The sequence below is a fragment of the Engraulis encrasicolus genome, chromosome 3 (genome assembly GCF_034702125.1).
Source record: "Engraulis encrasicolus isolate BLACKSEA-1 chromosome 3, IST_EnEncr_1.0, whole genome shotgun sequence".
NCBI lineage: Eukaryota > Metazoa > Chordata > Actinopteri > Clupeiformes > Engraulidae > Engraulis > Engraulis encrasicolus.
Window position 1 is genome coordinate 44,995,120 of NC_085859.1, and position 72,089 is coordinate 45,067,208.

The window sequence follows — 72,089 nt, forward strand, 5'->3', positions numbered from 1 at the left end:
CACACACACACACACACACACACACACACACACACACACACACACACACACACACACACACACACACACACACACACACTAGGATATAAGCCTGGCCTGGGCTTAGGGTGTATTTGTTGGAAATTTCGGGCCTTTTTGCCCTTCCCTGCGTGTTCTTTATTCGAGGTAAAAAAAGGCAAACAACTCAGTATTCAGGTATAATAAAAATCAAATGATTTAATTCAGAAAAAGTACAAGTACAAAAGGTAGTAATTTGTCAAAGTTTAGACAACGAGTAGTAGAAGCATAACAGAGCTCTGGAGTTTCCTAGTCTTGACTGATCCCTGACCAATAACAATATTCTCTCAGTCCAAGATTTGGGAACTGACCTGATTTTCCCTACGTGTGTCTTATATAGGAGTTCTCTGTTTGTGTGTGCCTATGTATTTACTTGTCATTTCACGTGTGTGTGTGTCTGTGGAAGTGTGTGTGTGTTTATGGACTAGACACTAATGGGTAGACAACAGATGGAGGGACAGAGAGGGGTGAGAAGTCAGGGGGGGGGGTCAATGAGACGGGAGAGGGGAAAGGGGGAGAGATAGGGATTCTATATTAACCATGTATTCTCTTTTTCGACTCATGCTCATTATTTGTCAGGGGAAATCCCCATATGGTAGCATAGTCTGGTGTCCAAGTTTTCCAGACAGGGGACACTAAATATTATTGGAGGCATGTGCATCCACTTTGCGTGGTCACAAGACTGGAACGACAAGATATGACAATACATACATTGGAAAATTATACAATGGACAGTGGGTAAACAGCCAACTGAGAGCCCACGTGCACCAAATAAGCTCACACCATGGACTGTGGGATGGCCAATTAAGGTGGTCTTCCGCTTCCACCCCAAATGAGTAACTTCTCTCTAACCTCATAACTTAGGAACCGAATGGCGTATGACCACCAAACTTGGAGGGGGTGATCTTCAGCCAAAGATCTATGAATGACATCAGATTGGTGTCATTATTGGATATTATGACATCATTATGACGTCATTTCCTGATTTTATTGCCCAAAATGTCACCTTAATGTATTTTCCATCTAACTTGGGTAATGCACATCAATTTTGGTTATTATGTGCTTCAGACCACTTCAAATGTTCACAAGGGTGTCTGATGCTAATGAAAATGTAAAAAAAATATGAAAAGTGATGATGATGAGACTTCGATCAGTGATTTTTGGTCAGGCGTACCTGTCAGAAAACCGTTGCCATGGCAACAACAAAAATGATAAACATAATCTTTTGGTATCACACTGCAGCCAACTTCATGTTAGGAAAAGTCACAAAGTTTCGTAGTCCTAGCTTTAGTCATTCAGGAGTTATACGACATCAAAGTTGGTGCGGGCACTTTTAGCCCCCCCCCCGGTCTGGATAGGGTTAAACAATCTCCACAGGGACAAAGGTTCCACCAGGCCTGTAACAACCACAAATGGTTACTCACAAGTTTATTAGTTGAAACCACATGTAACAGGGTAGACCTGTCTACGGTCAAGGTGAGCGTTGTCCCTTGCCAGCTCCCATACTAGTCTGACGTCACAGACTCAGCTAGCTACTGAGTGGCTCCGCAGTAAGTGGCGGCTAGCCCATTGTTTTATAAAAACAGCTGAAAGTGAGCGGTTAGCTGGAGCTCTCCCTGTGTTTGGGATTTTGTGTTGGCGAACGCTGCGCTCTGGCTGAGCTAGCCAGAGATCCTGGGATGGCCAGCCCCAGGTGTGAATCCATGTCTGTCAATGTGGAGGTACGTGTTCGTGTAACCATTTATGATGCGTGTTTGCTGAACCTTCCGAACACTGTATTCACTACCGTGTTGATCTCTAGGTGAGCCTGAGATTCCCCCTTGGTGTGCGACCTGTCGGTACCAACCTGTAACGCACACTCTGTCCTCCTGTGCTAAGGTATGTGTACCGCTGTGTTATGTTAACACTATGTTCTATATAATTAATGATGGACTTTCATTCACTGATGTTTGTTTGCCTCACCCCTCAGTGTGTGCCGTCAAGGGTCGGCAACATTTGCTTACTGCTGTTTTGTCCCTGCTCAATTAGTTTTGCTTTTCTGTTATGTTTGTTTTTGTTTGTTTTATTTCCGCCCGGCCGCCTTCCCCCCTCTCCTGGTCTGACTAGTATTGCTGCTGTTAGTAGGCCTACCTAGGCAATAGATTTACCCCGTTAAAGCTCTATTCTCCCACCGCTTTCAGTGCAGGCCCCGTGTCTCCTTAGTCACTTACTGTAGCTTTAGGGGTGACGTGCACAGTTTGAGATCACCTTTGCGGTTGTAGCAAAGTGGGCTTTGACGTTCCTTTTTCATTTGCGGTGCGTGCGTCACCACGTCACCCCGACCTATCAGCTAATCTCACAGCTGATTTCACTCCAGCTGAGACGCCGGCTTTTCGCAAGCTATAGTGTGATATGAATTGTCTGAATAACAGCTTCCGTAGGATTTTTGTGCTAAAATTGATTTTTTTGCATAATTTGCTTTGTTTAGGGTCCTACTACTGAAAAATGATGGGTGTCGAATTTTCTGATCCCGTTATACCCCTCCTCTAGGGGGCGCTTTCTCGCCCTGGCCAGTATAGCTACCAAACCCATATATCTACTAATATTGATCACATTTTCACAATCTTGGTGTCAATTTCAGGGTTATTCATGATGCTGAGTCCATTTATGACAGTTTCATTTTGATCAGAAGTTGTTATTAGACATATTTTAGAGACTATTTGTCCACTGACAAGCCTGCTGTGGGAGATATGACTACGATGGCATCTGTCTCATTGGATCTATGCACATCATATACATAATAAAGATTTCAATTTTATTAGGGTCAGTACTGTGAGAAAATGATGGGTTTCAAATTTATTACCCCTTCAGGGGGCGCCTTTTCACCTCGTCCGGGATACGTCTTGCAACCATAAATGCAGCCATAAAGACATGGTGTCAATTTAGGGGTTATTGAGGATCCTGAGTCAATTTATGGCAGTTCTAGTGTGATCAGAAGTTGCTATTACACATAGTTTTGAAGTTGAAGTTGAAGTTATGACTCATTTTTAGGTAGTGGCAAAGAGTTGTCAAACTTGTCAATAACACGATTGAAAATGAATACCAGGATCTTCTTCAAATAAAGACTAAATATTAACCAACCAGAGGGGATTGTGTGCACTCAGGAAGATGATGCTGACCAGCTATGTAATTTGTGTGTGAACAACAACAGTAACTGTGTTTCATATAGTGACTTTTTGGGTTGGAGTTAAAGGCCCCATTGAGGTTTTTTTTTTTTTTACCATTTTAAGCAACCATTTATAACATTCTAACCTTAATATTCCAACCTAACATTTTTTTAGGTAAAAAAAAGATCATGTACTGTAATGGTATCAACTCATTTATACAAAATATCATGAACATGAATAGTAAACAGCCCGCTTGAACTTACACTCCTTCCATGAAAACTCAACCACTTCTTTCTATCTAAGGCAGAACTGGGCAGACACAAAAAAACAACTGTTCACTGAGGAGTGCTGGTCATTAAGCATTGCTGCTTCATTTTTTCCTCCTAAACAGGTGCACTTAAGCTCAAGGTAATACACTATATCACTTCAAGATATGATCAGATGTAACTCCAGTTTCAGCCATAGCATCAACAATTAGAACTATTCCTGGTTCAGTCATTCGAAGGGACACCAGCATTTCACCTGTAGTCTTTCAACAGCATGCATGAGGCTAGCTTTATCAGTTATTATATGGAGGGAGACATTAATGGATTGAAAGTCCTGTAGAGCTCAACTGATTTTTGCATCTTCACAGCTTTTGCCCTTGATGGCAACATCTCCCGTAAGCTGGTAGTGTTCATTTCGCACAGACTTGCTGGGTTGAGGGACGCTGTCCAAATAGTGCATCACAATATGAGCAAGATGTGGTGTTGTGGTGACAAGACATGGGCAGTGGCATCCTGACTCAGTCCTACTTTGCCGCCATGAAGTTCCTTCATTTTCCTTTATGCTCTAGGTTCTGATCTGTGAACAAATGAGTAAAGGGAACCTTTGATTTTGCTGCAACAACATCCCCTTACCCAAGAGCATCCCATGTAATAGGATCATCTTGTTCCAAAGCATTCATTTGAGCAAGATGGACTGCCAAGAGGCGGGCATAACTCAGGAGATCATATGCAAAGAAGTACTTGATAAGGTTCCCCAAGGCAGTCAGATAACATGCCCAGTCCACTGGGCGACAAGCACTTGCTCTTACAGGTGTTGTACAAGAAACTGAGCAAACTCTGAAGTGTCTTCTGCTTGAAGAGGTTTCCAAATAGGACTGGGTGTTACTGCACAATTGCAATGCATCTGGACTGTGCAGATGCATTGCAGAGCCTCATTGAAATCCACACACTTGGACTTGAATAGATTCAAGGGGATGAGCAGAGGAAATGGCATGAAATCTTGTCATCATAATAGCCAGGCTAGTTGTGATGTGATATTCAAGAGCCCACGTGTATGCTTCCCATCACAGACTCCATGGAGATCTGCTGAAGAGTATGAATCTCTTTCAATTGAGCATGTGTCAATGCCACTTGCATCAGTTGTTTTGCCAAGAGCATGCATTGCAGCAAACACTGCATACTGTACCTATGTGCATACACCTGCTCGTAGGTGTTTTGGAAAAGGTCAAGATCAGAAATGATGACAGTTCTCCTCTCAGGACCTTCTAAAACAGCAGTGATTCCCTGTGTCAACATCAGAACAGAAAATGGGTTGCATCATTTAGGGTAGGTCTTGAAAGTGGAGCGATGATCTCTGAGTTTGTCAGGCGATAAGTCTAGGATTGCAGGGATATCAGTAGAGATTTAGTGGCTGTCTAACAATGGATAACTTCATGTTTTACCAACTTCTTGGCATGTTTGGGTGTTTGTTCATCTATGGACAGAATGAGAAGTCAGTTTCCTATTCAGTACATTCTGCTGCTGTACTGTTGGTCGCATCTGTTGCTAAATAATTTGCAAGTGCACATGTAAGAGTGAAGGCGTTGGAAACAGTGTTGTCTACATTTCTTTGTTTGAAAGTTGTACATTGAACTGGCCCAGTCCTTATGATTGGTAGCTGCAAATGTGCTGCATGTGGGGAGATGTAGGGAGCTTCTCAGGGATGAAAGGAGTTGGTTGACGGCAACTAAATCTTCATCTCTTTGTTTCATTACAAGCACTGTGCCATGGAAGGTGTTCTGTCCCGTGGGGTGTTTTCTAGGAGTTTAAGGTTGTACAGTATATGGTTGCACACTGAAGAAGGCACACGCCAAAACACGTTTGTGCAATAAAAAACACTGCTATGCAAGGTGCGGCCTCCTTCTTGAAACATTGAATTTAATATTTGGGCCAGCACTCTCAGAGGTTCAAATAATTAAAAGTGACGCCTGCTCCAAATAGAAAATTGTACAGTAAATGGCAAATCAAACATTTACTCTACATTTACTTTAAACAAAATCAGGTAAACAACAGCCACCCGACTTGTTTATACATTTCAGAACACCTTGTCCTATTCGTTTTTCGAGTCCAATTATTCTTTGGTAGTCACTGCCAATACAAATTACTCACTTTGGTTACTTTATTCCCCGACCCTCCATAGAGAAATAATGACTTTAGTTGCTCTGGTAGCGTTGGAAACCTTTGGTCTTCACACAAAAATAGACAATTCTTATCTTCTGTTAAATAGTTTTGTTTTTCTATCACGATTTCTTTCTCCTGATATTGCCAATCGGCCAAGCCTTATACAAAGTGAATTAGAAACTGAGCTGCTCAGTTTCATTGTTATCTATCTTAATAAAAATATAGAAAACCCTGAAACTGTTCATAAAATTGGGTAACGGAATGGGACGGATGCCATAGTAGTCATAACTCCCACAACAGACCTGTAGGTGGACAAGCCTTTAAATGTCAAAACTATGTGTAATAGCAACTTCTGATCACACTAGAACTGCCATAAATGGACTCAGGATCCTCAATAACCCCTAAATTGACACCATGTTTGTGAAAATAGGATCTTTATTGCTGCATTTATGGTTGCAATACGTATCCTGGCCGAGGTGAAAAGGCGCCCCCTGGAGGAGTAATGAATTTGAAACCCATCATTTTCTCACAGTACTGACCCTAATAAAATTGAAATCTTTATTATGTATATGATGTGCATAAATCCAATGAGACAGATGCCATCATCGTCATATCTCCCACAGCAGGCTTGTCGGTGGACAAAATAGCCTTTAAATCTCAAAAATATGTCCAATAACAACTTCTGATCAGAATGAAACTGTCATAAATGGACTCAGCATCATCAATAACCCTGAAATTGACACCAAGATTGTGAAAATGTGATCATTATTAGCAGAAATATGGGTTCGGTAGCTATACTGGCCAGGGCGAGAAAGCGCCCCCTAGAGGAGGGGTATAACGGTGTCAGAAAATTCGACACCCATCATTTTTCAGTAGTAGGACCCCAAACAAAGCAAATCGTGCAAAAAAAATCAAATTTAGCACAAAAATCCTACGGAATGACACTTCATACCACACTACTAGGAGGAATAGCTGTCGGTCCTTTGTCCATCCAGACGCGCATTCTGGCGTGACACGCTCTCCGCCTCGTACAAGTGTATCTACCGGTGCCATCAGCTGTTTGTTGGCTACCCTGTTCATCTACCAAAGCTCCGAGAGCTCTCTCCTTCTGGTTCAGGTAGGCCATCCAAATGATGCTACACGTTCGCTAAAGTTTTGATTTGTTTGACTCGGGTCTAACCGATGATCTATTTTGTTGTAGCGTGGGTTTGACTTTCCTCTGACTCGTCGGCCTTTATTGTCTTCCTCCTCTCCTCTTCTGCTGTTGTGGAACGTGAGTATACCGCTTCAACTTTTCATCACATTGTAAAATTGGTACAATAGCAAGTGGCAGGCCCTTGATTACCCCTTTATTTACCCTTTCTCTTCTGTTAACAGGTGCAGGTAATCCCGGAGGGAGGTGGTGGGTCCGGTCACGTGGTGTGCAGTGAATTGCAGTGCAGTGTTACCTGTGTGTGAGTGCAATAATTCACCTTCACTTAGTGTGTGCATGGGCACGCGTGTTTGTGTGTACTTATCCAAGGCCTATACAGGGGGCTTAGTATAATTCCCCCCTCTTGGGTGCACCTGCCCTGTATTTGAGAACCCTCCTTTTTGTACCAATTTGTCTGAGTACGTATATGAGTGTGAGTGTGTGTGTGCATTGTGGTGGGAAATATTTTAAATGTCCAGATTTTTATATTTATATGTGAAATTGTTAATTAAGAGATTATTTTGTTACTGAATCCACGTTTCCTCGTTAATGCAGCAGAACTTGTGTGGGGCTCAAATCTAAGGTTTTCATACAGTCCCTGGGCTGTAGTTCCCATTCTTATCCCAGGGTGGCGTAGTCTATTTTGTAAGAAAAACTGAAATTTAGAGTTTAAAACTCTCCTGTCCTTACCACTTGGTTACACGGTGTAAAGACTTACTGATTGAATCACTTGCTTGCAGTGGAAAGACTTACTGATTGAATCACTTGCTTGCCGTGGTAGCCTATGCCTATGCGCATATGTGTAAATAGGAATATTGTAGACACGAGTTGCCTGCACTGATCGTCTGGTTGAGATGTACCATAGGAACCTCAGACCTCCCCCTCTGCACAATCCTATCCCCTTTTTGTTTTAGGCGGTGCAAGAGTTTTTAATGTATGTTTATTTTCTCATTTTAAATGTGTTAATAAAGAAAATAAATATTTTATTTTGAAACTGGAAGTACACGTCTCTGTCTGTCTATCCGAACCTGTTGTGCCTTAGTATCATTGGAGTCAAGGTTTACTCTTGGTGCCGAAATTGATTTATTATTTTAGGAAAATTAACATCTAAAGTTCCACTTGGTTACATTTGGCCTATAGTCGGCAGAGATAGCGTACAGAGACGTGCTTTTTGTTTGTTAGGTTTTTGTTTTTTCATTTTTATTTGAGTAAAGGGCAGTGCAGGGGCAAAACAGCAGTGGGCTCGGCGGGGGACTCGAATCTCCACAACGAACCACCGAGTCTTGGGTTGCCTGAGAGGGGGTGAGGTGGTGTCCGTCCCCGCACAAGATGGAGGAAGACTATGAGGGACTGTTGGAGCTGAAGGACATGGCAAGGTGGCAGGGGGAACAGATCAGTCTCCTGTCGCAGTGGGTGGAGCTGCTGCAGCAGCCTCAAGCAGGGTCGCCTGGGAGCCCCAAGGTGTGTTGGCGGTGCGGTCAGCCCGGCCACCTGGCCCGGAACTGTGATGGGCAACGGGTCCCTGCTCCGCCGCAGCCCTCGCCGGTAGCCCAATCGGGGCGTAATGGGAGGCCCTCCCCTCGTCGGCCAAGAGGAGGTCTGTTGTCCCCTGGACTGAGTAGTGGCCGTGCCAGCAGAGCGCTGCCGGGCTCAAGGGACATGTCCATGCCTCTCCAACCTCCAACCTGGGTCCTCTTGCACTGTGTGTGTGTATGCTTGTGTGTAAGAGTGGTGAACTAATTTATTCTCAACTAGTAAGCCTGCCCGGCTGGCCTAGCTCGGTGAAACCCTTTATCCTGTGGCAGCCAACACCGTTCTAATGTGCATTACCCATTACATTACTGTTTTTATAAATGCAATTTTGTTGTGTGCAGTGCTGTGTCACAATGACAATGGGAGTTGGAGTTTCCCAATGGGCTTTCATAATCTGCATCTCAATACTGGATTTTAATTGAAGATTCATCCAGGTCATTTTAGGCGAAAGATTGTAGTTGTATGTCACTGAACTTCTTTTTGAAGTTTCAATTACCGGTGGAATGTTTTGTGTTGCTCCGAAGTATTTATTTATTTATTTTTTTGTCTTTTTAAAAAGAAAAAACTTTATTTATAACCTGACAGTGAAGGTGGTGACAGGAAGCAAGTGGGGAGAGAGAGAGACGCAGGGAAGGGGCGGCAAAGGACCCTGCCAGGAATTGAACCCGGGTCAGCCGCATGGTAGACGAGTGCTATACCGTTTGGCCATGGCAGGGCCTGCTCCAAAGTATTTATTTCCGTGTCTGAGAAATGAAGGCACACATTTTATCACTTCTGTCTTGAATGTTAGAGAAACATAACAAAGACTTCTCACCAATGGCAAATGGCATACACTGTTATACCAGAGACTATATTTAACCCATTTTAGGCTCATGCTGCCTATACGTTGTTTGAGCTTTGGTGCCTAGAGTGACATATACAAATTATTCAGACTCTTGAAACTCGAGCTCAATTTTAATTAAAAATGTGGATACAGTATATCACGAAAGTGAATACACCCCTCACAGTCAGTGTTGCCAAGTCATAATTCGTTGACCAGCACCTGTAGTTTACCCTCGTTGGAATAACTGGTTGGTTGCCCAACTAGATGACTGCATTATGCAGTCTGCATGCTGGTGAGTTAAATGCTACAGAAATGTTTTACAATATTTTGACCAAATAAACGTTGATGATTGCAAATAGCCAGTTTGCAAGTGATGTTTGTTACCCATTAGATATCGCAAAAACAGATGGAAGTTGATAAATGAATGACGGTAGGCCTATGAAGGCGGAGGAAATTAACACTGAAACCTAATAAATGCCGGTATGCGCTCTCAGTTACAACACTAGGTAAAAGATATGCCAAGTGGTAGGGCTGCATGATTATGGAAATTTTTTTTTTTATTTTGGTCAAAATTGTAATCACGATTATTAATCATGATTGATTTTTTGCAGATTTTTTTGAAAATTATAACAAGATGAAATATAACCAAGAATGAATTATATACGGGATGAGCAAAATAAAATGAATGATGACTAGTGACCATCAACTCACCTTCCCACCAACTCACCTTGAGTGCCTTCCTTGGAATCCATGGTTTCGTCCTCCCCCTGGCTGTCCGAGAGAGAGAGAGAGAGAGAGAGAGAGAGAGAGAGAGAGAGAGAGAGAGAGAGAGAGAGAGAGCGAGCGCGAGAGAGAGAGCGAGAGAGAGCGAGAGAGAGAGCGAGAGAGAGCGAGCGAGCGAGCGAGCGCGAGAGAGAGAGAGCGAGCACGACAGAGAGAGAGAGAGAGAGAGAGAGAGAGAGAGAGAGAGAGAGAGAGAGAGCGAGAGAGCACGAGAGAGAGAGAGAGCGAGAGCACGAGAGAGAGAGCGAGAGCACGAGAGAGAGAGAGAGAGCGAGAGCACGAGAGAGAGAGAGAGCGAGAGCACGAGAGAGAGAGCGAGAGCGAGAGCACGAGAGAGAGAGAAAGCGAGCGAGAGGGCGAGCGAGCGAGACAGAGACAGAGACAGAGACAGAGACACACACACACACACACACGGTCCTGGCGTGCCTTCCTTGGAATCCACGGTTTCGACCTCTCCCCTGGGTCTCCTTGGATGCTCTTTAATAAGCAGATACACACACAAACACACACACTAACTACTTTGTTCATGTCCGCAATTCACACTATGTACATATGGACATAAATGTTTCACATACAATAATCAGGGTTCCCACACCTTTTTCATGAACAAATTCAAGCCCTTTTCAAGCACCAAATTTTCAGTTTTCCAGCACCTTCAATAGGTCGCGGGAAGCGGGTGTAGAAAAATGTGTCTTTTTAACACATTGACTACCAAACCACAGGAAAACCCGTTAAGTTTTTTTTGTGGAATCTACATATTCTAATGCACATTCTGTATGATTTTCATCATTGTAAGTGCCTTAGCCATACTGGATTTGGATGGACATTTCATTGAAGTTGTTTAAACAGAAAGAAATAAACGTTCAACTTTGTATTCCAATTTTCACACACCATTTTCAATAATGTATACCATTATCATTGAGGCGGAGATCAATTTACAGTATGGCTATAGCGCAACTCAGACCTCAATCATGCTGGATGAGCATCGTAAATGGTGGAAAGTAGAGATTTAAAACAATGGCTACTTGATGCCCTGGTGAACCACAGCGAAACCCCAATGTTAGCATCGGCTAACTAGTGCTAGACTTCTCAATGCAAGGTATGAATAGAGTAAAGGTAATCACCCAACCTTAGCCCTCATTATATTATACATTATTGTAGACTATATACCAACACGTATGCATGCTGTAATTTAAACCACTACTTATGATTGTAGTAATCAGACAGATGACTAGTGACCATCAGCTCACCTTCTGTCCACTGGGTCCTTGAGTGTCTTCCTTGGAATCCACAGTCCTTGGAAAAACAAACACACGCACACACACACACAAGCTTTATATACCAACACGTATGCATGCAGTAATTTAAACAACTACTTATGAATGCAGTAATCAGACTGATGACTAGTGCCCATCAGCTCACATTCTGTCCACTGAGTCCTTGAGTGCCTTCCTTGGAATCCACAGTCCTTGGAAAAATCACACACACACACACGGCTGTTTGACGTGTCATTGAAGTCAAAGCAAGACGAGAATGGACCAACTCGAGGCAATAAGATAATTGGTGACGAGGTGATACAGATGAGAGAAGGTGTGTGTGCGTGATCGTCAACCGTCTTATACATGGATGTTTACTTTAACTGCACATTGGAGACTGGTCAAACGCAATTTCAAACTTGTGTGCTAACCCTGTGACAGACCATTAAAAACTGTGTGTGTGTGTGTGTATTGTATATGTGTGAAAAGCCAGGACTGATATATTAAACTGTACAGTGCGTGCGTGCGTGCGTGCGTGCGTACTGACTGCAGGTTCTGATGATGTGCCTGGGCCCTACTTTCATATTAGGTCTGATTAAGGGCCTACATTTACTTCTTTACTTTACTTCTAGTTGAGTGTAGTCAGTCCAGCATTCAGCCTAATTTAAAGTGATATTGTGCCATTTTTGGAAATAATTTCATTTTACAAAACCCCTTGAGTTAAATGATTGAGGTGTACCTTTTTCCTGTAGTTTCAGCCATTCACTGAGCATATGGCAGTGCAAACTCTACATCCAAGCTAGCAATTAAGATGGAATCCTTTCAATGTTAATCTCAAGCTTTGAGTTTCTTCTGTATTTGCAGTCGTTCTCCGAGTCTGGCAGTGCAAACTTCACCTCAATCATTTAACTCAAAGGGAGGTGTAAAATTAAATTATTTCTAAAAATGGCACAATAATCACTAAGTGGATGTGTGTGTTTTCTTTACGCGTTTCAGGCCTTGATTACACATAGGCAGATATTTTTAAAAGCGCTATTTATTTGATCAATTTATATAAAGACAGCATGTCAATCAAATTAAACACATGCTACAGACAGGTGTGCCACTAAAACTCTAAAATCTTAAAATTTTAGGGAATAAAAGCCCTGTTTACATGCAAACAAAAGATGAATGTGTTCCAAAAATATCGCTTACCAATCCTCTGTCCTGTGGGTCCTCTGAGGCCTGGCGTGCCCAATGACGGCACTGCCCCCGCTCCCCTCCCGACAGGAATCACCCAGCCGGTCTCGATGTCCTTGCAACTGCCCTGACCAGACACCGCAGACGGCCGAAACACCCTTCGCCCAACAGTTCCTGCACCACTACCACTGCTGGCAGTGGAGCCAAGGAGCCGAACCACACACCGCCCCAGTCTGAAACCGGGTGCCTTGCCTCCCGCTGAGTCCGGACAAGCACTGCAGTGAATACCTCCCTCCATACTCCAGTACGACATTGAAGTCCAGCCTGCGCAGCAAGGCATTCCACTGACCCTATTGCCCTGGCAACGCGAGGGAGCCGAAGGAGCCACAGACCGGAATGTACCGTAACAGCCAGTCAGTCTATCTGGACAGGCCTCCGGACCGGAGACGTGAGCATGTCTACAGCACCCGAAACCCCAACCCCGCACTCTTCTCTAGTCTAACCTACTCTACACTACCCTACCGGAGGTTGGTAATCTGGGTTCTGCGGAACAATGCAAACATCAGGCCAGCCATCAAGACCTAACGCACAACGGTGTGCAATCAAGTCAGTGGTTAACAAAGCCAGTAAATGACCCTGATTTACAAGCAAGAGACTCTTGGTCCCTAGAATGCAGAAGAAAACATTCACTGCAGTACTCATACTCAAAGTCAGCTGAACGCACAACACCAAATTGCAGACCAAGGCAACGCACAGTCCAAGTCCAGAACTCTCCCACCCACAGTAGCAGCAGTCTAAGATCTACCAGACGAAAGGCACTTCAGCAGTCCACGACAGCTGATCAAAACAGTTGTTGGGCATGGAGAGTGGCTAGAATGTTCGTAAATGTCAGGAGGGCAGATGAAGCAAAGTTTGGGCCGTTTTCTTTCCTGCTACTTTTTTGGAAACAAAAACGAAAAAAAAAAGTTTTTTGCATCAGTCACTGGCAAGGGTTCAACTAAAAAGGGAAATATGTTTTTAACCACTTTGTAACCATATTTCCAACATTTTTTTAAGACAAGTACAGAATTCAGAATTAAATGGGAGTACATTCAGAATAAGATGTCCCATGTAACCACTAGACCAGGGGTCCCCAAACTAAGGCCCGGGGGCCGGATGCGGCCCGCCATGCCCCTTTGACCGGCCCTCCACCTCTGTGCACCTCACCATTTGAACTGGCCCAAAGAAGCAATCCTCACAGAAAAAAACCCCCAAAATTTCACTAACGTACTGTGAATCACCAGAGGTTTCTTGTCTTGATAGTATCACTCATAAACTGTCAATCACCATATTTTTCTAACCTTTCCTTGCTATTTTTACATGGTTATTAGAAATTAAAAGGAATACATCAAATTGAAAAACATGTGAAGTACTCACTTCCTTTGCAAATCATGTGTAATGATGAACTATTTTGTGCTATAACTTATTATGGCTATAACAGGCTGTGGCCTAGTATACAGCCCACATGACTGATCCCGGCCCTTTATCACAGTCAGGAACGATAATGTGGCCCCCAGAGAAAAAAGTTTGGGGACCCCTGCACTAGACTATTGAAGCTTTCATCCTTGTGCCTCACTTATTAACCAAATAAGTAGGGAAGCAGCCTTAGCACCTAAACATGATGATCTAATCCCATGGTAACAAAGACATAGGCCTACCTGTAGCTCCGCACCTCATGTCCACGGAGGATGACGCATCTCAGCTCTGTTAAACAAAATAACATTTATGTCAACAACAAACAAATCACAGGCAGGTGCACTCGTTGTGGACACACGTCGTATCCATAAATGTTTTCACTGTGGTCTTTTTCAAATTAGTGTGGTGGACCCTTTTTAAATTAATAAATAATAATTATTGTTGTTTAACTGAACTTCCTTTGATAGTGTAGGCCTACTGTAGGCCTAGAAGGGTAACAGGATGAGTGAGAAAAACCGAGTTGCCATTAAGAAACATTAAGTTGGAAACATCCGCACACATTCAAAATCACTGGCAGAGGAAAATGTCAAGCCCACGTCACGTGCGTTTCATGACGAAAAGGCCCATTACACAATAGAGTAATGTTAAACTTTTAGTACAATGGAATAATTAATTAGGCTACTACCACTTTTAAGCCGTCAATTGCGGCGAATTGTACTTAAAACTTGTGTGCCGTTGTGGATGCCTCGGCTCGGCGCCAATTTTTAAAGGCATTCGTAGTTCTAATCTAATGCATTCAGGGAAATCTATAGCCCTCCGTCTGCTGTGTGGTGTCGGAAAACCTCCGTTGGGTGGAAAGCCCCTCACATGAGAACTAAACAGACCACAGCTAACCAGAGGAATTATAAGAAATATAAGGATCAAAGACGTCCAACATGACACTGTCCTTCAGTGCTAACATATGCCTTTGCTTACAGTAGCCTAACTGTGACAAACATGAAATTTCAAAACAATATTTTGAAAAGTGAATGCATGAAAGCCAAGCCAAAAAAATAAAGAGTTTTTTGCATTTACAGTAAGCAAAAGTATCCGTTGCACTGAAGGACATGTTGGACGTCTTTGACCCGCAATTTGGTTCATTTAAACACAACTAGGCTTATCATGGATGACTGACACCAGGCCTACACCATGACACAATCCGATGGGTCTTGGCAGAGGTTACTCTCCTCTCTGCTCTAGAGCTAGTCACTTAGACCTGGTCTACCTAGAATTCATTGCGCTACCAGAAGACAGGTTGCTAAAGACAGGTGATAAAACACACTGGAGTTTACTTGCCAACAGGACGAGTGTTGGGTTAGCAAATGCGTGACGTTACTAGTGAATGCCATCTGTCCACCTTCATACACAGTGCACCTTTTAGGCCTACCGCATCATGTGCTGCTAATAGCCTGTAATTGGACGCCAACTAAACCAAAAATCGCATTGCCTTGAAACAACTGATTAGAACTAGCTCCATGCGCCAATGCAGGGTAGAGCCATCGGCTAATATCATAGGCAACTGGAATATGGCATTCCCATTGCATTTCACGTTACTGTGTCTAACATCAACCACTGAGACAAAGAAAAAGCACCAGCTTACCTGATAAATACTGAGACATATCCACCACGAGTCAACAGCGCATTTCAGTGGCTTGTTGACTTCACCTTCGAGTTCGAATGGCGTTGGCGGCATCTCAGTGGCGTTCGTCAGCTATGAATTTCAAGCTAAAACCTTCTTCTTTGTTTCGCTAGGTCTGGGCTTTCTGTGATAGCGCTGCCACCTAGTGGAGTGGCTGATGTATGACGAATTACAAACTCAGAGTGCACTCTCCCCCTCAAAATAAAATATCGTCACATTCCATTTTAGACACATTTCATTATCTACTCTTACACCTGTGTCAAGTGGCATGGACTCTGCACTGGCACCTGAGTAAACTTGCAGACATACTCACAATGATCTTCACTTTCACTGTCGGTGTGTTCAGTGGGGTCCCTCTCCTCTGATTGTCGCTGGCTGTCTTGGCAAGCTGTCACATGGGAGCAGGTTCTTGTGGAGCAGCCTTGTCTTTCCAGCACCTTCAGGCATGACTTCATAAATAGGACTGTCATATAGGCCTAGTGCTCCTAAAAGTTGTGATAGGCGGTATCAAGACTTGATACCTTAATATCGATAGACTAGTCGCGATATTTAAATAATATTTTCTCTCCTTGCCATTCTGCACTGTATAATGTATAAACACCTGAGAGCAATGTTTTATTTCCAACATTAATTTTATTGGAAAAAAAACATGGCTAATACAGCATCAACTTAAAGAATGCACAATATCAGAAAATCGTTTGATAACAGAATGGAATAGCCTACCTCAATAACTAGCCTATAGTTAAACAGTAGCCTATTTAGACATATAGCCTAGCCTAGTTTTTCTTGTCTCTAATTTTTGAAGGCGATATTTTTTTTCAAGCAGGAAAAGTATAGGAATAATAATAAAAAAAATAATGATAATAATATAAAATTATTATTATTATTATTATTATTATTATTATTATTATTATTATTATTATTATTATTAATACTAATAACTAGATGCACTCTATAATATAATTCCTATAATTCACTCTTCCCACCCACCTTGCAGTGCCAGGCACATGCTGATACAGCACCATCTAGTGTTCCTATTTTGTCATTACTTTGAGTTTCTTTGAATTGAATCACCACCACCCAGGGATGACAGGAAGACACAACTAAATGTATTTCCAAATACAATACAAAATACTCAGCTCTAAAATGTTACAAATATGTTAGGATACTAATAATAGTAGCTATATTAATCAAAATACTGTATTTTGCATGTTCAAATAGGCCTACACAAAATACAACAGAAACTGTGACCATCACTAGGGATGTGTGTGTGTCTGGGGTGGAAGTCCCCCAGTGGCGTAGTCGTGCAATCATCTATTTGAAATAGGTAATTATTATTTTAATTAATTACTGTAAAAGTTCCACTCTGCTACATTAAGAATGCACCAAAATTAACAGTACCTACCTTACCATTTAACCCTATCCAGACCGGGCTTTTTTGGCATACCTGGGACCGGGGGGGGGGGCTCTTTTGACCCCCCCCCCTCATAACTTGGGAACCGAATGGAGTATGACCACCAAACTTGGAGGGGATGATCTTCAGCCAAAGATCTATGAATGACATCAGTTTGGTGTCATTATTGGATATTATGACGTCATTATGACATCATTTCCTGATTTTATTGCCCAAAATGTCACCGTAATGTATTTTCCATCTAACTTGGGTAATGCATATCAATTTTGGTTATTATGTGCATCAGACCACTTCAAATGTTCACAAGGGTGTCTGATGCTAATGAAAATGTAAAAAAATATGAAAAGTGATGATGATGAGACTTAGATCAGTGATTTTTGGGCCGGTGTACCCGTCAGAAAACCGTTGCCATGGCAACAATACAAATGATAGACCTAATCTTTTGGTATCACATTGTAGCCAACTTCATTTTAGTAAAAGTCACAAAGTTTCGTAGTCATAGCTTTAGTCATTCAAGAGTTATACGACATCAAAGTTGGTGCGGGCACTTTTTGCCCCTCCCCCCCGGTCTGGATAGGGTTAAGTGGGACAGCAGTTCAGTCAGCAATTATTACTAAACTCTAGCTAAATACAAGAGCAGACATATTTTAGTTGTCATAGGTTTTGTGCAGGTTTACAAATAATGTTTACAAGTTGGCTGCTGTCTTGAGCAGTGGCGGACTTAGCAATTTGGGGGCCTAAGGCGAAGCTAGCTAGGAGGCACATCGTCCCACCCAAGTGTGAGCATCTCAAACTGAATACAAAACAAAACACCACGGCTGGTGAATTTCAAAGCAACCAACTGAGGCATAGTAGCAATAGTTCCAATTGCCATCAAACACACACACACACACAATCAATGTGACTTACTAGAGTGCGCTGTCTTTTGTCAATCATGTCAGCGTTTCTCCAAGCTGAACTTCCACATCACCTCCTGTTAGCATCCAGAACTAGCCAGCAATATCCCCACGTAACGCAGTTGATTAACCACTAAAAACTCCAGCATATCTACAAGAGCTATAGTTGACATGTCAGCTGTTCTGCGCCTTTCTGAATCTCGCCACATCGCGTCAAGTTACTGAATGTTACTTGAAAGCTGCAACCTTGTTTAAGCCTTTCCCAATTTCGATAGCATGTTTCTGAAATAATTTCAGAGAGATTGAAAAGGTTGTGTCTGATGATACAGTAATTGATGCACCGTCTGCGAGCGCTTAAAAGGCTGCGTCCTTTTCAATGGAATAACTTACTCGAGCCAATCCCAGTTCACAGCTAGAGGAAAAGTAACGTCTTTTCGAAACAAAATATCTCACGAGGTATTCTTTCAACAAAACCTGATTGGGTTTATCATTGCCGCGGTCATTCACAGATCCATCAGTGAGGATAGCCACAGTAGTTGACCTGCTAGTGCTAATGAAGGGCACCGCTTCCTAGACGCTGTCGGCCTGGCTGCCATGGTCAACTTCAAACACTTCATTTTTGGAATTGGTAATCCACTCGTCATCTTAATGGATATCCACAACATTCGGGCCAACCGGTGTTGACGCATAAAAAAGCTCATCAGCTTCGGAAGTGCATTTGTCTTTGATTAAGTATCTCCCCTTCCTCCGTTTGGTAACACTCAGGGTATTGGTGCTTCATTTTGATCATTTCACAACTTTATCACAACTGACTTGACTGAACTTTCCTCTACTTCCTCCCGCAAAAGGAACATGTTCGCAATGCCACATGTTGCAGAAATATGCGCAAGCAGCGCAGCACAGCACAACCACACTGCATTATGATTGCATTGTAACTACTAATGTGGTTATTTGCGCCGCACCGACTTGCACAAGTGTGTTGTTTTGGATATTTCGTCGTGCACATGGCATAGATGGAATATACCATTTTCACACGAAAGGGAGGGGGTGTGCATGTAAACTATATTTATTTGTGTTTCATTATGTTGTTTATTTTGTTTCTGACGTGCAGAAATAAATATTTATGAACACACTATGTGCATTACTGTTCAAAGGGCCCCAACTACCAACTGTAGGCCTATGGGAAGTTTGGGGGACCCTACATTTGGCGGGGCCTAAGGCGGTTGCCTAGGTACGCCTCAATATAAAGACTGCCACTCGTCTTGAGGAGCCTTGCACAGTGGTTAAGCTGTTTCACCAGCAATCTCAGCATCATAGGTTCCAATCCTTCGTGACCTGACGTGTAGTTAATGATAAATTACACAGGGTAGCCGTCTGTTGGAGTTGACAAAGTATACCAGGAATTTTTCTTCGAGCAATTCCGTAATTGCTTGAAGAAGGTCAGTAGACCGAAACGTTGCAGTAGCCTAAACCATGCAAATGTGAACAGTGTGCGGGAGCTTTCTTAGCCATATACCTATGATGGAAATGACTGAAATGTAAGTATTAAGTCTGAGCATGTACCATTCCCATCCATTTTTAACATATACATATACATAAATATTGAGTTCGTCCCAGATTTTTATCTGGCCCACTCCACTATGACTGAAGTTTGACACCCCTGCATTAAGGCAAAAAGCATGACTACTTGTCAAATCCACATAGTCCGGGCTATATGTGAGCCATGACGGCGTCTAGTGAGCATAATACAACATTAAACATAAAACCACTTAACATTGACCCAACATAACATTTCAATCTTTTTGTCATTCAGAGCAACAAAACCTCACAACTACATCACTCTGTTTTGATCGCAGAAAGTTTTTTTTAAAATTCAAGAGGACAAAGGTCATTCAGATTTAAAGAGGCCATTGACAAACAAAGCTGCATAGCTGCACTTGGTGTGCAGTGATATCAAACACTACCACACCCTGAGTGACTACATTCACACACTTGATACTGACACTGTATAGCTACACTGACTCACATGACTGAGAACACATACAATACTGTATGTGTGTATTCAGGACATGGGAAGAGCAGTCAACCTATGAACAGAATGTGAAAAGGAGCGCAGTAATTATTTCAGATTGTTAGATCACTTCAACATAACCAGCCATTCCAAACGGATAGGCTCTGAAGTCTGTACACATTACCATGATAACTACTGGTTATGGATACAGGCCGAACCCTCGTTTTATTCCTTCTCGTGTTAAAGGCTAATGGAGGTAAGAACATTGTCTTTTGATTGTCACACCATCTGTTTTTTTCCAACAACCTAGTCGTAGAAACTGCCTTGTAGAACTGTCTTACTTTTGTCGTCTAGAACCACGGTATAGCCTACTTGATCTCCAAAGGAGGTTGTTAGTCAAGTCAAGTCAAGTTGGTTTATTGTCAATTTCTTTACATGCACTGGTCATACAAAGAATTTGAAATTATGTTTCTTGCTTTCCCATGCAGACATAGACTAATCTAGGTAAGGACATAGACAGTATAGACATAGACAGTACTCATACATGGACATAAGACAGTATGGACATAGACAGTGCTCATACAGACATTTAAAGTGCAAGACTGGACAACAGAAGACTTGTAGAGAACATACATTAAGAGGAGGTATTTTGTTGTGCTTTTTCTAAAAGTCCTTATAGCGTTCTGACATAGCAATAGTAGCATTTGAAGAAAAATAAATATTAAAATAGGTCTATCAAGAACACCAGCAGCAGTGAGTGAGTGTGTGTGTGTGTGTGTGTGTGTGTGTGTGTGTGTGTGTGTGTGTGTGTGTGTGTGTGTGTGTGTGTGTGTGTGTGTGTGTGTGTGTGTGTGTGTGTTTAGTGCAGGTAGAAAGTGCGGTGTGCTTCTGTGTGTGTGTGTGTGTGTGTGTGTGTGTGTGTGTGTGTGTGTGTGTGTGTGTGTATGAGTTGTGTGTCAGTGTGTGTATGTTTGGGTTTAGTGCGGAAAGTGCAGTGTGTATGTGTGTGCGTGTGTGTGTGTGTGTGTGTGTGTGTGTGTGTGTGTGTGTGTGTGTGTGTGTGTGTGCATGTTTTGTGTTAGTGCAGGTTGAAAGTTCAGTCACAGATGTAGTAGTGCAGGTTGAATGTTCAGTCGCAGATATGGTGGTGGGGATGAGGGGGGGGTTGTCAGTGGCCTGGCTGGCTAGAGGCTGACAGTGGAGGGAGAGTGGGTTGAGTGTTCAGTATCTTGATTGCTTGGTGCATCGAGCTGCTTGCAAGCCTGGTGGTACTGGAACGGAGGCGCCTGTACCTCTTTCCAGAGGGCAGGAGGCTGAACAGTTTGTGTGCAGGGTGGCTTGTGTCTTTGATGATCATCAGTGCTTTCCGGGTGAGACGTGTGGTGTAAATGTCCTGCAGGGAGGGGAGTGGTACTGCAATGATCTTCTTCGCTGTGTTCACAACACGCTGGAGTGTCTCTTGTCTGTTAGAGAAGTTGTAATGTTTTTTATAATCATTTGCAAACCAAACACTTGACAGACAATCTTTAATAAAATAGGTCACATCATGGTTTAACTCAAAGGCATAGGATTGTGGCCAGAGTGGGTATTGCAACTATGCTGATCATTGAAACTGTGCTGCCTATTCCCAAATTGTATCTTTTCAATATTTACTTAACAATACATAAACTAATGTTTACTAGAATGACTAAAGTACAGTAAGTTTTGCTGTAGACAATGTCTGGAAATTCAAAATGGAGGACACAGGGAAGATTGCCCAGTGATAATGAATGCTTCGAATTTGATGGTGGTTTTAAGTATTCATGAAAAAGTAACATTTGTGAATGATCAGCATGAATTCTGGAAATAAGCAACAAAAATATTACGCTGAGCACAGTGTAAAATATTGCAACCATGGCCCAGAGCATAACACTGAGGGCCCCCACAGCCTGCCAAGGCCATAATAGAACCCCCAATAATACGGGGGAGCCCTGGGCCCATGCTTAACCCCCTTATAGCTCCACCCCTGCCTGTAGTAGACATGGGAGACACTACTGTATAACTGTTCTACCCTATTCCGTTCTGTACTTTCCTTCTCACAAGTTGTACTAATGAGAAGTGAGTGGAATTACTGATGACAAGCTCATACCTCACTAAATAGACAGTTTACCAAGTTACTATTTTTACACGAGTGTGAATGTTCTCATTCACAAACCTTTGATCCAACAGGTTCTCATTCCTTGTTGATGCTTGCCACATTCATCATTGGGGACACACCTTTCCCAGAATTCAGTGCGGTGGTAATGCTGGACGACGTCCAGCTTCTTTATTATGACTCGAGTGTGAAAACAGCTCTCCAACGTGAACTCAAGTGGGCTGAGGACGGCGTACTGAAGATGGATGCCAGTATAGTGTTTGGAAATGTAAACAGAGGCATGGAGTTTCGGGCTCACCACCTGAAACGGAAGCTCAACCATACAAGCAGTGGGTTTGCATGAGTTACCATTAAGAGATTGTGTGACATGTTGACTTGTATTGTGTTGTGTTTTAAATATGACTTAAAGCTACAGTTGTCAGATTGCTCATCGATCTTTGAACTGACATGGGATTCCAAAGGAAATGTACAAAGTATGCCAATTTGACTGAAGAATTTTTAATGCTAGTGTTCCTTGTGACAAAAAGAGATTTTCTTCATGAAAATTGTGCGAAATGACAAGAATTGTGTGTAGCGGTTTTGAAAAAAAAGTTTGCTATAGAACAGCAGCAATTGATTGGAGTTCAGCTGACTGACATGTTTTAATTGTGTAATAAGTGCCTGAGGAAAAAAGTAAAAACAACACAAACACCACAGTCACAATGTTGAAACAAAATATCAAGATATTATGTAACAAATGGTCAAATGTTCAATCCAAACTCTCATGTCATGTAATTGTATTGGGTGTGAGACTGGATAGTGACCAAATCTATGACCATAACCACCAAATTATACATTCTTTTTTTGTCCGTTTCACAGGTCTACATGTACAACAGAGACTCTCCGGCTGTGAGTTGCTTGACCATGACCAGCCAGGACCGATGTTTGTGCATGACGCCTTTAATGGGGAGAGTGGAGACCACCTGTCCGCCAACAAAGACCAGTACAGTTTCAGGAGCCAGTGGCATTGGCCCGCTATGTGGGACATACTGGTGGCTGACCAGGTGAAATGGCTCCATAAAAGCCTGTACCACCCTATCTGTCTAAGAACACTAAGGACATACCTGCACAGACACAAGAATCACTTATTGAGGAAAGGTAGGCCTACTACATTTACTGAACCCCTGCATGTTCTGTTACTTCCTGGTTGAATTCTGCTTTCACTATGGGACGCACAATATCACAGTAAAGAGAAGAATGACTCTTACATTATCTTACATGTAGATTTACCATGAAAATAATTAATTAGGCTACCTGCTTTCCTCTAAGAAACTGGGAAAAGGAAGCAACATCATATGCAGGCAAACCAGAACATTTCAGCAATTAATTGGAAAGGGGAAACATGGGGGGTGGGGGACAACGGCTTCTTTAGTGGGGGGAACAGGTAGGGTGCTGAAAGCAAAGCTCCAGGTGTAGCCCTATAAAGCACACCGTTGTAATAGACATTGAAAAGTTATCAACCACTACTCTGACATAATCCAAGACCTTTAGTAGTGCACTATGACTTGGTCATTGCCATTTGTGTAACACGACATTTATTACGCTATGTTTTAATGGGTTAATGCATATAGTCTATGTATGGGACAGGTCTTTCACGTCCGAATTGTCTGTATGGGGCGTAGATGAACGTATCCGTGCTCAGTACAGAAACGTTAGAAAACATGAAAACCGATTCGAGTCAAGTCTGTTCTTCGGCACGGCCGTCAGCATGCCTTCAGTGGAGTCGCATTGAAAACAACACCACACCTCTTTCTGTTTTTTTTCTGCACTATGTTGAACGGGCAGTGTGAAAACCTGTTGAATATCAATGAACCATTAAGATTTGTGCTAAAATTAGGGAGAGAGTTGAACATAGTGTTCAAGAAACCAAGAAGGGAACAACATACATGTGCAGCTTGTAATGAGAGATGTGGTTTGAAAGGTGATTTTGCATGGGCTGATGTGGCATAGGCATGACACAAACAACAAAGTAACTTACCACTCCATCATAAACATTTGCAAGCATATGCATTGGGACCAGAACTGAAAGTTATATTGGGCATTGGAATTAATAATAAATAGTTTAAATAGTAAAAAAAAGTTTTCATGACACTCAAAGTCGCTTGTTGGATGTATGTGTTAGGTGATGAAGTTTCAGAGCAGCTAATGTTATCAGAACTAAGTAGGTATAATCAGATTTTTTTTGAGTAATGTACATCCTCTACACTGCAGTGAAGCCCAGAGTCCGGCTCCTCCAGAAGAGACTCCCAGACTCTGGAGAGGTCAGAGTGACCTGCCTGGCCACTGGCTTCTACCCCCGTCACATCAACCTGACCCTGCTCAGAGACGGCCAGCCTGTGCCTGACCACCAGATCACTGGGGGGGAGCTGCTACCTAATGGAGATGAGACGTACCAGATGAGGAAGAGCCTGGAGGTCAGCACAGAGGAGCTACAGCGGCATCACTATAAGTGTACAGCTCAACACCTCAGCCTGGACAACAAACTGGACATACACCTGGGTATGTCAATGTTCATTTTATGTGGCTTATCTCCTAAAAAGAATCGACCTCGCTAAAGTCCTTCAGTGAATTGATCACTAGTTTTAAACTATGTGAGCACTTGCCTCTTTCTGCAGCAGGCAGGCACGTTTTTGCTGAGAAGACTCAATTCCATCACAACATTGACGTTATCAGGAGTAACAGAATTAGGATAGGTTATTGTGGAAAGGGTCTGTGCAAAGGGTTAAATGTTATTGATGACACAAAAGTTGATTCTAAGAATTAAATCCAAACCTATACAATTCAGACAGGCACATGCTATTTCTCATTGAGCTCCTTCCGTATCTGGCTGAATAGTTTTGCTTATATAATTAATTTATTCAGCAGTTAGCATTGAAAAACCTCAATAGGTGTAGTATACCTATTTTCTTGCTGTTTCAGAAGTAGGTTATTTATCACTTTGTATCTGATTTACTTCACAGATCTTGATGGTAGTCTTGATCCAGCATCTGCAACACCGCTATGGGTGCTGATCAGTATTGCACTGATTTTAATGTTCGCAGTCACTGCTCCAGTAGCTGTCGCCATCAAATGTTACAGGAGACACCAAGGTAAATAAACAGTAGTATCCTCTTTGTGCAGATGGGGTCGTCGGCGGACCTATTCACCATCGGCTGAAAATACTTACCATTACAATTTTGGTGACAGTAAGGTAAAAACATAGGCTCTGCGCAAAGGGGTTAATATATCAGGAAAGAGAAATTATCCAGATTGTCTATATACCAAAGTTAATCAACCAGTGCTTAACCAATTCTGATGTGTCATGCTTATGATAGTGGAAAAAAGCCATTGCTTTATGATGACATAATATCATTGGCAAATGGCTGCACTGTTTGTCATTACCAAATCACTACACTGTAGTCACTGTCTGATGTGCCATCCATTCCATTTTCAGGGCAACCAAATGTGTATGCTTTGGCGCCAAGTAAGTGTTTACTTAGTGTAAGACAATTAATGTGTAGCCTATTTGAAGAGTTTCTCTGTATGTCAGAAGTAAGGCTATCCCATAATGTTAAGTGTTTGATGAGAGGCAATGAACTCACATTACTATGCCATACACTGTAGAGAGTTTGGAATATATTGTATTTATTTCATCACAAGCAATACAGATCGGTTTAAAAACGTATGTTAATGTTTTTATGTTTCAGTTTACATGTTTATGTCTTTATGTTTCAGCGACACTTGCACAAAAAACAGCACCAGACACCCCACCTGAAGACTAGGTTCTTATATGGACCAGGCTCCAGTCTGACCCTACGTCATATCTAGAGACCCTAATAAAGCTGAATAAAAAGGTATTGTGATAGTAGTGTAACACTGACTTTCGAACTGAATGTGTGGTTTGTAAAGTTACGGTAACAGATGCTACGGTTTCTACATTTTAATGTTGTGTTGTGTGCCTAACATTGCTGAAAAACATTGCTGTGCATGTGCACACACACATGCACAGGGATTCAGTGTATGGTAACACTTTATTTTAGGGATACATCTATTAGCACTAATACATACAATATTAATGCCTGTGTAAGTAACTTGGAAGGCATGTACTAAGCAAAATCAGACAGTTGTTAGACATTTATTCGCAAATGTCTTGTTCATGCACAATAAGGGATTTATTACCAATATAACCTTAGTAAGGACCTAGTAGACCTAGATTTCTATTTATGAGTAAGCAGTAAGGGCCAAAATACAATGTGTATAAGCTCCTGGTAAACTGTGTGAACAAACCCTGAACAGTGTGAAAACAGATGTGGAATAAGGGTCCCTATTCTAAAGTGATGCATTGCTCAGCCCAGATTGCTTAGGGCCTCCGCACTACCTAGGGCCCCCACTCTACCCAGACTCCCCCAGGAAGCAAAGTGTAAGATTTATTCTGATTCTGCATCAGTCTAATGAGATATGTAGATCTCACTAATTTCACACAGTATATCAATGTGTAATAGGAAGGATTATATAGCAAGGATTGGACGTAAACTTCTCAATGATGGTGGGGGGTGAGATGCAATTTTTTCATACAGCAATTAGTTTTAAATGTAAAGACCATACAATAAATGCAGAATATAACAATGAGAAATAGTTTGGAAGCGAAACTAAGCTGTTCCTTTGTAATAAATAAGTTAATGTTAAAACTTAGCTCCAAGAAGTGCAGTGCATGATGGGTACGCCCTTAGTCAGAAATGCAATGTATGGGCAATGCAGAAATGATAATAGTTGTGTTGTTATGTACATGGCAAATTGTTTGATAGCAACTAAATTGCACGAGTGAGGGGAGGAGCTAAGGACGTAGGTAGGCTCAGAGCTGGGTAGGGTGTCTGTTGGCCTAGATTGCGTACCCATCATGCACTGCACTTCTTGAAGCTAATGTTCTCAAACATTAACTTAATTATCACAAAAGAATAGTTTATTTTCGCTTCAAAACTAATATTCTAATGTTCTGCATTTATTTTGGGTTTTTTTTACAATTAAAACTCAGTGGTACATGAAAAAAATTACATCTCACCAACCCACCGCCATTGACAAGTGTACGTTCAATCCTTGCTATATAAAAGCTCCTGTTACCTTACCTACATTAATATGATCAAGAGAAAACTGGATGTCTTAGCTGAAAGAATTAAAATTACCTAATATACCCTTACACTTTGCTGATATGGGGGGGGTAGGTTGTGGGGGCCCTAGGTAACGATGGGGGACTTTGGTAGTGTGGGGGCCCGAAGCAATCTGGGGTGAACAATGCATCACTTTAGAATAGAGACCCTTATTCCGCATCTGTTTTCACACTGTTCAGGGTTTGTTCACACAGTGTGTCGGGAGCTTATACACATTGTATTCTGCCACTTACTACTTACTAATAAATAGAAATATAGGCTTACTGGTCCTTACTAACGTTATATTAGTAATAAATCCCTAATTGGGCATGAACAAGACATTTGTGAATACATGCTTAACAACTATCTTATTTTGCTTAGTACATGCCTTAGTTACTTACAAAGGCATTAATAGTGTATGTATTAGTGCTAATAGATGTATCCCTAAAATAAAGTGTTACCCAGTGTATATATGCATACCCATTTTTTTTTTACCCAGTCCACTGCACACATGACACTCATGTACAGATTTCTTTGCCACAGTTGTATGTTGATAGTGTGAGCAGTTGCACCTGCTGTGTTAGTTGCTGGCCTAGTCCTGCAACATGAAAAGTAACAAAATTAAACACTTGTGAATTCTGATCACAGTTTCTCGTGCTATGTCTGTAATTAAAACATTAATGAAACAAAAAGTAGCTTATAGAATTGTATAAAATGTTGCCCCTTATGTATTAGCCTACATGTTAATGACACTATGCCTATGTATGTAGTTTGTAAGTATGTATGTAAGCCTATGTATGTCGGTATATAGTGGATACAACAATCAAACATGCATGCACATTGGGGTTGTATGTTTTGCGAGTCTGATATTTTTTGTGTGCCTCATGCAGCACTTCCTGATTACTATTATTACTCCAGTCAAACACAGCAAAAGGAGTGCAACTCCAAGTGTAAGCACAAGGGGCACTGTTCGCACATGCTGTCCACCAAGGTCAATATCTGCAAATTTAACGAGATAATACAGGTGTTGTAACCAAATGTATTTAGCCCCTTTAGAGAAGGGAGAGGGTATTGTTACCTCCGCCAAGGAGGTTATGTTTTCAGTCGCATTGGTGTGTCTGTCTGTCTGTTTGTCTTTCTGTCTGTCTGTCTGTCTGTCTGTCTGTCTGTCTGTGTCTGTCAGCAGGACACCTGAAAAAGTTATGAATGGATTTTGATGAAAATTTGTGGAGTTGTTGGAAATGACAAATGGAACAAGTGATTACATTTTGTTGGGGATCCGGATCACGATTAAAAACGATTCCTCACCATTGCAGGGCAGGATGAATTTCCCCATTCCAGTTTCTATAACTCCACAAAAACAAGGCAGAAAGACTTGAAAAAAAATAGGGTGTAACATAGTCAAATGTTCTATCAAACAGCTTCCTTGGCGGAGGTCTGCACTCTCTGAGTACATTTATAGTTTAGAAATTGTTTGTTTTTTTCTTCTACTCTACTTGCCTGTTAATCAGAAAAAATATGTACAAACTGCTAATTGGGTTTATAAAAATAAAATTGCAAAGCGATGAACAATGACTTATAATCAAGTTTTGGGCAAAAACTAACTCAAGGTCAAAGCTCAAAAATGTTTAAAATGTTCCTTTTTTTACTAAATAACTTATATATACGGTGGCCCATAGAGGACCTGGAGGGGGGAAAAAATGGGGGGAAATGTATGCACTGGAGACTAACACCTATGCGAGATAAAGCGAACCATTTGCAAGATAGCGCGAATATTTTGCGAGATAAAGCAAAACTAAAACTTACATCTGCGGGTTCACCACTTTGATTTGCAGCACACTTTTTGGTCACCGGGGGGCAGTCTGAAACAACACACGTAGCCATACGGCTTTGACATACTTCAGAGAAACCACTGCTGTCATTCATTCTCATGATGTCAACAATGCCAGGTCAACAATGGAAAAAAAAGAGTTTTGCTTGGGAGTTAGGACAAGAAGGCTAGACCAGAGACGATCTAAATGAATGAAATAATCTTTGGCTAGTTATAGACTATCCATGACTCTGGGGCCGTGTTCTTTCCGTCAGCTCTTTTCTGGCACGTAGACTCGTAGAACACAATTTAGCTGCTGTTTCCACGTAGCTGGATATTTTTATATGTGGATTTTTTTTCTTTTCCTGGTTGCATTGGTTTTGCATTGGTTTTGGCCTTCTGTTTCCACATAGCAGATATTTAAAATCCAGGTATAAAAAGCAGGAGACCAAACACCACGAAACTGTCCCTCTCTCGTGAAGCGAGGCTCTACACGGGCTCGACTCCCCAGCGGCACCACACACACAAACAAAAGGCAAAGTTGCCATAAGCACACAGACAATACCACACCTCGGAAAAACTGTCCTGTCAGTGTTTTAGTTTGCGCAAGGTTGCGTTAGGCTACGGCCCGTTACACTATGATTTTGGACCGCTTACAACAAAGCCAGATTATCAATGCCAGTGCACTATCGCCCTTCTGCCAATGACACTTCTCCATGAATTTTTGACAGTTGTTAGTCATCTCTGTGAGCTCTGCGTTAGATTTCAGTGATATCTCTCAGTGCTACAGGGTCGGAAACCATGGCACCATGGCGGCGGCACGAGTTACATCCAAAAGTAATTTGTGTTCGCTAAAAGCCATCACTGTAAAACTGGTTCACAATTAAAAGCAAATAACTATTTGATTTCCTCCATTTACCTAAGACCTAGATGTCATGTAAAACAGGAGGAATTTTCTCTGACAGAAAGGAAATATGCCGCTTTAGTCATTGAGGTACTGTGTGAAATTCCGTGATCTGCCATCATGTCGTGCGTTAAGAAACATTAATCCAAGTCTGACCGAGAAAACTATTAAAGTGTACATCGCAGGTTAACCACTACTTTGGATCAATGTGTACACACTGTATTCATTTAATGATCCACACATATAGCCTAAGTCCCTCCAAAAACGATGTTCAACAACGATTTTTGTTGTTTGTTGTGGCAAATGTGGTTTTCTACCATATCCTGGCGACTATGTCAGGCGAGTCCATGGGTGAACGTTCTAATTTTATTTGCCTGGAATTTTACATAGGCGAGGTGACGATCACTAATGATATAACGGCCGTGGCCTGCCTTAGGCCTAAAATGGAAATCGCAACTACCGGTAACACGTGCGGCTTTTCTCATAGACTACAGGGCATTGTAACATCTTCCAAATGATTTATTAACTTTTGGCCAACTAGTTTTAGTAGAAATGCTATTCACGCAGGGTTGCAAAGTCTGCTAAGGCCTATACTAATAGCCTAAGTGACATGGGCTTCTTTTTTGACTAGTCCCTTCATATTTTTTGGTTTGCTTTTAATACGCCGCCGGTCGATCAAAGTAGAAGTAAACTTTTCAGTAAACTTTAAAGGGGATAGAGAATCAAAATCATATTTTTCGTGTTTTTACTGTTAGGTCAGAGTCTCCCAACTGTGGGGAGTACACACAAAGTGGCAGAAATGGTTAGAACCTCTGTTTCAAGTACTCCCCCTTTTTTGAATTAGCTCCAAAAAATCGGCCAATCCCGTTTTTACACCAAAATGACGTCCCGAAGGTGCAAACAGCCCCCCCATACCCGCACCCACAGAAACCCCCTTCGAAACGCCCCTTCGAAATTGTGCCTGCCCACCCTCACCCTCACATCACTGGAAGACGACCAATGGTGGCTAGGCGTAGCAGTGTTGTGTTTTTACATAGTGTCCCAATGGAAAGCAATGTGCAAGACCAATGGCTTTTATTCATTTTTAACAGTATCCCAAGTACACACAACCGTGAACTATTTCTTTCCCCTGCGCATTTCACGGATGACATGCACAATTTCGAGCTGCTTCAGTTGGACTGTAATGCTCAAGTGGGTCAGTTCCAACTTTGCGACCAAATCAACCTCAGCAACCAGTATCGCCTGTAAGTATCACATTGTTTACATGTGTGTTGCGCCATATTCTTCTTGTAACAATAGCACGTTAGCTTTGGTTTGTTTATCTAAATGAGCTAACCTATCACCTTTATCACCTACCTTTAGCTATGTGCACCATTATGCTGGCGGCATTACATGCAAATGGCCAGCTTATTATTTCAGTGCACCTTCGGAAGTCACAGTAACCGAAGTAAAACGAAACAAATGAAGCCAAACTATAATATATTCGTACAGAATTCAGTTACGAGCTCAATAGGAAGGGGGTTTCAGAAACCGAGGCTATTCCATGTTGGACCGTGATCTGAAACAACTCAGTGAAGAGTATTCGTGTCGTTTTCAGAGCGTAGAGGTCTGAGAGAGAGAGAAACCAGAGTTGACAATTAACTCAGGGCTTTAATGTATTCACGAATTCAACAGAAGAGTAAAACCTGGCCTAAGGCATTAAGAAACAGATGACAAGAAAGTCTGCGTAGGAGGTATGTTATTAATTGTTTAGTTTTTTTGTACTTTAATGAAAAATAGTAAAGAAACCAGGGCAAACACATAAACATTTAATCAATTGTTAATCATGGTGAGCATGTTCAGATCACAACTGGAGAAATACAATGAAATGAGACAACAATGGAACATGTAGAAAGTTTTGTTTTGCATTATGTATTATAAAACAAGCTGTACAAAACAAACAGCTAAAAAATATTGACTCACGACTGCACCTGCATCTTATTTACTGTATTGTGCTCTAATTACTAATAGTTTCTATATTTACTAAAGACACTAAGTATTACTAAACAAATCAAAATGATGAAAGTGCTTGGTACAAGTGAATTGGTTTTGTGTCTGAGGTCATGGAGTTGAGGTTATGGTCTCTCCTGTTGAGGCAGCTGTGTAGTTACTGTGGAGAGAAGACTGGGATCCCTGACCTGCAGTGATACATTTCGAAACAGTGTGGTACTGAACACAGCAAGGCATTCACCCAAATGTGGGAGTATAACCTCTGCTCAGATCCAGCAGTCTACTTTAGCTAAAGTACCGAAAGCCAAACAAATACAATGGGTAGATGGGTGACAAGTCATGACAAAATGCTGTGAAGCCTTGTCACCGGTAGCAACCACATGACCATTGAATCAAAGCAGTCCTTATTACTGTACTCATTTCTTCCAGTAACAGTAAGAATGTCTCACCTTTGTGCTTCCATGTATTTATTAATTGTACACTGTAAAGATGCAGTCTTGATTCAACACTGAGAGAGTCTATTCAACATCCTATATGTGTATTTGGTCCCAGAGTACTTTCTACTGGTGGCACTAGCACTTGAAACGTCACTAGGTGGCAACATCTGTATAGAGGTGTGGCAACCAGGGCTCTAAATTAACTCCCGCAACACGCCAAATGCGAGTGAAATTTCATTTTGGCTTGTAGAGAAAATAATCTACGCGCCAATTTGGCTGGTAGCGCCAGACTGGAATACATTATGAACGCCTAAACCGCTGCTTCTATAATGAACCCAACGACGGCAAGGGTTCCTACCAGGGGCGGAGCTATAGGGGGGGCAAGCAGGGCATCTGCCCCTGGGCCCAGGGCCCTCCTGTATGGGTGGTGGGGCACTATTATGACCTTTGCAGGCTGTACATGACCATTGGAGGCTATATGGGGGGCCCTATCTGTGTTTTGCCCTGGGGCCCTGTGTGCAATTGTTCCGCCACTGTTTCCTACATTACCCATGGACACTTCCGTCGTGATGTAGGCTACGGCCATTGGTTAGTCATGTAACCACAGTAACGAAGACTTTCGCCTATTGGCTGCCTGCTTCACTGCGCGCACCAAAGCCACTGCTTGTTTGAAGAGCAGATTTTGAAAGCGGGCGGCTCGCGCAGCGCTGAAGCCAGTTTCAATAATATGAGCGCGGGTTACTTCTGTTTAGTAGGTTTTGTACGGATGATAAAGAATTTTGTGGTGGTTACAGCAAGGTTCTGTGTCGGTGAATGCTAGTGGGCTAATAATAACAGTAACAGCGACGTTAACATGAAGTGGTGGAGGAGCGAATAAGACCAGTGATATGTTAAAGGTCTGCCATGTGATGTGATTCACTGTTTTCAGTGGAAATGAAAGAAAAACTAATGCAATGGATTGAGTAATAAAAATTAAACAGAAGTAAAAACATTTTTTTTGTAAAGTTTATATAATATGTATAACAGAATATGTATATTCTTTATGTGTGTTGTGGAAATAGTTGAATAAAATAATTAAAAAAACATAACGCATACGTTTGGCTGGTAAGAAAAACTATCTACCAGCCAAATTGGCTGGTGGTGGAAAAAGTTAATTTAGAGCCCTGGTGGCAACGCATTCTGGTGTGTACACTCAACAGAGCTGCATGTACGATTTATTGACACTCCTCCACACCCTGCCAGGCACATAATCCCGCCCTCCTCTACATTATCTTTGATTCCAGATTCCCCTTTGTGTAAATAGAATGAGGAAGGAAGTGGTCCTTCGCAACTCCGGGATTTAATCATGTGCTCTGCATGAGCTGTAAGACGAATATCAGAGCATTAGACTTACTCATATAATGGGAAATATTATTGCTTTCTTCTGAGCAAGTATATGCGAAGATAGACCATTTTCTTCATCAATTGTCTTCTGTTAAATGGGAGAATGTCTGCAGGTAAGCCCACAAACATGACTCATATACAAATATGACGTGGCATTCTTGCTCTGCAGGGGAGGCCAGAAATTGCTTCTTTTGTTTGACTGCATACTGCTGTATATTGAATGTGATATTGGAGACTATTATGCTGTAAACCAGTAAACCAGATCTGGCCCGGGCATGGCAAACATTTGGACCGCCATGAGGTTGGAACAAATGAAAACATACGTATATGAGTGCTATCTGTGGCCAAACAGTCAGGCAATCAATCATCAATCTATTATTTTGTTAAATCAGTCATAAGACTGCATAGAGTTATCACTCCATGTGGTAAGACCTTCAAGTTAGGTGGGTTGTATGTAATGTATGTATGCATGTATGTCTGTATATAGGCCTGTGTCCTCTGTTTTTTGTTTTGTTTTGTCTCGTTTTTGTTTTTTGTCAGTTGTGCAATAGTCTTGTGATGTGATGTTATGTGTATGTCCTGTCTTAAGCGAGTGTTGCTCAGGGACGCAAAAACAATTTCGGTGAAAACTGACAATGAAGTATAATCGTATCGTATCGTATTTGTTTGGCCCTCAGCCTCATTTGTGCTACATAATTTGGCCCTTGGGGAAAGATAATTGGAGATCACTGCACTGACTGCATCTGCTACAAGAGACAAATGTTAGAAACAGACCAACTCTCTTGACAATAGCCTGGGTGCATTAAGCACATGCCAGCGGTCGGTGGGCAGTAACAATTGATTGGCTGCTAGAATGCTTGATTATATGATTATATGATATTTATTCATGAAATTATATTTTGAGTATTTCTATTTTGAAGTTCATAGGGTTTTTTGTGTCAAAATCAAGTCTATAACATTTTCAAATATGAAAGCCATCCTTTATCCATACCCCTAACACAGCAAATCGGCATCCTGAAGTGAAGTGAACATAATTGTGCATTTTCTTTCTTTCTTTGTTTTATTCAATTTCAATTAAATTGTATATTTGTAACAGACACATGTGTATGGTCCATATCAACTAGAAACATAAAGTACAAAAGTGAAATAAAGGACAGACAAGGATAAAATAAATTACAAGTACAATTACAACCATTAACAGGTTCTCCAGTGTCTCCTATAACTTACCAAAAAAAACCTAGCTCTTGGTGGTGTTTACTAGAGATGCTATTATACTACTTTGGGAGCAATCCAGTCGGCCCATGAATTTATATATTACACTTCTCAGGACTGCATTAGAGCATGGCAACCGACCGAAGTCCGACGGGCCCCGTCGGAACCCGACGGCCCAGGCTGGACTCAGAGAAAAAAAATAGAATATCTGTCGGACTCTGGTCGGACTCGGGCTTGAAGCAAACAAACATTGTGAAAATTGTAAGCAACCAGAGGAAACGTTTCGTTCATGCAAACGGCAGTTTTGTGATTAAAAAATAAGTAATTGAATATGCATAAATGAAAATGTTGGTAGGCTACTCGTGCGAGTGATTATTATTGGCTGTATGCACGCGCCAGTTACCAGTGGCAACATTTGGACGCTCACTCCGAGTCAGCCGAGCAGGGATGCCGAGTCAACTTGCTTTCTTAATAAGCGCCAAATCAACAGTTGTCAGTGAACGCATGGTCTTTTGTTGTAGTGTAGGCCATGTTTCAGCATGCCTTCGAGGCTGTCTTGAATGTTGAACATAAAATGACGAAGTTTTTCACTGCATTGTTCGCCAAGGATTACATTTGCGGAATGGGCTAGCAAGGAGCATAATATGGATAACTAAGAAGACGCACACACGCTACGTGGAGTAAGGTAGGGGCGGAGAGGTTTCCTGTTACTATTTTGTCCGCTGTGACATGTCATGTCCGTCCTCCTTTCTAGGTTCTTTTGTTGTCACTTTTACTGTACAGTTGTAACTATGCGCGTGCAACCTTTCCTGTTTTGATATTGACCGCATGGATATCAGGGGAAATTGCATTCTCTTGGAGGGTCGAACAAGCTACTGTTCTTCGGGGTTAACTTATAGCCCATCCTTCTTAACGACAAGGAGCGGCAGCTTCACGTAACAAATGCTTCGGTAGCCGCGCTGACTGCATCCAAAATGTATTCGTTAGTTTTCGCCTTTCTTATCCTCTCACGCCCCTCCCATGCATTCGATCACCGCACCCAACATGTCTGATTAGTCTAAGGTGCGCTGTCACGTGTGTGTATGTGCCTGTGTGTGTGTGTGTGTGTGTGTGTGTGTGTGTGTGTGTGTGTGTGTGTGTGTGTGTGTGTGTGTGTTTATACTTACTATTCAAGATTCAAGATTCAAGGAGTTTATTGTCATTGTCAATGAAGTCAACGAAATTGTGGGTGGAGCAACAACACTGCGTAGTTTGAAGTAGGCCTATAGAAGTAACCAAAAAGAAGTAGTCAAATAAAGTCTAAATTCATGAAGTATATCATGAAGTATAATAAATTAAAGTAAATAATAGTAATAATATGAGTATTAACAAATTAATCAAGTAAATCAAAAACAGTAAAATAAAAATAAAATAAAAAAAAATGCGTGTGTAACTACTATGCGTGTGTAACTAAATTAGGCTACTGCAAATTGCCTCATCCTAACGTCTTTGCCTATCCTGGCTATTTATCACGTGCTATTTTGAGTATGGAGGAGCCCACATAGAAAATCTTGCTTGCGCACAGGTTCTGTTGTTATTACAGTGGTCTCGGGCTTCAGACGGGTTCGGACACAAACATTTTAATTAGTCTCGGGCTCGGGTTGGGGTCAATCACTTTTCTGTCGGCTGAGAGCCGGGCTCGGACAGAAACAAACGGCCCGAGCCACACTCTAGACTGCATCACACCCAGGGACATTGAAGTGAACAAACAGCTTTCTGGCATTTGACCATCTAGGTAACTTCATCAGTAGTCTCATAGTGTCATTATATGCAGCTGTCAGCTTCTGGTAGCTGCTACTCTCATAATTACACCATATGTGGGCAGTGTTAATGGGTGTGCACAGAAGGCTCTAAACAGGGAGCATTTGACATTAAAAGAACACATGCTAAACTTAGGCATACAGTTTACGTCGTTGGCGGTATAGTAGCATTTGAAGAAATAAATAATTAAAAAAGGTTTTTATTAAATACACCAGCAGCAGTATGTGTGTGTGTGTGTGTGTTTTGTATGTGTTTTGTGTGCGTGTGTGTGTGTGTGTGTGTGTGTGTGTGTGTGTGTGTGTGTGTGTGTGTGTGTGTGTGTGTGTGTGTTTAGTGCAGGTAGAAAGTGTGGTGTGCGTCTGTGTGTGTGTACCTGTGTATGTGTGTGTGTGTGTGTGTGTGTGTGTGTATGTGTGTGAGTATGAGTTGTGTGTCAGTGTGTGTATGTTTGGGTTTAGTGCAGAAAGTGCAGTGTGCGTGTGTGTGTGTGTGTGTGTGTGTGTGTGTGTGTGTGTGTGTGTGTGTGTGTGTGTGTGTGTGTGTGTGTGTGTGCATGTGTATGTTTTGAGTTAGTGCAGGTTGAAAGTTCAGTCACAGATGTAGTAGTGCAGGTGGAATGTTCAGTCGCAGATATGGTGGTGGGGATGAGGGGGGGGAGCGTTGTCAGTGGCCTGGCTGGTTAGAGGCTGACAGTGAAGGGAGAGTGGGTTGAGTGTTCAGTATCTTGATTGCTTGATGCATCGTGCTGCTTGCAAGCCTGGTGGTACGGGAACGGAGGCGCCTGTACCTCTTTCCAGAGGGCAGGAGGCTGAACAGTTTGTGTGCAGGGTGGCTTGTGTCTTTGATGATCATCAGTGCTTTTCGGGTGAGGCGTGCGGTGTAAATGTCCTGCAGGGAGGGGAGTGGTACTCCAATGATCTTCTTCGCTGTGTTCACAACACGCTGGAGTGTCTTCCTGTTTTTCTCCGTGCAGCTTCCTCCCCACACTGTGATGCAGCTGGACACGACGCTCTCTATGGTTCCTCTGTAGAATGTTGTCATGATGGAGGGTGTAGCACTTGCCTTCTTTAGTTTGCGCAAGAAGTAGAGACGCTGATGGGCCTTCTTCGCCAGTGATGTAGTGTTGGTGGTCCAAGAGAGGTCGTCGCTGATGTGCACTCCAAGGAACTTGGTGCTGCTCACTCTCTCCACAGCATCACCGTCGATGGTCAGTGGTGGCAGTTGTTTTTGGACCCTCTGAAAGTTGACAACAATCTCCTTGGTCTTGTTGACATTCAGCAGGAGGTTGTTGTCTTTTCACCATCTGGCCAGCAGGTCTACTTCTTCTCTGTAGTGGGTCTCATCGCCCTTAGTGATGAGGCCCACCAGTGTTGTATCATCCGCAAACTTCACTAGATGGTTAGTGCTGTGGGTCGTTGTGCAGTCATGTGTCAGCAGCGTGAACAGCAGGGGGCTGAGAACACAACCTTGCGGAGCCCCCGTGCTCAGGGTCAGGGTGCTTGAGGTGTTATTCCCTACCCGTACTGCTTGTGGTCTCTGCATCAGGAAGTCCAGCAGCCAGTTGCAGAGGGAGGTGCTGAAACCTAGTTTGTCCAGTTTTCTGATGAGTTGTTGTGGTATTATGGTATTGAATGCTGAGCTGAAGTCAATGAACAGCATTCTCACATATGAGTCTTTATTGTCCAAGTGGGTGAGGGCTGGATGGAGGGCAGAGCAGATTGCATCCTCCGTGGATCGCTTGGCTCGGTATGCGAACTGGTAGGGGTCCAGGGTGGGGGGTAGGGTGGCTTTGATGTGTGACAGGACTAGCCGTTCGAAGCACTTCATGATTATGGGCGTCAGTGCTACAGGACGGTAGTCATTGAAGCATGATGGTGATGATTTCTTCGGCACGGGTATGATGGTAGCAGCTTTGAAAAGTGATGGGATGACTGCTTGCTCCAGAGAGATGTTAAAGATGTCTGTGAAGACATCCTTCAGCTCTTCTGCACAATCCTTCAACACTCGGCCAGGTATGTTGTCTGTATATAACTATGTGATAACAAATAATCACAACAATAACATCCTGTATGTTTTTCAAAACGAGTATAGCAGTGTGCAGAGTAAAAACTATTCAAATACAAAAAGTAGAAAGTGTTTGTGACGGACAGACGGATGCATACGCTGGCATACAGCATGACTGGAGAATGGTAGGTGGTGAAAGCGACAGATACTGTTGTTAGCACTGAAGTACCGTAGGTAAAAGCTAGACAATGATGTAAGTATTGGAAAGCTATGGACTACACCAAAGCGTTGCATAGCTATATATGGATGGTACCATGTTGTACCACACTGTAGGGGGGTAACTAAAAAGCTCTTCTCTGTTTTCAGGGGTTCACGTTCAACAGAGGTTGGTAGGGTGTGAGCTTTTGAACAACCAACCTGGACACATGATAACCATGGAGGCCTTCAATGGCCATGCAGGCTTTGAGAGACACTATAACGGCCAGCAGGACATGCATGAGGCAGAGTGGAAATGGCCCGTAATGAAAACTCAGCCCGAGCTTGCCTATGACAAAGTGCTGTACGCTAACTTCTTACAGCCGCTGTGTGTTCAGCACCTGAGGAAATACTTGGCGAAGATGAAGGATCGGGTTATGGGAAAAGGTAAAGCACAGCCTGAGGTCTTAATTTTCAAGTGAATCACATATCGTCGCTGTCCAGCAGAAAGCTTGTATCTCCACTATTTTTGTTTTCTATATTCATTCCTCTTTATTCATTATAACATATACATGAGTACTACTGGTCAGTCTCCATGACTATATGTGTATGGTAACACTTTATTTTAGGGATACATCTATTAGCACTTATACATACAATATTAATGCCTGTGTAAGTAACTTGTAAGGCATGTATTAAGCAAAATCAGACAGTTGTTAGACATTTATTCGCAAATGTCTTGTTCATGCACATTATAAGGGATTTATTACCAATATAACCTTAGTAAGGACCTAGTAGACCTAGATTTTTATTTATGAGTAAGCAGTAAGGGCTAGAATACAATGTGTATAAGCTCCTGGTACACTGTGTGAACAAACCCTGAACAGTGTGAAAACAGATGTGGAATAAGGGTCCCTATTCTAAAGTGAGGCATTGCTCAGCCCAGATGGCTTAGGGCCCCCACTCTACCCAGTTCCCCCTTGGGCAGCAAAGTGTAATAATTTAACTGATCATGCATTAGTCTAGTCACACATGAGTTTTTTAACTTATACAACTTAGTGTAATGTGGAGTAACTGGAAGCGTTATAAAGCAAGGATTGGACGCAAACTTCTCAATGATGGTGGGGTGGTGAGTTGTCATTTTTTCATACACAAATTACTTTTAATTGTACAAACCCCAGAATAAATGCAGAATATAACGACGAGTAATAGTTTGGAAGCAAAACTAAGCTATTCCTTTGTGATAAATAAGTTAATGTTTGAGAAACGTAGCTACAAGAAGTGCAGTGCATGATGGGTACACCCTTAGACAGAAATGTAATGCGTGCAATGCAGCAATGACAATATTTCTGTTGTTAGGTACATGGCAAATTGTTTGGATGACAACTAAATTGCACGAGTGAGGGGAGGAGCTAAGGACGTAGGTAGGCAAGGCAAGGCAAGTTTATTTATATAGCGCATTTCATACACAGGTGCAACTCAATGTGCTTCACAAAGTTAACAAATGTAAATGAAAGGAAACAGGGAAGAAAGAAGGAAATGAATTAGAGTCAAAAAACATTTAAAACATTAAGATAAAACATAAGGTAAAAATAATAATAAAATAAAATAAAACAAATTAAATAAACATAAAAATAAAAATAATAATAATAAGTAATTTAAGCTAGGGGAAAGCATCTGAGATCAGCTTTGTCTTGAGTCTAGATTTAAAGCTATCAATAGTGGGTGCATTTTTTATGTCATCTGGAAGCTGGTTCCAAAGCTTTGAAGCATAGAAGCTAAAGGCTGCCTCTCCACACTTTGTTTTGACTTTTGGAATCACCAGCAAATTCTTCTCCGTTGACCTTAGTGACCTAGTTGGTGCATACAGCTGAAACATATCCAGTAGATATGTGGGTCCCATTCCATTTAGTGATTTAAACACAAGTAGCATAGCCTTAAAATCAATTCTGTAGCTTACTGGGAGCCAATGCAGCGATCTTAAAATTGGAGTAATGTGGTCGAACTTCCTTGTCTTTGTAAGAACCCTTGCAGCTGCGTTTTGTACAAGTTGAAGCTGTTTAATGGTCTTATTGGGGAGGACAGTAAAAAGACTGTTACAGTAATAAACTTTACTAGAAATGAAGGCATGTATTATCTTATCCAGATCATGTTTAGACATCAGGCAACTAAATTTAGAGACGTTTTTTATGTGATAAAATGCAGACTTAGTAATAGCTTTCATGTGACTGTTGAAGTTTAGGTCACTGTCAATGAGGACCCCAAGATTTTTAACTGTTTCCCTTGATTTCAGTCCCTTCGTTTCAAGGATATTAGCAATCTTTTGTCTCTCCTCTCTTTTCCCAAATATAATTACTTCAGTTTTATCTGTGTTCAGCTGGAGGAAATTGTGAGACATCCATTTGTTAATTTGGTCCATGCAATGATAGAGTGATTCAAGGGGGGTATAGTCATTTGGGGACATAGATAAGTAGAGCTGGGTATCATCCGCATAGCTATGGTAATTTATGGAGTTATTCTCGATAATGTGTCCCAGTGGCAACATATACAGATTGAACAGTAGTGGTCCCAGAATGGAGCCCTGGGGGACCCCACAATTCAGAGACATCGGTGATGAGGTATGTCTTCCAATGGCGACAAAAAAACTTCTTTGTTGTAAGTACGATTTCAACCAGTTGATCACTATGCCTGTAAAGCCAACCCAGTGTTCCAGTCTATGTAGTAGTATAGAATGATTAACTGTGTCGAAAGCGGCACTTAAATCGAGTAGCACCAAGACGGATGATTTGCCAGCATCAGAATTCAATCTTATGTCATTCATAACTTTAATAAGAGCTGTTTCAGTGCTGTGGTAGGCACAGAAACCTGATTGAAACTTATCAAAATAGCTATTAGACATTAGAAAAGCAGTTAATTGGTTAAAAACAATTTTCTCTATTATTTTACCCATGAATGGTAGATTGGATATGGTCCTATAGTTGTTTAGTACCAGTGCATCCAGGTTGTTCTTTTTCAGTAAGGGTTTCACAACTGCTTCTTTCAGACAGCCTGGGAATATGCCTGTTTGTAGTGAGGTGTTGATGATCAGAAGTACATCTGATGATATTAGATGTAAGATGGATTTGAAGAAGGCTGTTGGTAAAATATCTAAGTCAGATGTAGAGGAGCTAAGACTTTGTACCGTTCTATTAAGAATGTCCACATCAACTAAATGAAAATTTCTCATGAGGTTAGGATTTAACTTCACCGTAGCAAGTTGGTAGGCTCAGAGCCGGGTAGGTTGTCTGCAGATTGCGTAGCCATCATGCACTGCACTTCTTGGAGCTAATGTTCTCAAACATTAACTTAATTACCACGAAAGAATAGTTTAATTTCACCTCAAAGCTGTAACCCAGGCCTGCTAGGGTGTAGGATGGCCCCCATCATTTATTGGAGGTACTTTAATTAGGCTACTTGAATTTGTGATGCTACCTGGTGACTGATTCAGGATGGCTGCATCTCTCTCTCTCTCTCTCTCTCTCTCTCTCTCTCTCTCTCTCTCTCTCTCTCTCTCTCTCTCTCAAAACAGACCAGGCCTGTTTGGGTGTAGGATAGCCCTCATAATTTATTGGATTTACTTAAATTACTTGAATTTGTGATGGTATTACCTGGTGACTGATTCGGCATGGTTGCATCTCTCTCTCTCTCTCTCTCTCTCTCTCTTTCTCTCTCTCTCTCTCTCTCTCTCGGGGGGTGGTTGGGGTGGAGGGGAGGGGTTGGGGGAGTGGGTGAGTATGTGAACGTAAGTAAGATATGGTTTGTGAGTATTAGGTCTCTCTCTCTCTCTCTCTCTCTCTCTCTCTCTCTCTCTCTCTCTCTCTCTCTCTCTCTCTCTCTCTCTCTCTCTCTCTCTCTCTCTCTCTCGGCAGACCAGGCCTGCTTGGGTGTAGGATAGCACCCCATAATATAATGGATTTAATTTAATTATTATTTAATTTTGTGTTGCTATTGCCTCTTGCCTGATTTTCTCAGCAGAGTATGTTTGAATTATGGTATTATGTTAAAAATAAACACTAGGCTTATCTTACTAAAAATGCTTTAATTAGTCTGGGTGCACTATCCAGAGTTATACTAATAACATTTGTTATTGGAAACTTTATTATGTTTTTTGATTGATTTTTTTTTTTTGATTGAAGATAACGATTGGTATAAATTAGGGCAATCACTTTGAATCATGGGGGGGTTAAAACAAGCTGGCACAATAGGGAATGAGTTTGCTGACCATGTTGGCTAACACCCTGATCTTAAGAATGCCTACAACATCAATCACCAAGAGCTACCATCCCATACGGATGGAGTACAGATGGAACCTGATTTCTGTATGTGAGTCCTTGTCTTTTTGTTTTTTCGTTGTCTGTTGGATGTGTTTAAGTTTAAGTTTAAGTATTTCGTGTTCCTTTGTTATTTATGGCTTACCTGTATCTACTGTTTGCAGGGGTGACTCGCACACAGAATGACCACTCAAACAGAGTGTTTTTTCAGAGTGTTCTTTTTACTTGGTGGAGCCCAGAAGGGTGAAGAAAAAAAAAAAAGAAAAGGTGCAAACGTTTCAGTCCTCCTGGACTTTCCTCAGTGCAAAAGTGAGTGCAACATTGGAGCCATCTTTTACAGGGTTTGTCAGGTGCTTACAATTAGTGGCTAATTAGCCACATACCAATCACAGACAAAGCACAGTTGTAAGGAAACTTCATTTTACAAACATTACAGAGTACAGCAGTGTGTAAAATATTTTTTTTTACAAAAAACAAGACATATCCAACTCCTCATTGATTCCAGTTGGGTGCATCGTTTTTAAGTAATAAATATATCTACATTCGTGTTGTAGTAGCAATTTGTCAGTGTTGCCACCTCGCCTGTTAGGAGTAATTAGGTCAATGCCACAGAAATCCAAGTCAGTAATTGAATGATTGCCATCAGCAAAATGCCTGGCAACTGCAGATTTGGGGTCTTGTCTGCGGATGGCGCTCTTGTGCTCATTAATCCTAAGTCTCAATTGTCTGGTGGTTTTACCTACGTATTGAACGCCACATTTAGTGCACACCAAAAGGTAAACAACATTAGTTGATCTACATGTAATACATTTCCTAATTTTGTATTCTTTTTTTGTGACAAAACTAGAAAACACATTTACTTTTTTTGTGTTGGAGCAGGCAGCACAATTGCGACATGGAAAGAAACCTGTGGCATTGTCCAGACGTTCTGTGCGGCTAGGCCCTCTGTAAGTGTCTGCACGAACAAGACAATCCCGGATGTTTTTTGCCCTGGAAAAGGAGAAGAGCGGCAGTGTATTGAAAATGTCTTTCCCAATGTCATCAGCAGACAGGATATGCCAATGCTTTTTAACCACATCGCAAATAGCGCGGCCAAGTGGTGAATAGGTGGTATTAAACACACAAGAAAAGGTTTTCTGTTTTTTTGTGTTGGTATTACACAGAAGGTCGTTTCTATTTTTCTCATTCACTCGTGTGAGTGCCTCATCTAAAGTTTTTCTTGGGTAACCCCTTTCGATGAATTTTTGGAAGAGCTTGTGGGCCTCCACCTGAAAGTCTTCGTCTCTTTTACAGATGTGCCGTACTCTAAGGAACTGGCTGTAAGGTAGACCTTGTTTGAGGGAGTTAGGATGGTGACTCGAGTGATGTAGAAGACCATTTCTGTCAGTGGGCTTTGTAAATGACTTGTATAAATGTCTGCCCCATTCCATATTACCTTTGTGTCTAGGAAGTTCACTTGGTGATGATTGTACTCAATATTAAATTCAATTGATTCAACACAGCTGTTAAGATATTTTACAAATTTTTGGAGGTCCAAAACTGGGCCTTTCCAGATTAGAAACACATCATCAATAAATCTTTTCCAGAACACAATGGAAGGTGAAAAGGGATTGTTGTTGTGTACATATTGATGTTCAAACCAGCCCATGAATAAGTTTGCATAGTCGGGTGCAAATGTTGCACCCATTGCGGTCCCATGTGTCTGAAGGAAAAAATCCATTCCATAAAGGAAATCATTTTTAGTTAAGACAATTTCAGACATGTCAACCAGAAAATCTGTCGGTGGAGTATCTACTGTTCTGGTGTTAAGAAACCACCTAAGGGCAAGTAAGCCAGATGAGTGTGGAATGTTGGTATAAAGACTGACTACATCCATGGTGGCCAGAACTATCTCAGCATTAGGGCATACCACATCAGAAAGTTGGAGGATGAAATCACCAGTATTTTTTAGGTATGAGGGAAGCTTTTCAACTAATGGCCGTATGTGGTAGTCTACGAGATTAGAGAGAGGTTCAGTTAATGAGCCAATGCTTGCAATGATGGGCCGGCATTTAGGAAAACCTTCAGAGGCCTTGTGTACCTTAGGTAAACCATAGATCACAGGTTTGGTGGGAAAATCAGTAAGAAGATATTTGTACTCAGCCTGACTCACATGACCATACGACAACGCCTGTTTTAGAAATTGATCAATCTCCCTTTTAAAAAGTTGAGTGGGATCACATGGCAACTTGCGATAAAATTTATAGTCAGACAACTGTCTTTTGATTTCATCATCATACATTTTACTATCCATCAAAACCACACCGCCACCTTTGTCAGCAGATTTCAGAACAACAGAGATATTTTTAGACAAATTAGTCAAAGCATTGCGTTCAACCACAGAACAGTTGGACTTAAACTGGTGTGTAGGTGACTGAAAAAGTTCTTCCACATTTGTCTCAACCAGCTTACAAAAGGTTTCAATGCTTGCAGAGTTCACTGCTGGACAAAAGGTGCTCTTGCGCTTGAATGGTGCATGTGCTTGTTCTTCATTAGCAGCACTCTCGACAGTCAATGAAGTTAGTTCTTCCCTTGTGAAAAAAGTCACCCCTGCAAACAGTTTATGTCTACTTGACCATCGCACCAGAGCTAAAAGGACGTGTGTCAAGAGCGCAACTCATTTTTTGCTGAACCTTACCTGTATCTACACCACTGCAAGCTCAAATCACACACAATTACACACATGCATATGGCACACTAGTATTTGCAAAGAGTACATTATTACCTCATGTATAATCTTAAAATAGTGTCACTGAATGTGAATGGAAAGCACAATGTTATAAAGAGGAAGAAGATCTTATTAGAAATGAAAAAAGAGAAGGCGGATATCATTTATTTACAAGAAACACATTTGGAGATAGAGGAACATGAGAAATTAAAGAAAATAACAAATAGTAAAATATATTATAGTTCATATAACACAAAGCAAAGGGGAGTAATAATAATAATTAAGAATCACATTGCTTTTGAAATGGAAGAAGTTTTTACAGACAAAGATGGACGATATGTTCTTGTAGTAGGTAAAATAGAAGGGATACAACTTTCTTTTTTAAACATATACTATCCACCAGATACTGGTATAGAATTTATGACTAAGTTAATAGATTTGCAAAAGGAATAGCTGTATTAGCTGGGGATCTAAATCTTGTCATGAATGCAAAAATAGATTCAACAAGCACGAGACTGCATAAATCTGAAAAGAATGCTGACTTATTAAGGAAGGCATGCCAAGAATTTGGACTGATAGACGTATGGAGAGCACTCCACCCAAGTAAAAAAGAATACACTTGCTACTCAGGAAGACATTCAGTGTATAATAGGTTAGATTATTTTTTCATGTATAAACACAATTTCACACTAGTTAATTCGTGTCAAATTAGCTCTATAAATATTTCAGATCACGCTGCCATCTCTCTGTCTCTAAAACTTAATTGTAAAAAAGGTAAATCCCTGTGGACATTGAACAATTCTCTTTTAGAGGAAATAACCTTCGTAGAAAAAATAAAAAAGGAACTACAATTATATATAGAAATAAATGACACACCAGATATAGATCCCATCACACTATGGGAAGCAGTAAAGGCTGTATTAAGAGGTATAATAATATCCTACTCCTCGGCAAGGAAAAGATCAAAAGAAACATTAGAAAAACAACTACTTTATGAAATAAAATGTTTAGAACAACAGCATAGTGCAACAAACGATAAAAAGGTTAAGATGGAGTTAGAAGAAAAACGGAAAAAAATAGATAAATTCCGCATGATGGAAATTGAGAAACGAATGAAATTTACACAACAGGAACGGTATGATGGTGGACCAAAGGCGTTAAAGATACTGGCGTATAAATTAAAGAAACAGCAAGAGAAGACACATATAACACAACTAATCACCCGTCAGAATAAAGTTATAATGGATAAAGATGAAATTGCAGAAGAATTTGCTAAATATTATGAAGATCTCTATAAAACAGAATTGAAAGATGATAAAGAACTAATTCAGAATTATCTTAAAAAACTTGAAATACCAAAAGCAACACAAGACAATAATATTGAATTAACAAAGCCTATTACACTTGAAGAAGTAAATGAGGAAATACAAGGTCTACAACAAGGAAAAACACCAGGAGATGATGGCTTTCCAAATGAATTTTATATAGCATTTAAAGATCAGCTTGGTAGCTTATTGGTAAGAGCCTACAATCACGCATTGGGCACGGGTAGATGGGCTCCAACATGGACTTCATCTATTATCACTTTGATACATAAAGAAGGGAAAGACCCGAAAAATTGTTCATCCTACAGACCAATATCTCTATTAAATACAGATCATAAAATAATAACATCAATCCTTGCCAAAAGACTAAAATACATTATTCCTAATTTGATAAATACCGATCAATGTGGCTTCATCTCAGGACGTCTCCTGGCAGACAATATACGACGAACATTAAACATAATTGATTACTCAAAAAAAAATGACGAAAATCTGATTTTATTGACTTTGGATGCAGAAAAAGCGTTTGATTTAGTTTCATGGCCTTTCATGTTTGAAGTAATGTTAAGTTTTGGTTTTGATGAAAATTTCTGTACATGGATTAAAGCAATATATGCAAACCCGGTATCAGTTGTAAAGACAAACGGTACACTATCAAGACTGTTTTTAATTCAAAGGGGAACAAGACCAGGGGACCCCCTCTCTCCACTTCTTTTTACCTTTTACATTGAAATTCTTGCAATAGCTATTAGACAAAATAGAAATATTAAAGGGATTACAATAGGACAGGAAACACATAAGCTAGCACTATTTGCTGATGATATAATACTTAACTTGACAGCTCCAAAAGAATCACTGCACCAACTGATGGAAGAAATAGAAAATTATAGTACAATTTCAGGATATAAAATTAATAAAAGTAAATGTGAAGCCTTAACAATTGGCAGGGAAATGGACCAAGAACTAAAGCAACATTATAATATTAGATGGGACTCACAAATAATAAAGTACTTAGGTATCTATATTAGCTCGGACTTGAGTGATTTATATAACAACAATTATAATACTTTAGAATTAAAGATAAATCAGGATCTCAATAGGTGGAAATTAATCCCTGACGGAATCTATAGTAGGGTAGAGACAATTAAAATTATGGTACTCCCACAGGTTCTCTTTTTATTTCAAGCACTTCCAATTTCACTTCCTCCAACTATTTTTTAGAACTTGGAATAAAAAAATTGCAGATTTTATTTGGAATGGCAAAAAACACAGAATCAAATATGAGACATTAACTCAACCAAAGGAAGAGGGAGGTTTAGGGGCTCCACAAATACAAAAATACTACTTCGCATCACACATTTTAACAATAATGAATTGGATGGGAGAGGAATCACAAATAAAATGGATCAATACTGAAAGAGAGTTGTCAAATGGAATACTTGGCTCTTTACCTTTCCTTAAAAAAGTGTCACAAAAGCAATATCTACAAACATTTTGCATTGGAAACACATTAAAGACCTGGAAACAATTATGCTCTTATTTAAAAATCAATAGTGAAAGCGTACGGCTAAGAAAAATGAGACACGACCCAGATTTTAGAGCACAAAAAGATGACAACATTTTGGACGCTTGGGGAAGTGCAGGACTGACCATATTTGCACAAGTTTTTGAAGAAAATATAGTAGTTTCGTTTCAAACCCTTGCAGAGAGATACAGTCTACCACAAAAACTTTTTTTTTAAGTATTTACAGGTCAGGAGCTATATACAACAAAAGGCGGAAAAGGCAACTAATGAAGTTTTAATTTTTTTGTTAGAAAATAGAAACAAAAGTAGAAGGGGAGGTGCTCTAGCAAAGGCCTATAAACTAATACAAAGAATGACAAAAACCAAGTGCAAGGCAAAAGAAAAATGGGAGAATGAATTACTAATTACTATTACAGATAGTTCCTGGAGTGAATTATGGAAAGAGACTTTCAAAACAACCCAGTCCAAATGCTGGAAAGAGTTTGGCTGGAAGGTCAATCAAAGATTTTTTATGGTACCTAAACAATGTGCCCATATCTCAGGAGCTGAGCTGTTGGCGAGGATGTGGAGAAGAAGGGTCGCATACACATATATTCTATACATGTTCTATAATAAAACCATTTTGGGAGGAGGTAAGGCGAGCTGTCACATACATTTTTGATCTAAAACAACCTCTAACACCAGTAAATGTATTAGGCATCGACATATCGAACAGGATAAAAAGAACGCACCATATTTTTTTTCATATTCTAAGACTTACAGCACTAAAGCAAATTACAAAACTATGGAAACAAAGCAAACAACCAGATGTCCAGCTATGGTATAATCAGGGCTTTGAACCGTTATTTTTTTCCAAACGTTCCGTTCCGAACAGAAACGGAATTATAACGTTTCCGGTTATGAGTTCCACCAATAAATTGACGTTCCCGAACCGGTTAGAACAAAAAAATATTGTTCCCGTAACGGTTCATTTCGTTCCTGTCAGCTGATTTCTCCCCATAGGCCTAACTGACGGCAATTAACGAAGAAAGACGGAAGTGCAAATGAGTCAGCCTACTTCTAAACTGTTTATTCAAGCGGATGAAAAGAATATCCTCCAGAGTTTTGTCATTCATGGACGACCTAAGCGGAGAATCAACCTCAATGATGAAAATGCGTGCTCCACGCTGACTTGGGTCACGGGGAGCGCTATGATGGACATTGTGAGTTTGTGCATATTTGAAGCACCCATGGATGGCCAATAATGTTGAACATTCTCGGTGCGCTTTACATGCGCTTCTCTGCAATATCTTACAATGATACAATGGAAACTCTGTCCTTTTGTATGACAGTGGTTTCTCTTATTTAAGATGTGGAGTGGAGACTTTGTAATCCACAGCTCTCCATTCAGTCAGAGAATGTCACAGGAAAATAATTACTTTTTTGCCTTTGAGGAACGGTATTAACCGGTATTAACCGGTTACCATTATTTTAAAATAAGTGTTTCTGTTCCAGAACATAAAAAATAATAACGGTTCCGGTTTCGTTTCTGTTCCCTGTAAAATACAAAAAGTTCCTGGTTTTCATTTTCGTTCCTTGAACCGGTTCAAAGCCCTGGGTATAATACAATAAAAAATGTTTTGGAAATGGAAAAAAAATATATTATTTTCTAGAAAGTGCTCACACAAATGGGAAGAAATGTACCCAGAAAATCTTTGCAATAATATGTGCCTTTATTTTGAAAATAGAACAACAACATAAGCTTCCAAATCTTTCACAGCTTGTGCATGCCCCCACACACCCACCCTCTACACCAGCACATAGATACATCCAATACAACACCTACTTCACACACACATACACCTACAGGTGAGCTATAGAATGTCTTTTTCTCTCTCTCTCTCTGTCTCTCTATCATTGTCTCGTAAGGTATGAGTTGAAGTGCTTTTTTATTTTTATTTATTTATTCTCTGTCCTTGTTGGTTTGTTTGTTTTTGTCTATATGTTTGTCTGTGTCAACTGTCTATTGTCATTTACGTATTTGGGGGAAAAAAAAGGTTTATTTGGTAGTATGCTGAAAAGTCATTGAAAAGAATTGAAGTCTTGTATGGGCATATATCGTGAACTAGAAGAAGAGAGAAAAAATGGTGGTGATGATGATGATGATGATGATGATGATGATGATGAATTTGTCATATTGAAATGAACTGTAAGCCTTGTGAACAATTCTACCAATAAATAAAGTAACAAAAAAAAAGCCGTAACTCTTCATAATGTTCTGCATTTATTTTAGGGTTTTTACAATTAAAACTCAACTAAAACTGAGTACATCCTCACACTTTGCTAATCGGGTGGGGGGTGTGCAGGTAATGAGGTGATCTAGATAGTGCAGGGGCCCTAAGCCATCTGGGCTGAGCTATGTATCACTTTAGAATAGAGACCCTTATTCCACATCTGTTTTCACACCTTTCAGGGTTTGTTCACACAGTGTGTCGGGAGCTTATACACATTGTATTCTGCCACTCACGACTTACTAATGAATAGGAATATAGGCTTATTGGTCCGTACTAAGGTTATATTGGTAATAAATCCCTAATTGTGCATGACCAAGGCATTTGCGAATACAATGTTTTATTTTCCTTAGTACATGCCTTACAAGTAACTTGTACAGGTATTAACAACGTATGTATTAGTGCTAATAGATGTATCCCTAAAATAAAGTGTTACCATGTGTATGATAAATTATTAAATAACCAACTTTAATTGTGAAATGCTTACTTATTTAGAAAATAGTTATTTAGAAATTAATGAGTGAAAAACTATGAAAAGTGGAGATACAAAGTGCCTGCCTAACAGCGACGGTATGCTGATGTTTCCATTGATGGGGTATGATGAACCAAAGGGAAAACTAGTGTGGAACTTGACTCTAAAGAGTTGACGTGGATGCCTCCATCTTGAAAGTATTGGCCTCCAGAAGTTAATCAGTTCACATACTTCAATATAGAGTATTACCGCACAATATTTGGTATTTGATTTTCAAAATCCTTTCAGAAGTTATTGCTCATAAACAATCTGGGATGCACACGGAGACTCACATGTGGCCACAGGAAAACGAGGAGAATGCCGTCCGGTAATTTTGCGAGTAGGCCATCAGAAATTGAAGAGTTCAGATGCAAAACCCCTAAGTGCCTTTTCAGAAATTAAAATTTATTATTTTTTATGTAATACAAATAGATCAAAATTGCATATTATTTATTTTATTTATGTAATTTAAATGTGTATATGTATTATCAAGTTCATTAATATAAAACAAACCAACAACGGGGTTCCCTAAAAATATAGAAGTGCAGGTCTTCAGAAATGGAGTTAGGGGGTTTTGCATCTGAACTCTTCTTACTGTAGAATGCTAGTTACTGTTTCTTTATTCTGACAATATTATTCTCACAGTGAAGCCTAGAGTCAGGTTCCTCCAGAAGAGACTCCCAGACGCTGGAGGGGTCAGAGTGACCTGCCTGGCCACTGGTTTCTACCCCCGTCACATCAACCTGACCCTGCTCAGAGATGGCCAGCCTATGCCTGACCACCAGATCCCTGGGGGAGAGCTGCTACCTAATGGAGATGAGACGTACCAGATGAGGAAGGTCAGCACAGAGGAGCTACAGCAGCATCACTACACCTGCACAGCTCAACACCTCAGCATGGACAACAAACTGGATATTGATTTAGGTAGTGTGCCACCTGTGCTTGTTAAATTTGAATTTCATTTACACTTAAGGAGAACATAGGAGAATGCACATCCAAATTAGCCTGGTACTAGCTTGCATGGTTACAATGCATAAAATGACTGATCAATCAGTCATTAAAAAAGTGTCCCTTTGTACGCTAAAAAAGACGGAAAGGGACACTGTGCAAGATTTGTAGTTGTTTATTTACAGAATTCATGCTACCCATTCACTAATGTTACCCTTTCCATGAATACTTCCCATCACCATCAAATTCTGAGTATTCATTATGCCAGGGAAAAATCAATTTTTCATACATGAAAAGGGGGATCTTTTCCATGGTCCACCATTTTGAATTTCCAGAAATAGCCATTTTTAGCTGAAAAATGACTATACTTGGGTCCTACTACAACATTTTAGTTTTTTACTTTTTACTTTCATGAAAAGATAAAATTTGGCAATAGGCAGCCCAGTTTCAATGAGCAGCATAGTTGCAGTACCTTTTTTGACCATTTCCTGCACAGTGTACCTTTAAGTGAATAATAACCTAAATATAATGTTCTTAATAGTGTTGCACCGATACCATTTTTTAGCACCGATGCCGATACCGATACCATACCGATACTACTCTGTTCGAAATGTATATACAGTATATATATGAAAAGTTATATAGGCTACTACTTGGATGTAACATCATTGCTATTATGGCTTTGTCAGGCTGCTGCCTACTCCAGTAGAATTTGTATACTTTTAAATACCTATGATATAAAATAACTAAGATCAAGGCTCCGTTAAACTGTCATACTAGCATCTGTAAACGGTATCGGTGCCCTATTTGTTGGTATCGGCCGATACCGATACCACCATTTTAGTGCAGTATCGGGGCCCCGGCCGATACTGGTATCGGTATCAGTGCAACACACTTAATATACTCTGCGTATCTCTGCATGTGTTGTCTCCATATAGGCTTCTAGTCAATTAATAGCATAAATGGAAGTGGAGCCACTATTGGATATGGGGTGTAGGAAATGTTTTGAAGTGCTGAAAAGACATTGATGTTGAGTTGTGTTTTTTTTAACAGAGTGTGAGCGAGACTCAATAACAACCCCCATAGTGTCTGCTACAGTGGTGACTGTGGTTGTCTGCCTGGTTGGAGCCTTTGTCTATTTCATATGTAGGAGGAAGCACAAAGGTATGGTACTTAAACTATTATTACTGAAAGTGAATAGATACAACAATAAAGAAGGCTTTGGTTCAAGGGTCGCGTGGTTGTTAGGTGACAACTTTTGTGTTGGTCTCACAAAGTCTTGCCATAACTTGTGTCCAACTATCTTTCTTATCGTTTACCTTTTGATATTTGAGTGAAAGCAAAAAGCTTAATCTGAGCAGAGTTTACCCTCTCACATTGTGGTTGAATGTGTTATTGCATTGCTGGTGTTCAGTACTAGACTGCTACTGCCCTCTTGTGACTGAAATGTATCACTTCAGGCCAGGGATCCCAGTCTTCTCTGCAGAGTAACTACACAGCTGCCTCAACAGGAGAGACCATAACCTCAACTCCATGACCTCAGACACAAAAACAATTTACAAATGGAAAAGGTTTTCTGAGTGCTCTTGTTCTCCAACTTTGTAAACTCCAAACTGTAGGTGCTCTTGAAGTAGGAAGACTAAAGTCCTTTCATTTGGAGTGTGGTGGGCCGACTTCAGGCAACTCCACAAGTCGACAATGATTGGCGTTATTATGAAAACCCTTTATTAAATCTTGAGCATTGTAACAGAGGTAAAACCGGCAACCGGTTTCAACCCTTACTGAGTCTTCATCAGGGCATAAGGTTTTAATAAAGGGTTTTAATAAAAGATTTAATTAAGGGTTTTTTTTATAATAAGGACAATCTTTATTGACCTGTGGAGTTGCCTGAAGTCAGCCCTAGTGCCACCACCCACAAAATCAATTTACTTGTACCAAGCACTTTTATAATTTTGATGTATGTAGTGTTTACTTTTAGTAAATATAGAAACTAGAGTAAATAGAGCAAAATAGAGTAAATAACATGCAGGTTCAGTCGTGAGTCAATATATATATATATTTTTAGCAGTTTGTGTTTTAAAGCTTGCTTTATGCTACATTATGCAAAAACTTTCTTCATGTCCCATTGTTGTATCATTTCATTGTATTTCTCCAATGCAGTTGTGATCTGATTTCGTTTACCATTGTTGACCTTTGGTTGGAAATTCCTGTATTTGCCCTTGTTTCTTTACTAGTTTGTAATAAAGTAAAAAAAAAAAAAGTTATATAAATAACATACAGTATATTACACCCAGACTTTCTTTTCATCTGTTTCTTAATGCCTTCGGGCAGGTTTTCAATTTCTGTTGAAGTTGCATTCAAGTCATGAGCTAAGTCAGGGTTTCCCAAACTGGGGTACGTGGCTTGCCGCAAGGGGGTGCGCAAGCAGAATAGAGCGATGACTAAAATGTGTGTTTTTATGCAGAATTACTGTAATGAACATTACACAGTTTTTAATTAAGTGGGCTTGCAGAGCAATGCCTGATTCTAGTAATCCCTAAGTACAGTTTATTATTATTAAGCAGGCTTGCAGAGCAAGGACCGATTCTAGTAATCTCTAAGTCCTGTTTATTAAGCGGGCTTGCAGAGCAATGCCCGATTATAGTAATCGCTAAGTCCTGTTTATTGGTTCTCTTGTGCAGGGCAGTAAAAATAGAAAATGGATCTCTTCCTAGGCCTTTCGAGATAGAGACACCGTTCAAACACTAAAAACGACAGGGCTGGCTCTATGGCGTTTCCCATTGTGGCTTGAAGTGCCTTTTTCAAGAGGTCAGCGCATGTCCCACAAGAGGTCCATTTGTGACTGAACCGTTTAACCTATAAACTTCATTCAAAGACTGTTAGAGAGATCAAATATATGACTCCGAACTGTGAGTAGGACACGTGCCAATTCCTTTTAGTTTTTTAGCAGCATCAATCTAAAGACAAAAAACTGTTTCTGATTCTGCCCTCTGCCTTACAGCACCATATTAACTGCCATTCAGTCAATCAGAACAGGTGCAACCAATATAGGGTTCCATCTCAACTGTGACTTTCTGTCAACATTCTATTCTTAACGACCAGCTGCTCTGTAGTTCTACAAGTCTACTGTTCAGCTCTTCAATGCAATGAAATATTGTCATACTGTAATGATTTTCACAGGCAGCTGCTTGAACCGATGGTAATACTCCTGCATCAGCAATTTGGAGGTTGGGAGTTCGAATCCCACTCGGAGTCATGTTGATTTTCAAAATTATATCATATGCAGTGTTCCTTAGCCAATTTAAAAAATAACATGTATGTCATTTAGTATCAATGACAAAGGTACTGGATTACAGATACAGTATGGAGGTTGGGAGTTCGAATCCCACTCGAAGCCATGTTGATTTTCAAAATTATATCATATGCAGTGTTCCTTAGCCAACTTCAAATACCATGTATTGTATGTCATTTAGTATCAATGGCAAAGGGGCTGGATTACACATATGGAGGTTGGGAGTTCGAATCCCACTGGGACCCATGTCAATTTTCAAAATTATATCATATGCAGTGTTTCTTAGCCAACTTCAAATACCATGTATGTCATTTAGTATCAATGGCAAAGGTCCTGGATTACATATATGGAGGTTGTGAGTTCGAATCCCACTGGGACCCATGTTGATTTTCAAAATTATATCATATGCAGTGCTCCTTAGCCAACTTCAAATATCATGTATGTCATTTAGTATCAATGGCAAATGTGCTGGATTAGAGATATGGAGGTTGTGAGTTCGAATCCCACTCGGACCCATGTTGATTTTCAAAATTATATCATATGCAGTGTTCTTTAGCCAACTTAAAATACCATGTATGTCATTTAGTATCAATGGCAAAGGTCCTGGATTACAGATATGGAGGTTCTGAGTTCGAATCCCACTCGGACCCATGTTGATTTTTAAAATTATGTCATATGCAGTGTCCCTTAGCCAACTTAAAATACCATGTATGTCATTTAGTATATCCCCAAAATGCAGAGCTACAACACTTTCAAGATGGCTGAATTCAAGATGGCTGAATTGTTTGGCCCATAACTTCTGACTGGGTGGATGGATTTTTTCCAACATTTCTTTTAGCTTTGTTTTCCCAATAGTACTTTGTTTCATCTCTGCCCCAAAAGGCAAGCCGGCTTCCAGCATTTTCTGTGAGAATGCAATCTCGTTTATTATTAAGCGGGCTTGCAGAGCAACGCCCGATTAATCTCTAAGTCCTGTTTCGTTATTATTATTATTAAGCGGGCTTGCAGAGCAACGCCCGATTCTAGTAATCTCTAAGTCCTGTTTATTATTGCAACATGCATTTATGTTTTGGGTGATTTTAATGCAGACTTGACAGACTGCAAGTCTCTTTTTTATAAACATATGCTGAGGTTTTCCAATGATTGTAACCTTGTTATCTCAAGTAAAGCCCTCTTGCCCAGCAATAGTTATAGTTATGTTAGTGAAGCGTGGAATACCACCTCATGGCTTGACCATATTCTATCTACTGCTGATGCCCACGCCTCCTTACAAAGCATTGAGATCTGCTATGGGCTGGCTACTTCTGACCACATTCCTATTGCTATGGTGCTAGATGTGGAGAATGTCCCCAAGATAGTTAAACATGAAGAGATCACTGAGCCCAAAATAAATTGGGGGAAGCTATCTGAGGGTGATGTCATGAAATATTGTTGTAAATCTGATACTCTAATGAGCAAAGTAGAGCTCCCTATGAATGCCATTTGGTGCACCAATGTTAATTGTGTGGACACTTCTCATAGGAATAGTTTATGTGATTTGTATAATAATATAGTAAAAGCACTAATTGAGGCTAGTGGGTCCTTATTCAAGAAAACCAGGAAGACCAGGAATATAAAGCCTGGGTGGAATAATTATGTTGCTGGCCATCATACTGATGCCAATATGGCTCATAAAGCCTGGGTGTTAGCTGGGAGGCCCAGACAAGGTCCTGTGCTTGATCATAAAAAGAAAATGAATGCCAAATATAAATATGCATTACGATATATAACTAAGCAAGAGCAGACTATCAGTGCTTCATGCTTGGCTGACTATCTGCTTACAAATAATGTCACCAACTTTTGGAATGAGGTCAAAACTCTCAATAGAGCCAAAACTTCTCTTCCATGCAACGTGGAGGGGTTAACTGCACCCGAGGACATTGCTGGCCTCTGGAGGCAGCATTATGCATCTCTTTTCAACTGCATTAAGAGTGAGCCTTATGATGTTGGTGTGATAGAGGATAAAAATGTATTTTTTTCACACACATGAAGTTGTCAAGGCCATAGGGCAACACTCAGATAGAAAAGCCTGTGGCATTGATAATATTACAGCTGAACACTTAAAACTAGCTGGCCCTAGGTTGGCAGTGCTGCTGTCTATTTGTTTTTCTGGTTTGGTGTCTCATGGCATACTGCCTGATTCCATGATGTCAGTTATTCTTGTTCCGGTTATCAAAGATAAGGCTGGGAAGGTGGGTAGTATTGATAATTATAGACCCATAGCCCTTGCCAGTATCATCTCAAAAGTCCTGGAAAGTTTAATACTTGACCGTATAAGTGATTGCATACATTCCACTGAAAATCAGTTTGGTTTTAAAACGAAACATAGCACTGACCAATGTATTTATGCACTGAAAGAGATTGTAGAGTCATATAGGAGTCAGGGCTCTACAATAATTTTAGGATTTATTGATGCCTCCCGTGCCTTTGACCGTGTCAATCATTTTAAACTGTTCAATAAACTCAAGCAAAGGGGAGTTCCCAGTAGTCTGGTACGAATCCTAGCCTATTGGTACTCCAACCAAAGTGTACGGGTGAAATGGGGTAACATCCTGTCTACACCTTTTAATGTCAGCAACGGGTAAGGCAGGGGGGTATTTTATCTCCAGCCTTATTTAATGCCTATATGGACGACCTGTCAAGACAGCTGGGGGCATGCCAAACAGGTTGTATGGTTGGTGATATGATGATTAATCACTTCTTATATGCTGATGACCTTACCATTCTATCCCCAAGTAGTAGTGGGTTCCAGGAGCTCCTAAATATCTGTTCAGACTATGGGGTGGCTTTTGATATTAAATACAATGCTAAAAAGAGTGTGATAATGGTCTGTAGAACAAAGGATGACCTGAAAATTAAGTTCCCTCCATTTTATCTATCTGGAGAAGAGCTGGGGGTAGCTAATGCCACAAAATACCTGGGGCACATCCTAACTGATACTCTAGAGGATGATGCTGACATGAGCAGACAGAGGAGAGTGCTATATGTCCAAGCCAATATGCTGGTTAGAAAATTCCATCATTGCACTACTGATGTCAAAGTCAACCTGTTTAGAACTTACTGCTCCCCTCTTTATACAGCTCCTCTCTGGATCAGATACAAGAAGGAGAGTCTACTGAAACTGAAGGTAGCTTACAATGATTGTCTTAGGATCCTCCTAAAGAAACCAAGGAGTACTAGAGCAAGTGGGTTATTCTGCAAATTTGGTCTAACTACTTTTATGGCACTGTTAAGAAATCTTACCTTCAAGTTCATGAGCAGGCTTGATTGTGCAAGAAATGAGCTCATCACTCAATTGGTTGATCCAAGTCGTAGCTCTGTAAGATATATGTCTACTATCTGGGAACACTGGCATGAATGCCTTCACTAGCTTCCTTTTATTGTATGTGTATTTTTTTTTTAATTTTTTTTTTTAATTTATTATTGTATTGTTGATGAGTGTATTGTAATGTGTCCAATGTGGGCCCTGAGCCTGTAATAAAGTTTATATATATATATATATTATTTATTATTGGTTCTCTTGTGTAGGGCAGTAAAAATAGAAAATGGATCTCCTCCTATGCCTTTCGAGATAGAGACGCCGTTCAAACACTAAAACGACCGGCTCGGCTTGGAGATCATTTCTAGTGATATAGCGTGTCTCTTGTGTCTCTTGTCGTTTTCCCGTTTTTGGCAATTTTGTGCAAGTTTGGGTCCCCATTGAAAACAATGGTAGAACCTTCATGAACCAAAGTTCTGCCACTCTAGAGATTAGAGTGTAGGAGGCTTTTCCGGTCATAAAACATCAACACTTTCACCTAGAAGTTTAGTTGACGCGTTGTTGGCAAGCTCTATGGGATGTCTACAAATTGTCAAAGTTTCATCTCCCAACTCCCATTACTTTTTAAATGGCAGGTGTGTAAAAACGACAGGGCTGGGTCTATGGCGTTTCCCATTGTGGCTTGAAGTGCCTTTTTCAAGAGGTCAGCGCATGTCCCACAAGAGGTCCATTTGTGACTGAACCATTTAACCTATAAACTTAATTCAAAGACTGTTAGAGATCACATATACTGTATGATCTGTGAGCAGGACATGTGCCAATTCTTTTTAGTTTTTTTTTTTACAACGATCATCTAAAGCCCTAGAAACTGTTTTGGATTCTGCCCTCTGCCTTACATACAATCAGAACAGGTGCAGCCAATAAAGGGTTCCATCTCAACTGTGACTTTCTCTCAACATTCTATTCTTAACGACGAGCTGCTCTGTAGTTCTACAAGTCTATTGTTTAGCTCTAAAATGCAATCTAATATTGTCTTGCTGTAAAGAGTTTCACAGGCAGCTCCTTGGCCCAATGGTAATAGTCCTGTACCAGCAATATGGAGGTTGGGAGTTTGAATCCCCCTCGGAGTCATGTTGATTTTCAAAATTATATCATATGCAGTGTTCCTTAGCCAATTTTAAAAATAACATGTATGTGATTTAGTATCAATGACAAAGGTGCTGGATTACAGATATGGAGGTTGTGAGTTCGAATCCCACTCGGACCCATGTTGATTTTCAAAATAATATCATATGCAGTGTTCTTTAGCCAACTTCAAATAACATGTATGTCATTTAGTATCAATGGCAAATGTGCTGGATTAGAGATATGGAGGTTGGGAGTTCGAATCCCACTCGGACCCATGTTGATTTTCAAAATTATATCATATGCAGTGTTCCTTAGCCAAATTAAAAAACGCCCGCTTCCAGCATTTTCTTTGAGAATACAATCTAGTTGTTTGGTGATGTGCATGCTGGAAGGATCCATCAGAAAAAAAACATCAGGTCTACTGGAAATGAGGATAGCCCAAAATGTGCAGCTGTGCAACATTCGCTTAGGGGTTGCGTGAACCACATTGAAATGTAAAAGGGGGTGCACACGTGTGGGGGTGGGACAGCTGAGCTAAGCGATAACACTCTCCAACAAAATGGTTCTACAAGACAGCTTTAAACGCGAGTAAATCATATATGATATTTGATTATATATCGTATATACACACCGGCCACTACATTAAGAACACCTGTTACAACTGCACATTGAGGCAAATTTCTGATCAGGCAATCACATGGTGCCAACTCAATGCATTTGTGCATGTAGACATGGTCGAGATGATCTGATGCAGTTCAAACCAAGCATCATAATGGGGAAGAAAGGTTATTTAAATGACTTTGAACATGGCATGACTGTCAAGCCGAAAGGGCTTGATTTTAGTATTTCAGAAAATACTGATCTACTGGGATTTTCACACACAACCATCTCTCGGGTTTACAAAGAATGGTACGAAAAGAAAAAAAATGCAGTAAAACGTGATTCTGTGGGCAAAAATGCATTATTGATGGCAGGGGTCAGAGGAAAATGGCCAGACTGGTTTGAGCCGATACAAAGGCAATATTTAAGTAAAATGACCACTCATTACAACCGAGGTATGAATAAGAGAATCCCTGATTACAAAGCACATCAAATCTTGAGGCAAATAGGCTAAAGGCTAAAACCACATTTGGTGCCACTCCTGTCAGCTAAGAACAGGAAAATGAGGCAACAATTTGGACAGGCTCATCATAAACGAGACTAGAAGATTCGAAAAATGTTGCCTTGTCTGATGAGTCTTCATATCTACTGCAACACTCAGGTGGAATAGTCAGAATTTGGCGTCAACAGCATGAAAACAAGGATCAACCCTGCCTTACATCAACGTTTCAGGCTGGGGATATAATGGCATACGGATATTTTCTTAGCACAATTTGAGCCAATTAGTACCAATTTATCCTTGTTGGAATGCCACAGCCTTCCGGAGTATTGTTGCAGGCAGTTCAGGCAGTTCTGAAGGCAAAAAGGGGGTCCAACTCAGCATTATAGAACTGTTCCTATTAAAGTGGAGTGTATATCACATATATGATATATACACTCGCCTCCAAAAGAATTGTCGCCTATCCATCTGTTTGGAATAACAGCTAATAACCTGACTTTCAATTAATCACTTGGCTTCAGAAGTCACTCATATGAAAGCTACAACCCTCCCGAATGAAAATGTATGTACAAAAATACATTTCATGCACTAAAGACAGATTGACCCTTTATTGAACACAGACAGGGCAGATTTTCACAAGACAAAAGTTTTGTCGCCTATGGAACATAATGTGAAAATGAGCAGATAAGTCACTTCAAAACACTTCAAATACGCAGATTGGGTGTCATACTTAATCACTGAATCACTCTCACCTCTCCAGAAAATCGACTTTGGCCTTAGGTGTATGTTTAGGGTCATTGTAATCATGGAAAGGAACACAATGCAAATCAATGGAGTTCAATGAGAGATGGTGACATATTCGCTATTCGTAGAGCAATACATGTTTAACTTCATGATTTAATCAATGACAAAAGCCCTCAAACACCTGCGGCATGCATGCAGCTCCTCATAAGAGCTGTATCTGTACCATGTTTCACTTTATGCACCATTTCTCTTTTTTCATATTCTTCATCTCCAACACCATATAGTTCTGATGCTATCAGTTCTACAATGGTTGATCTTGGGATCTTGATTTCAGAGTATGAGTCCCATTAGCCTTCATTTTTGTCAGAATTAGGCCTGACATACTCTTGGCTGGCTTTTTTGAGACAGGACCGTGGGAGAGACTTCTTTGGTGTAAAAGGTGAAGAATTTGGAAAAAATACATGGTGCCTAAAGTCAAACATGGGAGGGATACAGCTCTTATGTGGAGCTGCATGCATGCTGCTGGTGTGTGAGGGCTTTTATCATTGATTACATCATGAAGTTAAAAATGTATTGCTCTACGAATAGCAAATATGTCACCATCTCTCATTGAACTCCATTGATTTTTCATTGTGTTGCTTTCCATGATTACAATGACCCTAAACATACACCTAAGGCCAAAGTTGATTTTCTGGAGAGGTTTGAGTGAACCAGTGATTAAGTATGACACCCGATCTGCGTATTTGAAGTGTTTTGAAGTGACTTATCTGCTCATTTTCACATTATGTTCGATAGGCGACAAAACTTTTGTCTTGTCAAAATCTGCCCTGTCTGTGTTCAATAAAGGGTCAATCTGTCTTTGGTGCATGAAATTTATTTTTGTACATACATTTTCATTCGAGAGGGTTGTAGCTTTCATATGAGTGACTTCTGAAGCCAAGTGATTAATTGAAAGTCAGGTTATTAGCTGTTATTCCAAACAGATGGATAGGCGACAACTCTTTTGGAGGCGAGTGTATACCACAGACACAATTTTCAGACTTTGTTTACTGTATGACCTCATATGCTGTATAGGGCCTACCAAGGCAAAAAATAACACCAACCAACCGGCCAGATGCTGGTGAAAATTCCGTTTGGCTGGTCGACAAGAAAGCTCACTAGCCACTTTGACTGATCAGGGACTTTATGTTTGACAAGTAAGATTTAATATCTATTCACCAAATTGGCTAGTGATGAAAACAGTTAGCCCCGGGCCTACTATTCATGTTGTGAACTGAGCAGCATACATGTTGCAAAGCATTTGCAGAAACCTTTGCAGAAAGGTCAACATCACCAGGTAAACTCACATACCGTATCTGGAGCGCATACCCTACCCAACTCCACAATTTAAGATACGTAGAGCTCATAGATATGAAGCCAGTTTACTCAGTACTAGAAAGTTTATTTACATTCTGTAGTCAAATACTTGTACCATCATTGTCATCAGTGTTATCATAGCTGTCATCATGTTGTCATGGCACTGTTGTCATGAGAGCAGAGCATCACCGGGACCAGGTGAAGACATTCTTTTTACCTAGTTGTTGCATGCAGCTCACTTCCACTTCTTCACCCACCACCCGGATAACCTGTCCTACATATGTTTTATTGTCATATCTGATTCTGACCTGCCAATCAAATCCTGCCGACAGTTGCCAGATGTTGAAGAGGGATCTTTTGACAGGTGTTGGAAATTTGCTATTTTTGGATTATAGCACTTACAGATCTCAGGTCTTGCTCATTCAAAACAGTACATGCTTACTGTACCTTGACATGGCGGCACAAACAAAGTATCATATTTAACAGGTTCATTGGTGTGTTTTCAGTTCAATTGTCTGTAGATGAACTTCAAACACATCAGAGACATATTAAAACAGTTGGATGTTATCCAACACGATGACTGCACTGAATCCTGGGAAATGCGTGTCTCTGCTGATAGGAATCGAAAGAACCCAGAGAGAGTGACATCCTGAGAAGGTTGCACTGATCTCATGACTGTATCTTACTGACTTTCTTCTTTCATGTACTGAAAGAGAACACAATTATTTCTGTATACACTTCATATTGCCACATGGAATTTTGTGGGACAAAAATGAAGAAAGATTGAACATGGCTTTGTTTCCCGATAATGACGGAACTTACGTATGGTGTTACATGTGGACTTGCGTCCGTAGGCTTAAGTACTAGTTAAGTCCTTCTGGGAAACGCACCCATATTCATGTCTATGTTAAGACTTTCTATAATCATCAGAGGAAAACGTTTAGACCTAGTATATGACTGCAGAAAAAGAGAGAAATAGCACTCCTTCTGTGAATAGACAAATACGCATATTCCATTAGAAATACTTCGGAGCCACATTGCAGTCCCAAAAATATTACCAAACATTCACTTATGGTGTTGTAGCAGAGTGGAGATTAAATGTTTATTACCAAAGATAATGATTACTAATTTTGATATACATGAACAGACTATGCCACAGAGGAATTTCACCCCAGGAATATACCTTGACCACGAGGAGGTAGAATAAAGTGTCTTATGATTGTTGTCTCACCCTAATAAATGAGAGTGCCGTAGTCATTAATAAACTTGTAAAGACAGCAAAATAACAGTGGCCCCATAACTCTCACAGACACTGTTTGATACAGAAACTTTATTTGAAATCATTTCACAATGACAGTATTAACTGTGGAGTCGCTCACCAATGTCAACATCACAGCTCACAGAGTACACTCGCCTCCAAAAGAGTTGTCGCCTACCAATCTGTTTGGAATAACAGCTAATAAACTGACATTCAATTAATCACTTGGCTTCAGAAGTCACTCATATGAACGCTACAACCCTCTCGAATGAAAATGAATGAACAAAATTAAATTTCATGCACCAACGAAAGATTGACCCTTTAATGAACACAGACAGGGCAGATTTTGACAAGACAAAAGTTGTGTCGCCTATCGAACATAATGTGAAAATGAGCAGATAAGTCACTTCAAACCACTTCAAATACGCAGATCGGGTGTCATACTTAATCACTGATTCACTCACACCTCTCCAGAAAATCAACTTTGGCCTTAGGTGTATGTTTAGGGTCATTGTAATCCTGGAAAGCAACACAATGAAAATCAATGGAGTTCAATGAGAGGTGGTGACATATTCGCTATTCGTAGAGCAATACATTTTTAACTTCATGATGTAATCAATGATAAAAGCCCTCACACACCAGCAGCATGCATGCAGCTCCACATAAGAGCTGTATCCCTCCCATGTTTGACTTTAGGCACCATGTATTTATTCCAAATTCTTCACCTTTAACACCAAAGAAGTCTCTCCCACTGTCCTGTCTCAAAAAACCCAACCAAGAGTATGTCAAGCCTAATTCTGACAAAAATGAAGGCTAATGGGACTCATACTCTGAAGTCAAGTTCCCAAGATCAACCATTTTAGAACTGATAGCATCAAAACTATATGGTGTTGGAGATGAAGAATATGAAAAAAGAGAAATGGTGCATAAAGTGAAGCATGGTACAGATACAGCTCTTATGAGGAGCTGCATGCATGCTGCAGGTGTTTGAGGGCTTTTAACATTGATTAAATCATGAAGTTAAACATGTATTGCTCTACGAATAGCGAATATGTCACCATCTCTCATTGAACTCCATTGATTTTCATTGTGTTTCTTTCCATGATTACAATGACCCTAAACATACACCTAAGGCTAAAGTTGATTTTCTGGAGAGGTGAGAGTGATTCAGTGATTAAGTATGACACCCAATCTGCGTATTTGAAGTGTTTTGAAGTGACTTATCTGCTCATTTTCACATTATGTTCGATAGGCGACAAAACTTTTGTCTTGTCAAAATCTGCCTGTCTGTGTTCAATAAAGGGTCAATCTTTCGTTGGTGCATGAAATTTATTTTTGTACATACATTTTCATTCGGGAGGGTTGTAGCTTTCATATGAGTGACTTTTGAAGCCAAGTGATTAATTGAAAGTCAGGTTATTAGCTGTTATTCCAAACAGATGGATAGGCGACAACTCTTTTGGAGGCGAGTGTATACCAATAGTCCCTGTCAACATCTCCTTGACTTGCTAAAACAGAATTTGCCGTTGTCATTGCCATGACATCACAAACTTCACTTTTCAAAGTAAAAGCATAGGTAGATTTCAGGCTACATTATGGCTAAATCTTAAATTGTCTTTTATATATTTTTACAATGACTAGCCTCTTGAGATAGGCTATCTTCATTCCCCAGGACCAAACAGTTCAATACAAATATAATATACATACAATACAAAAATGGACAGGACAACACATGAGCACATGCATTCACTGTAGAGTCAAAATATATTTATATTTAGTAGCGCATGGGATCGCCTGCGATCCCCTCTACATGAACAAGTTACCAATATAAACTTATTAAAAAAAAAAAAAAAAACGTTCATTAACATTAAAAGAAGCACCTGAGTCTTTCACTCTGGCCCTCCACAGGGAGACAGGTTTTCATGGCTGCGCCCACCCGTGCTCTTATCCCAGCCTGCGTGCAGTGTATTTCGTTTGCAGTGTTTTCTTTTTACCTCCTATTCATGTGCATTTGCTGTATTTTTATTTTAGTAGTGGGGTGATAACATGGGACAGTGTGCCACCTTTTCCTGGCCCTATCCAACAGCCATGTGTACAAAAGAGTGTCAGATGTGATAAATATATTTCCGTATGGTGATCCACATCCACTGCCTATTGCAAACAAACCGTTGTGCCTTTGATTACTAATGGGTTATCTTAGGTGTCCTCCGGAACTGGCATAGTTGGAATTACATCAAAATTAATAAACGTTTTCTTGGTTAACAACAACTTCAATATGTTTTCTTGGTTAACAACAGCTTAAAGCCCACTCTGCTACACATGTGTCTGGGAGTATGTTTCACAATTACAATTGCCGGCTAACGGTACATACACACCAAGATATGCACATTCACTTAACGTGTCCGGGAGCATTGCGAGTCCGGGAGGTTCGCGGGCTGCCTTTCTCACTGCACAGTCAGTGTCCACGTTCTATCCGCGGGCAGCAGCCATACATTTTCAATGGAAGCCGCTCATTGAACGCAGACGTCCGCGCAAGAAAATAGACTCGAGTTCTATTTTCAAGGAGCTGTGCTTACACCGCGCTCCTGTGTGCAAGGCATGATATTTTTACATGTATTCTATCCTGTACCGACAGGATACCGGACACATTCAGTGGACGTTAAGTGGACGTCCATGCTTGCGGTGTGTATGCACCGTAAAGACATGGCCATTACACTGTACTTGTTTGCATTTGGCTATTTAGCATGGAAGTTGTAACATGTCATCATGGATTGCGTATAGATGAAGCGCTGATTTGAACCGACTATCGAAACTAATGCATTGGATTACTCTGCCAAAAGCTGCTCCTGGTTCACCCCATGAAATGAGTCCACATTATATGTTATATCACAGCCAAGGAAAATTACCAGAAGTTACGTTACGTGTATATTAAAATGTAAAATGATTATAGAGCACATATTTGCAATGAATATTAAAACTTTCCCATGTGAAGTAAATTAAAGCAATTCTTCTCGGGGATGTTCAGCAGAGAAGTAATTTATTTTTTGTGCTGGATCAAATAGCTCAGATGATGTAATACACAATACACCATCATCAGCATGTTCTCAAACAAGAAAAACATGAGATTATAGACCTAAATGTTTAAATGAAAACAGGTTCTCTTAAAAAGAACTGCATGTTCTCTTATTGGATTACTGCAAAATGAAACTAATGCAAACTATCCTATTCTTATCATGTGGTTTGACATGCATTGCAATATGTACTTATATGGACGTGCTAGGCAGCAGCAGAGAAACCGACAGGTGTGTGTGTGGGTGGGTTGGGGGGGGGGGGGGGGGGGGGGGGGGGGGGGGGGGGGGCATTAATACAATATAATTAATATAATATAATTAATATAATATAATATAATATAATATAATATAATATAATATAATTTAATTTAATATAATATAAGGATCATTAAAATTCCTTTTTTTTATCCAATACATGTAATACTGTGTACACACAGATGTTCAATTTCCTTCTCTCTCATCCTCTAAAGTGACCAGATGTTTTCCTTGGACACCCAGCGGCTCCAGAAGACGTATCTACAACTACAGCGCTCTTTATTCTCCGAAAACTTCAGCCAGAAGACACCGGTGAGCTCAATACTCTTTAGACTTGTACTTATAGCTAGGGTTGCCAACCGTCCCTTGAAATACGTAAACGTCACACATTTAGAAATAAAAGTATGGTTCCATATTGAGCTGAAACGGTATACAATTTGGTTAAAATGCAGGAAATTGCATCTGAGAAATACAACATTTTCCGGGGGAGGACCCCCAGACCCCTGCGACAATGATGTCTCGTATTTTTCCTCCAGACAGTTGGTAACCTTACTCACTTGCACACAAATGTTACTTGATAGTGGTGGAGGGCGCACATATCCAAGACAGCAACTTCAGCAGGTGGGCAGGTGCCAAATCAAAGAAGCATATTTGAGGTGAAAAGGCAAAAGATTGGCATTCTGGTTGCAAAATATAAAATGTATTGTAGAGAGCAATGTTGCAGTGCAAAATGTTGCTCTTTACAATAACATATTTTGCAAGCAGTGGGCAAATCTTTTTTTGCAGTGTGCACTAATCCCTTTCCCACAAAAATGTAAAGTAGATGTGAAACCAAGTTGTTTGTATCAAAGCAACACTCGAGCAACTGTTCTGACAACATCAGCCAGAACACACCCACCCACAATAACCTTAATCTTCCTTGCCTACACATACTGTTGCACCAGTTTTTTATGTAGTGATATGAAATGTACAAACTGTAGTATTAGAAAAATGCAACTTGGATATGAAACCATTGGTTAGATATTTGTTTCAAAGCCTCTTCACAGCTTTAGTGCTGTCTACACCCTTACAATATCAGCCAGTTCAGATATCAATTAATATTGCATTTTAGTTAAGTTTTATTGAAACATAGGGCCATGAAACCAGGTGATTGTAATAAAGCAACATTGGTTTTCCTCTTGGATTACCCTCGAACAGGGGTGTGGAACCTATGTCTCGAGGGCTGATGACTTGAGGCCGTTTTATCCGGTCCACGATATCATTTTAATGTCATGCAGTTTCACATGAAATACAGTATGACATGTTTTGTAAAGAAATCTCAGAAATTACATTTGCAATAAAATGAAGTTATATGTTCAGGCAATCCAGTGAAGGTGGGGTCTGTTGTAAAGGTGGTTACCTTCAATATAGGGAAATCCTGGTTTGTGTTCATACTTGTAGTACGGCCCTTGGAGAGCTTTATAGAATTTGAAGTGGCCCCTCAAATGAAAAAAGGTTTCCTACCCCTGCCCTAGAAGTTGGAATTGCCATTATCTCTCTTTGAAACAATATAGTACACCAGATGAGACTGTCCTCTCTGTGAACGTGGTCTAACAGGCTACTTACTATAGCATTAGAAGCCATATATCCTTTACTATTCTATTCCATGTGTCTGAGCTGACTTTAAATATTTGATCTGTCTGTAGGCTCAGCCCACGCCTTCACTAATCAATGTCTACTTTTCCATTTGTCAGTGCTGTTAAATGGCACACTGCAGCCAGATGGAGGAGCAGGGCTGGACTGGTAATCTGGTATACAGGGCATTTTCCCGATGGGCCACCAGATTTGAGGGACCGATAATGGACCCTGTTTCTCGATAGTGTCGTTGCTAACTAGTTAAGTAAGTTAAGTTAGTACGTTTCCTATGGGAAATTGCATTGCAACTAAGTAAGTTGCTAACTTATTTAGCCACGACACTGTTGAAAAACGGGGTCCTGTTGTTTTGTTGTTGTTGTTATTTCAGTTTTTTCCCCCTTAGGGACCATCCTAAAATTTAGATTCCATATTTAATATAAGCAATAGACTACACCAATCATATGCTGTTTCTCAGATGGTGCACTTGTGCACCTCGGGCACTGTGATTTGGTGTGTAATTAATACGCCATATGCACTAGAAACATGAACACTGAAGTGCACAAGTGCACCATTTTAGATCCAGCAATTATATTGTAGATGGGGCTGTGTCAAGGCCTCGTCTATGTCAAAAAATGCCCGAGTCGTGTTTTGGGCCCAGACCAGGTCTGTTGGAGGAGAGAGAGCGAGGAGGCTCGATTGCCACCAAAGCATTTCCACTGCTGCTGCATACTGATGATTGTATTAATGAATACCACTGGCTGTCCGTTAATTAGTCGCGTTCAGGAGCGGTGGGAGAAGAGAGGTGAGCTTAGGCCCAATAAATCAGTTGGCTCGATGGTTACGGGCAGGGCTTGACTGGCCATCTGGCATAACGGGTATTTCCCCGTGGGCCTAGCACTCTCATGGGCACCCACTACCCACTAGCACTATTATCAGAAAGGTAAAAAAAAAAAAAAACTTGTCACATTTCTGAAAATATCCATCAGTGACTCAGTTTTGCGCTGCTAATTATGAGGGGCCCCTTTAAGCCAAAAGTGCCCGGGCCCTATTTCTTCCCCAGTCCTTCCCTGGTTACGGGAATGTTCTCGGGGTAACCATTGCTCTCTGGCAGTAAGGAAGTCTTGACAGCAGAAGCTGTAGCAGCAACCACTGGAGGTTATTGATTCCCCTTTGAAAGTTGACAGGCCTGACAGCTGAAAATGCTCTGTGCCTGCGAGCGGTTTTCCCAGGCCTCATTTTTGCAGTATTTTTTCCCCACCTGCTACCCACCACGTAGTATTCCCACAAATTCTTGTCCCGAGATATTCTCGACATAAGTCTCACCACCAACAGCACAAAATTGCCGTGGCGAGAGGCGTCACCGTGCCCAATTATCGCTATCGTCGCTGGAGTAGCCTCCTGTCATCAGGCTGTTCCAGAGCAATCCTGTCAAATCTATGGAAATGCTGTAGTGTATAGAAATAGAGTGCTGTATAGAAAAGAATATCACACCAGAACTCGGAGTCTGGGAATTACTACCATTCTCTGCTTGTTCTTGCACTGGCTGTCTTTTAAAAAAAATATTTGTATGGCTTTTGTGCCTTTATTAATGATATGACAGTGTGAGAGGCCGGGACAGGGACGAGTGGGGAGAGAGAGTCGGTGAAGGACTAGCAAATGACACAGGCAGGAATTGAACCCAGGTCACCTGCGCCCACGGCATATGATGTTATATCGGAGAAGGACTATCTCAGAATATTAAAAGTGATCCGTTACTGATGATGATGCATTGCCATTGAAACTTATCGATAAAGCTATGTATGCAGTGGTGTCAGAGAGTGTAGAGAGAGAGAGGTTCCATTGACCCATTCTTTCCGGGTTCTATTATTGCAAGGGGGAGGGGGGAAAATCCCCCTTTAGGCAGACCTAAGCAGACCTAAGGACTGTTCTATTCAGTGCTAGGAGTATTATGACACGCCCCTTTAGGCAGACCGGAACCTGGTCATGTTAGGTGCCCATAGCAACCTATTACATTGGCAGAATCTCTGGTGGTGTCAATCCTGCGCTCATGAAGCTTTAAATTTGGCCCAAACAGCTATGAACAAGCGGATCGCAATGAGTACTCAAGACAGAAAGACCAGTTCCCTGATTCTCACTTGGTGAGTGTGGTTCTTCCCTGCTTCACACATACACCTACTGTAGTTAAGGCTGCATTGGAAATGATTTTCAGAAGATGAGGCCTTATCCCCATGGTCTGTAGAAGAACAAAAATATCCTTGCCACCAGTAAACGCCTCCGAATCCCGTTCTCTTTACACTTGTCATTTGTGGTTGACAGACAGTTGTAAACGAGGCGCGCCACCATTGTTTGAAAGACACTTCTCCACTATGCCACATCAATGAAAATGTGTGTGCGGCAATACTGATTGGCCCTTTGTTGTTGTTGGGTGTTTTTTTAGAAATGCACCTGATTTTTAGGATCCTGCCGGATACCGGATCCACTGCTTAAGATTAGAGGTGC

At 40.7% G+C, this 72,089-nt stretch overlaps 4 protein-coding genes across 5 annotated transcripts in view; 3 read left to right on the top strand and 1 right to left on the bottom strand.

Annotated features, from left to right (window-relative positions):
* Positions 1-9,780: 9,780 nt before the first annotated feature.
* LOC134445449 (uncharacterized) lies at positions 9,781-15,602 on the bottom strand. 2 transcript variants are annotated; one of them, XM_063194526.1, is made up of 6 exons: positions 15,490-15,602; positions 14,093-14,138; positions 12,411-13,330; positions 11,383-11,428; positions 11,211-11,256; positions 9,851-10,437 (listed from the first exon to the last, which is right to left on the bottom strand). In XM_063194526.1, exons 3-6 carry the CDS (start codon positions 12,733-12,735, stop codon positions 9,901-9,903), a joined length of 954 nt encoding a protein of 317 aa, XP_063050596.1. In that variant the 5' UTR covers positions 12,736-13,330; positions 14,093-14,138; positions 15,490-15,602; the 3' UTR covers positions 9,851-9,900. The 2 variants fall into 2 exon arrangements, with proteins under 2 accessions (XP_063050597.1, XP_063050596.1); XM_063194527.1 differs by lacking the exon at positions 11,383-11,428 and having other exon boundaries at positions 9,781-10,437.
* Positions 15,603-19,850: 4,248 nt separating this feature from the next.
* On the top strand, positions 19,851-26,017 carry LOC134445450 (major histocompatibility complex class I-related gene protein-like). Its single transcript, XM_063194528.1, has 7 exons — positions 19,851-20,105; positions 22,058-22,312; positions 22,842-23,120; positions 24,234-24,521; positions 24,983-25,111; positions 25,456-25,485; positions 25,737-26,017. The coding sequence occupies exons 1-7, from the start codon at positions 20,051-20,053 to the stop codon at positions 25,781-25,783; spliced, it is 1,083 nt and encodes a 360-aa protein (XP_063050598.1). The 5' UTR covers positions 19,851-20,050; the 3' UTR covers positions 25,784-26,017.
* Positions 26,018-33,771: 7,754 nt separating this feature from the next.
* Positions 33,772-54,475, top strand: LOC134445109 (major histocompatibility complex class I-related gene protein-like). Its single transcript, XM_063194195.1, has 5 exons — positions 33,772-33,781; positions 39,051-39,326; positions 52,173-52,451; positions 53,529-53,639; positions 53,936-54,475. Exons 1-5 carry the CDS (start codon positions 33,772-33,774, stop codon positions 54,010-54,012), a joined length of 753 nt encoding a protein of 250 aa, XP_063050265.1. The 3' UTR covers positions 54,013-54,475.
* Positions 54,476-63,309: 8,834 nt separating this feature from the next.
* Positions 63,310-72,089, top strand: part of LOC134445451 (iron-sulfur cluster co-chaperone protein HscB-like) — a 17,854-nt gene continuing 9,074 nt past the window's right edge. The window contains exons 1-2 of the mRNA XM_063194530.1: positions 63,310-63,358; positions 68,192-68,288. Of these exons, the coding sequence (XP_063050600.1) occupies positions 68,199-68,288 (90 nt within the window). The 5' untranslated portion in view covers positions 63,310-63,358; positions 68,192-68,198. The remainder of the gene's footprint in view (positions 63,359-68,191; positions 68,289-72,089) is intronic.

Bases quoted from the DNA above. Each gene is read 5' to 3' on its own strand.
- LOC134445449 (XM_063194526.1), bottom strand. From the start codon at position 12,735: ATGCCTTGCTGCGCAGGCTGGACTTCAATGTCGTACTGGAGTATGGAG. The intron at 11,257-11,382 runs GTGAGCTGATGG...TGTTTTTCCAAG, and splicing joins AAGGACTCAGTGGACAGAAT to GACTGTGGATTCCAAGGAAG. The intron at 10,438-11,210 runs GTGAGCTGATGG...TGCTTATTAAAG, and splicing joins AAGGACCCAGTGGACAGAAG to AGCATCCAAGGAGACCCAGG.
- LOC134445450 (XM_063194528.1), top strand. From the start codon at position 20,051: ATGGATACAGGCCGAACCCTCGTTTTATTCCTTCTCGTGTTAAAGGCT. The intron at 22,313-22,841 runs GTGGGTTTGCAT...TCCGTTTCACAG, and splicing joins GAAGCTCAACCATACAAGCA to GTCTACATGTACAACAGAGA. The intron at 25,486-25,736 runs GTAAGTGTTTAC...TTTATGTTTCAG, and splicing joins TGTGTATGCTTTGGCGCCAA to CGACACTTGCACAAAAAACA.
- LOC134445109 (XM_063194195.1), top strand. The intron at 52,452-53,528 runs GTAGTGTGCCAC...TTTTTTTAACAG, and splicing joins CAAACTGGATATTGATTTAG to AGTGTGAGCGAGACTCAATA. The intron at 53,640-53,935 runs GTATGGTACTTA...GTATCACTTCAG, and splicing joins ATGTAGGAGGAAGCACAAAG to GCCAGGGATCCCAGTCTTCT.